Raw genomic sequence first — 72,089 nt, 5'->3', positions numbered from 1 at the left:
ATCAAGAGGCTTTTTAGCTCCTCTTCACTTTCTGCCATAGGGTGGTGTCATCTGCATATCTGAGGTTATTGATATTTCTCCCGGCAATCTTGATTCCAGCTTGTGTTTCTTAAAAGCCTAAAATCTAAATTGTGTACCTCATACCTAGGATTTTCTGTGGCCTCATACCTAGGATTTCCTGCATACATTCTCCTAGGATTCTGGCACCTACTTGCTCCAGGGGCAGAGGAGACTCAGAGAAAGAATTACACCGTGGGCCAAGTAAAAATACGCAAGTTTTGCTCAGGGATTCTGCAGAACCATCCAAAAAGAGGAGACAGGTCATTTGTGAGTACACACATATGATCACAGGAATGCTCAGATTGCCCTCACACTCAGTTTTTACAGCAAAGACTTAAAGTGAAAATGCTGTTTAAAACACCAACCAACAACCAAAATTAAAAGCAGCAGATTCTGTGAGTCACCAACAGCCTCCAACAGCAACATGTTGTAAGCTCTAAAGAGGATTGAACCCAGGCATGTGTGGGGTGGAGTTTCTTCACACCTGAGAGAGGAGCCTGCAGGATGATGCTGGCCCATGGAAAGGGGCGGGTGTTCAGTCCTGAGAAGCTGAGAGTAGACTGAGTCTCAAGCCGCCAGACTGAGAGTGAAAGTGAGAATGCTAGCAGTGACAGGGGAGCATGAGGCCAAATACAGAAGTGGGAGGAAAAAACAAGACAAGAGAGCACAGGGGACCCCCTGGAACTTTGTGAGCTCTAGGGAGGCGTCTGCGGGAAACTAAAACTTCCTTGACTCTGTGGTACAGAACCGGTGTATTAATACTGTTTGCTATTGTTAAACTCTATCATAAGCCCTGCCCCCAGCCCCATGTGGCTGAGGAAACCTGTGCATGCTCAGTTGCTCAGTCATGTCTGACTCTTTGTGACCCCATGGACTGTAGCCCACCAGGCTCCTCTGTGCATGTCTAGGGGATCTTCCCGACCCAGGGATCGAACCCACATCTACTGCATTGGAGGCAGATTCTTCACCACTGTGCCCCCTAGAGATCCAGGTTACAATTAAGAACCAAGCCCACTTAAGAAGTCTCACTTCATTTCTGAAATCTTTTTTTGAAATGTTTTATCTGGCCTGCATACGGTCAACATTTAAAACCAGATTCTGAGCAGGAAGACGAGATGGCAGTGACTGATAACTGAGTGATCTGAGTGAGGAAAAAAAAAAAGAAAGAAAAGGGATCCAAGATTCTGAGATGAAGGAACTATTCCATGACCTGGTGAAGGAGGTCTGCTCCTAGGGTTCCACCTCTGACTGTTAATCAGATCAGAGATTCTCAAGGGTGATGGTGAAGGGGAGGGAGGAAGTACCAGCATATAGGGAGAGGGGAAATCTGTTGTTGGGATGCAGCAAATTCTATACTAAATTGCAATTTTATCTCAGGGAGAGGTGTGAAAATCTTGTTTTTGATAATACAAATTTTTATATGTAATATAATGTGAGATGGTTTAGTTTATCAAAATTGGAGTGGTCTAAATTTTTTGACAACACTGAGGTCAATCTCATTTATTTTATTGCTCAGATCCTTTTATGTGGTGGGGGTAGATTTACAAACTAGGATGACATTATTTTTGTTAAAATATAATTAACAGCTAACATGTAATGAGCACCAGGATACCCTATGAGTAGAGTTCCCAGAAGGGAAGAAGTGCTCCCCTCGGTAGTGGGCCAATGTGTGCTCAGGTGCATCTGATGCTCTGCAGCCCCATGGACTGTAGCCTGCCAGGTTCCTCTGTCCGTGGAACTTCCCCCGGCAGGAATACTGGGGCATTGTTTTTGTTAAAATATAATTAATAGCTAACATGTAATGAGCAGTCTTGTCATACCAGGTAACTGTCTAAGTTGTACACATGAATGATCCATTTAATTCGCTTAACAGCTTCATGAGGTAGATACTCTTAAGATCCTCCTATTACTGGTGGCGAGTGAGGCATAGAGAGGTTAAGCAACTTAGGTCACACAGCTGTAAGAGGCCAGAGCAGGATTTGAACCCAGAGATCCTTCTCTGAAGCCCTTCTCTACACTTTCTGTAAAGAGTTGAAATTTGGTGGGGGGGAGGGTGGTGGTGGTGGTGGTGGTGTTAGTAAATAAAATCTACTTTTTCCTCCCTGCCTAAATTCGGAGCCATTGACAGATAAACACAGAAATCAGGCAAGGAGAAAGCAGATACTAAAGGATGGCTTGGATTTCTGGCCAAGCAGCCTTGCTACTGCTTCCCTCTCAATGAGGCCGACCTTCCCACCCAGCCTCAGCACTACTCTGCAACCGCAGGTTCCCCCCACCCCACCCCCACTCCCTACCATGGGGAGAAGCAAGGCAGAAAGGACTCCCAGTTTACTAGACAGATAATTCATTCCTTTACCCCAGGGAAGGAGTGAATGTTGGTAAAGCTAGGTTTGAAGGCCAAGGTCATTTCTCTAATGGAGGGGGCTATGAGTATAGTGGATCATGTATTCTTCCAACATGCACAAAAATGTATAGAAGGAGTTCTATAAAAACAAAAAGGTGGGTGTATGAGCGAAGACATTGGGGCAACAATCAAGTCAGAGAAATTATAATTATTTTCTGTTACAATCCAAGGTGAGTGATGCTTTTCAGGAAGATGACTGACTCATGATCAATTGTTAAAAGAGGAAAAAGAGCTTAAATCAGAGACAGATCAGAGCAGATGTTCTGATAGTTGCCATCAATGCACCAACCAGGTACCCTCTACGCCAGTGGAGTGGACATATGAGGGTTTCACTGTAGAGATCCTACTTATGACCCACTGTTCCTGGCTTTTTCCCTCTTCTCCTGTTGCAGACCATCAGGGAACAGCTGGTGAGATACATGCCCACAAGCAACACACCAAAGCGTTTGGAGGCAGCCAAGAGCAATGAAAATTGCCTCTCTCCAACTGCACTATGGAGTGGACTTTTTCTGACAGGTCACAAAGAAGTAAACACTGAATCATTTTATTCTTGAACAGTAAGGTTCAAGGACACACTTCATGTGTCCAGCTGAGATGGGGTATACAGAAGAACAGTTATAAACTGCTGTTTCTAATTTCTGCTCATTCCAGGCACACTCAAGATGGATCCAGTACTATCATTATGCCTATTTTCTTGGTGATACTTTTTATTGAAAAATATTGAGTTGGCCAAAAAATCTGTTTGAGTTTTTCCATACCATCTTATGGAAAACCTTGAATGAACCTTTTGGCCAACCCAATAGAAGGTATGCAGAAAAGAGCACATGCTCTAAGTAAGTACGCAACTCAGTGATGCTTTATAAGTTGAACATAGTCTTGTACCAGCCTCAGATGAAGACCGATAACATTACCAAGACCCCGAAAACGCCCACTTCTTCCCCTGGCCACAAAGATTTGGCAATCACTACGCTGACTTCTGGGCTTCCCTGACAGCTCAGTTGGTAAAGAATTCGCCTGCAATCTGAGAGACCTGGGTTCAATCCCTAGGTTGGGAAGATCCCTTGGAGAAGGGAAAGGCTACCCACTTCAGTATTCTGGACTGGAGAATTCCATGGGCTAGTCCATCGGGTCGCAAATAGTCGGACACGACTGAGAGACCTTCACTTCACTTCACCTCACTTCACCCTGACTTCTAGGGTGTCTCAGGTGTCTCCATGGTAAAGAATCTACCCGCCAATGTAGGAGACATGGGTCCAATCCCTGGGTGGGGAAGATCCCCTGGAGGATGAAATAGCCACCCACTCCAGCCTGGTAGGCTGCAATCCATGGGGTCGTTATGAGTTAGACACGACTGAGCAGCTTCACTTTCGCTTTTCACTTTCATGCATTGGAGAAGGAAGTGGCAACCCACCCCAGTGTTTTTGCCTGGAGAATCCCAGGGATGGCTGAGCCTGGTGGGCTGCCATCTGTGGGGTCACACAGAGTCGGACACGACTGAAGTGACTTAGCAGCAGCAGCTGCCAGTATTCTTGCCTGGAGAATCCCAGGGACGGCGGAGCCTGGTGGACTATAGTCCATGGGTTCACAAAGAGCACAGCACAGCACCTTGACTTCTGATAGCTTGGGTTAGTTTTCCCTGTTTTTGACCATTATATATGTGGATCAGATCATATGTGCTCTTCTTTTCATTCCACGTGATAGTGTCGAGATTCATTCTGACATGAGTAGAGCAGACATGCACCTGCTCGAGGCTTTTGAGAATTTAAGGGTACAGAATGAAATAAGATTTCACATGACTAGCAAAGACATTTCACTTCTCTTCAGCAATGCATAATTCATCCTGGTGTCAGATACCCAAAGACAAATGGCAAAGCTAGCCACAATTTATTTCAACAAGAAGGGGAGATGAATAAAGGAGAACTGATTTGGACAACCTTGAGCATCTGCTTCACACTGAGATTTCAAAAGTTTATTTGTAAAAACAAGGTCACTTGGGCTCATTTGGGAAACCTGGCTTCTGGCCTCAGCTCTGTCTATGGTTTAAGGGACATTACTTATCTCCCTGACCCAGAGAAGGTTTTACTAAATATTCCCAAATTCCTTCTAGTTCTTACAGCTTTGGGTTCTATGATTTCAGTTCCAATCCCCTGATGTCAAGACAGCCAGGTCACAGGGCTGTGGTGTGTGCCTGCTACTGCAGCCCAACCAGCTGGTACAGAGAAAAGAGCCAGTTTTAACTTGGAGATAGTAACACAGGGAAAGAACCAGTCTCATTTTACATGTTGTACTGAAGACAAATGTACCCACGTTTACACATAATGTATACTATTTTTAGTATTACAATTCCCACTTTAAGGCCTCTTAATAGCTCCTATACCTAATAAGCAGGGCCTATCTTAGAGGGGAGATGAGGATGGAGGATCAGGGCAGGGGGTCTACTTAGTACCCCCACGACCTTATCCCACTCATGACATCATTTCTAATTGTATCTACCCCCAGTGTTGAAAGGAACAACAAAAAAAAAATCTTTGTCAACTTCAAATCTTATTTCAACGTTTGCATCTTCTTTCCAGGTCATCATGGAGCCGTATCTTTTATCTTCCTAATATTAGCTTGTAAACAGGACATTTAGAATCCACTATAATTTAAATATTTTCAGTATTAAATTTTAAAAGTTAAAATATACTACACTTTTTAGAACCCTATTTTGACTTTTTTTTTTGTTTGTTTCTCTTATTCAGTTCAGTTCAGTTACTCAGTCATGTCTGACTTTTTGTGACCATATAGACTGCAGTATGCCTGGTTTTCCTGTCATCACCAACACCCGGAGCTTGCTCAAATACATGTCCATCAAGTTGGTGATGCCATCCAGCCATCTCATCCTGTGTTGTCCCCTTCTCCTACTGCCTTCAGTCTTTTGCAGCATAAGGATATCTTTTACAATGAGGCAGCTCTTCGCATCAGGTGGCCAAAGTATTGGAGTTTCAGCTTCAGCATCAGTCCTTCCAATGAATATTCGGGATTGATATCCTTTAGGATGGACTGGTTGGATCTCCTTGCAGTCCAAGGGACTCTCAAGAGTCTTCTCCAACACCACAGTTTGAAAGCATCAATTCCTTGGCGCTCAGCTTTCTTCACAGTCCAACTCTCACATCAATGCATGACTATGGGAAAAACTAAAGCTTTGACTGCTACTGCTAAGTCTCTTCAGTCGTGTCCGACTCTGCGACCCCATAGACGGCAGCCCACTAGACTCCTCTGTCCCTGGGCTTTTCCAGGCAAGAATACTGGTGTGGGTTGCCATTTCCTTCTCCAATGCATGAAAGTGAAAAGTGAAAGTGAAGTCGCTCAGTCGTGTCCGACTCTTAGCGACCCCATGGACTGCAGCCCACCAGGCTCCACCATCCATGGGATTTTCCAGGCAAGAGTACTGGAGTGGGGTGCCATTGCCTTCTCCGAAGCTTTGACTAGATGGACCTTTGTTGGCAAAGTAATGTCTCTGCTTTTTAATATGCTGTTTGGGTTGGTCATAACTTTTCTTTCAAGCAGCAAGCATCTTTTAATTTCATGGCTGCAGTCACCATCTGCAGTGATTTTGGAGCCAAAAAAAAATAAAGTCTGACATTGTTTCCACTGTTTCCCCATCTATTTCCCATGAAGTGATGGGACCAGATGCCATGATCTTAGTTTTCTGAATGTTGAGCTTTAAGCCAACTTTTTCACTCTCCTCTTTCTCTTTCATCAAGAGGCTCTTTAGTTCTTCTTCACTTTCTGCCATAAGGGTGGTGTCATCTGCATATCTGAGGTTATTGATATTTCTCCTGGCAATCTTGATTCCAGCTGTGCTTCTTCCACCCCAGCGTTTCTCATGATGTATTCTGCTTATAAGTTAAATAAACAGAGTGACAATATACAGGCTTGACGTACTCCTTTTCCTATTTGGAACCAGTCTGTTGTTCCATGTCCAGTTCTAACTGTTGCTTCTTGACCTGCATACAGATTTCTCAGGAGGCAGGTCAAGTGATCTGCTATTCTCATCTCTTTCATAATCTTCCACAGTTTATTGTGATCCACACAGTCAAAGGCTTTGGCATTAGTCAATAAAGCAGAAGTAGATGTTTTTCTGGAACTCTCTTGCTTTTTTGATGATCCAGCAGATTTTGGCAATTTGATCTCTGGTTCCTCTGCCTTTTCTAAAACCAGCTTGCGCATCTGGAAGTTCATGGTTCACATACTGTTGAAGATTGGCTTGGAGAATTTTGAGCATTACTTTACTAGCGTGTGAGATGAGTGCAATTGTGCAGTAGTTGGAGCATTCTTTGGCATTGCCTTTATTTGAGATTGGAGTGAAGACTGACCTTGTCCAGTCCTGTGGCCACTGTTGACTTTTTGAAATTTGCTGGCATATTGAGTGTAGCACTTTCACGGCATCATCTTTTAGGATTTGAAATAGTTCAACTGGAATTCCATCACCTCCACTAGCTTTGTTCATAGTGATGCTTCCTAAAGCCCACTTGATTTCACATTCCAGAATGTCTGGCTCTAGGTGAGTGATCATACCATCGTGATTATCTGGGTTGTGAAGATCTTTTTGTACAGTTCTTCTGTGTATTCTTGCCACCTCTTCTTATATCTTCTGCTTCTGTTAGCTCCCTACCATTACTGTCCTTTATTGAGCCCATCTTTGTATGAAATGTTCTCTTGGTATCTCTAATTTTCTTGAAGAGATCTCTAGTCTTTCCCATTCTGTTTTTTTCCTCTATTTCTTTGCATTGATCGCTGAGGAAGGCTTTCTTATCTCTCTTTGCTATTCTTTGGAACTCTGCATTCAGATGCTTATATCTTTCCTTTTCTCCTTTGCTTTTTGTTTCTTTTCTTTTCACAGCTATTTGTAAGGCCTCTTCAGACAACAATTTCCCTTTTTGCATTTCTTTTTCTTAGGGATGGTCTTGATCCCTGTCTCCTGTACAGTGTCATGAACCTCCACCCATAGGTCTTCAAGCACTCTATCAGATCTAGACCCTTAAATCTATTTCTCACTTCCACTATATAATCATAAATCATTTGATTTAGATCATACCTGAATGGTCTAGTGGTTTTCCCTACTTTCCTCGAATTTGGCAATAAGGAATTCATGGTCTGAGCCACAGTCAGCTCCCGGTCTTGTTTTTGCTGACTGTGTTGAGATTTTCTCTCTTTGGCTGCAAAGAATATAATCAATCTGATTTTAGTGTTGGCCATCTGGTGATGTCCATGTGTAGAGTCTTCTCTTTTGTTGTGGTAAGAGGATTTTTGCTATGACCAGTGCATTCTCTTGATAAAACTCTATAAGCCTTTGCCCTGCTTCATTCTGTACTCCAAGGTCAAATTTGCCTGTTACTCCAGGTATTTCCTGACTTCCTACTTTTTGCATTCTGGTCCCCTATAATGAAAAGGGCATCTTTGTTGGGTGTTAGTTCTAAAAGGTCTTGTAAGTCTTCATAGAACTGTTCAGCTTCAGCTTCTTCTGTATTATTGGTCAGGGCATAGACTTGGATTACTGTGATATTGAATCGTTTGCCTTGGAAATGAACAGAGATCTTTCTGTCATTTTTGAGATTGCATCCACGTACTGCATTTTGGACTCTTGTTGACTATGATGGCTACTCCATTTATTCTCATGGATTCTTGCCCACAGTAGTAGATATAGTGGTCATCTGAGTTAAATTCACCCATTCCAGTCCATTTTAGTTTGCTGATTCCTAAAATGTCAGTGTTCACTCGCCATTTCCTGTTTAACCACTTCCAATTTGCCTTGATTCATGGACCTAACATGCCAGGTTCCTATGCAATATTGCTCTTTACAGCATTGGACCTTGCTTCTATCACCAGTCACATCCACAGCTGGGTGTTGTTTTTGCTTTGGCTCCGTCTCTTCATCCTTTCTGGAGTTATTTCTCCACTGATCTCCAGTAGCATATTGGGCACTTATTGACCTGGGGAGTTCATCTTTCAGTGTCCTATCATTTTGCCTTTTCATACTGTTCATGGGGTTCTCAAGGCAAGAATGCTGAAGTGGTTTCCCATTCCCTTCTCCAGTGGACCATGTTTTGTCAAAACTCTCTGCCATGACCCGTCTGTCTTGGGTGGCCCTACATGGCTTGGCTCATAGTTTCATTGAATTAGACAAGGCTGTGGTCCATGTGATCAGACTTGTTAGTTTTCTGTGATTGTGGTTTTCAGTCTGTCTGCCTCAGAGAAGGCGATGGCACACCACTCCAGTACTCTTGCCTGGAAAATCCCATGGACAGAGAAGCCTGGTAGGCTGCAGTCAATGGGGTCACTAAGAGTTGGATACAACTGAGCGACTTCACTTTCACTTTTCACTTTCACGCAATGAAGAAGGAAATGGCAACCCACTCCAGTATTCTTGCCTGGAGAATCCCAGGGATGGGGGAGCCTGGTGGGCTTCCGTCTCTGGGGTCACATAGAGCTGGACACGACTGAAGTGACTTAGCAGCAGCAGCAGCAGCAGCAGCCCTCTGATAGAGAATGATAAGAGGCTTTTGGAAGCTTCCTAATGGGAGAGACTGACTGAGGGGGAAACTGGGTCTTGTTCTGATGGGCAGGGCCATGCTCAGTAAATCTTTAATCCAATTTTCTGTTGATGGGCAGGGCTGTTTTCCCTCTCTGTTATTTGACCTGAGGCCAATCTACGGTGGAGGTAATGAAGATAATGGTGTCCTCTTTTAAAAGGTCCCATGCACGCACTGTTGCGCGCTCAGACCTGGCAGCAGGCCACCGCCGACCCACGCCTCTGTGGGAGTCTCCTGGACACTCACAAGCAATTCTGGGTCAGTCTCTTGTGGAGTCACTGGTCCTTTTTCCTGGGTCCTGGTGCACACAAGGTTCAGTTTTTGCCCTCCAAGTGTCTGTTTCTCCAGTCGGGTATACATTCTGGCGGCTCTATGGTGGGTTAATGGCAACCTCCTCCAAGAGGGCTTATGCCATACCCAGGTCTGCTGCACCCAGAGCCCCTGCCCCTGCAGCAGTCACTGCTGACCCATACCTCCTCAGGAGACACTCAAACACAGTTCTGTCTCAGTCTCTGTGGGGTCCCTGGATCCTGGTTCACACAGGTTTGTTTGAGCCCTCTGAGCATCTCTGGAGGCTATGGGGTTTGATTCTAAACACAATTTTGCCCCTCCTACTGAAACTCCAGTACTTTGGCCACCTCATGAGAAGAGTTGACTCATTGGAAAAGACTGAACTGAACTGAACTGAACTGTTTTGCTGGGGCTTCTCCTTTGCTAATGGATGTGGGGTATCTCCTCCAGTGCCATGCAGCTGCCAATCCTGAACAATTTTGGGAAAAACCATAGCTTATCTTATTATAAGACTTTTAAAGATGAAAATAGTTCTCAGCCTCAGTCTGAGAGGTGTTGAGGTGTTGCCTGCAGATATCTGTTCTACTCTGTGATTGTCCTCACAAATGACACAAAAGCTGATAGGATGAAGGCTTTGCCTTTAAGAAGCAAACAGTGAGGAAACAACAGCTACTACTTCCACCTTAACTTTTTTCCAAGCCAAGCTTTGGAAGCAAAATAGAGGATGGGCTAATCCAGACCTCTTATTTCTCAACAAATCTAAGGAGATAAATTATCTTTAAATGATGACCTTGCAAATATCTTTCTTGAAACAACAGTAAAGGCAACAATTTAAAAACTAATCCAGTAATCCAATCAGAAGGACTAAAAAAAAAATCATGCTTCAAAAGTTACCACTGCTCTCTTTTCCAAGAAGTTTTACTTTAAAAATAAAAAGAGATTCTCGTGTTCAAGAATAAGCTTTGAAAAAAGTCATCATTAATTAAGATATTTCAATGTGAGCCTGTTTCCTAACACCCACCAGCATGCTCTTGACAGTGAGACTGATTCTTCTAATCAGAAATTCTGGAGGCTTTATCTCAGAGCATGCTAAGAAAGGGAAGACTTTACCTTTGCCCTCAGCACACATTCTTTGTTCTGAGAGCTCCTCCCTAGAGTAAACATCTTTCACATATTGGTATTTGCTGGAGTGGTATTAATGTCCTGAATGATGTTCTCTGGGCAGTGGCCTAGAAGAGTTACCACATGCCCGAGGTCAGGGGAGGTGGCCGAGAGGAGCAACCCCATGCCCAAGGTCAGGGTGGCGGCTGAGAGGAGCTTCCACAAGCCCAAGGTCAGAGTGGTGGCTGCCCGGGCACAGGAGGGCCGAGAGGAGCTACTCCACCTTCAAAGTCAGGAGGTCCGGCCATGAAGAGATACCCCTAATCCAAGGTAACGAGCAGCGGCTACGCTTTCTGGAGAAGCCATAAAGAGATACCCCATGTCCAAGGTAAGAGAAACCAAAGTAAGATGGTAGGTGTTGCAAGAGGCATCAGAGGGCAGACACACTGAAACCATAATCACAGAAAACTAGCCAATCTGATCACATGGACCACAGCCTTGTCTAACTCAATGAAACTAAGCCATGTCCTGTGGGGCCACCTAAGACAGGAGGGTCATGGTGGAGAGGTCTGACAGAATGTGGTCCACTGGAGAAGGGAATGGCAAACCACTTCAGTATTCTTGCATTGAAAACCCCATGAACAGTATGAAAAGGTAAAATGATAGGACACTGAAAGGGGAACTCCCTGGGTTGGTAGGTGCCCAATATGCTACTGGATATCAGTGGAGAAATAACTCCAGAAAGAATGAAGGGATGGAGCCAAAGCAAAAACAACACCCAGTTGTGGATGTGACTGGTGATAGAAGCAAGGTCTGATGCTGTAAAGAGCAATATTGCATAGGAACCTGGAATGTCACGTCCATAAGTCAAGGCAAATTGGAAGTGGTCAAACAGGAGATGGCAAGAGTGAACACTGACATTCCAGGAATCAGCGAACTAAAATAGACTGGAATGGGTGAATTTAACTCAGATGGCCATTATATCTACAACGGTGGGCAGGAATCCCTTAGGAAAAATGGAGTAGCCATCATGGTCAACAAAAGCATCCGAAATGCACTACTTGGATGCAATCTCAAAAACGACAGAATGATCTCTGTTCGTTTCCAAGGCAAACCACTCAATATCATGATAATCCAAGCCTATGCCCCAACCAGTAATGCTGAAGAAGCTGAAGCTGAATGGTTCTGTGAAGACCTACAAGACCTTTTAGAACTACCACCCAGAAAAGATGTCCTTTTCATTATAGGGGACTGGAATGCAAATGGAAGAAGTCAAGAAACACCTGGAGTAACAGGCAAATTTGGCCTTGGAGTACAGAATGAAGCAGGGCAAAGGCTAATAGAGTTTTGCCAAGAGAATGCACTGGTCATAGCATACACCCTCTTCTAACAACACAAGAGAAGACTCTACACATGGACATCACCAGATGGTCAACACCAAAATCAGATTGATTATATTCTTTGCAGCCAAAGATGGAGAAGTTCTATACAGTCAGCAACAACAAGACAGGGAGCTGACTGTGGCTCAGATCATGAACTCCTTATTGCCAAATTCAAACTTAAATGGAAGAAAGTAGGGAAAACCACTAGACCATTCAGGTATGACCTAAATCAAATCCCTTATGATTATACAGTGGAAGTGAGAAATAGATTTAAGGGTCTAGATCTGATAGACAGAGTGCCTGACGAACTATGGATGGAGGCTTGTGACATTGTACAGGAGACAGGGATCAAGACCATCCCCGTGGAAAAGAAATGCAAAAAAGCAAAATAGCTGTCTGGAGAGGCCTTACAAATAGCTGTGAAAAGAGAAGCGGAAAGCAAAGGAGAAAAGGAAAGATATAAGCATCTGAATGCAGAGTTCCAAAGAATAGCAAAGAGAGATAAGAAAGCCTTCCTCAGTGATCCATGCAAAGAAATAGAGGAAAACAATAGAATGGGAAAGACTAGAGATCTCTTCAAGAAAATTAGAGATACCAAGGAAATACTTCATGCAAAGATGGGCTTGATAAAGGACAGAAATGTTCTGGACCTAACAGAAGCAGAAGATATTAAGAAGAGGTGGCAGAATACACAGAAGAACTGTACAAAAAAGATCTTCAAGACCAAGATAATCACGATGGTATGATCACTCACCTAGAGCCAGACATCCTGGAATGTGAAGTCAAGTGGGCCTTAGAAAGCATCACTATGAACAAAGCTAGGGGAGGTGATGGAATTCCAGTTGAGCTATTTCAAATCCTGAAAGATGGTGCTGTGAAAGTGCTGCACTCAATATGCCAGCAAATGTGGAAAACTCAGCAGTGGCCACAGGACTGGAAAAGGTCAGTTTTCATTCCAATCCCAAAGAAACGCAATGCCAAGAATGCTCAAACTACCTCACAGTTGCACTCATCTCACACGCTAGTAAAGTAATGCTCAAAATTCTCCAAGCCAGGCTTCAGCATTACTTGAACCATGAACTTCCAGATGTTCAAGCTGGTTCTAGAAAAGGCAGAGGAAGCAGAGATCAAATTTCCTGCATCCACTGGATTATGGAAAAAGCAAGAGAGTTCCAGAAAAACATCTATTTCTGCTTTATTGACTACGCCAAAGCCTTTGACTGTGTGGATCACAAGGAACTGGAAAATTCTGAAAGAGATGGGAATACCAGACCACCTGACCTGCCTCTTGAGAAACCTGTATGCAGGTCAGGAAGCAACAGTTAGAACTGGACATGGAACAACAGACTGGTTCCAAATAGGACAAGGAGTACGTCAAGGCTGTATATTGTCACCCTGCTTATTTAACTTATATGCAGAGTACATCATGAGAAACACTGGGCTGGAAGCAACACATGCTGGAATCAAGATGGCTAGGAGAAATATCAATAACCTCAGATATGCAGATGACACCACCCTTATGGCAGAAAGTGAAGAGGAACTAAAAAGCTTCTTGATGAAAGTAAAAGAGGAGAGTGAAAAAGTTGGCTTAAAGCTCAACATTCGGAAAACAAAGATCATGGCATCCGGTCCCATCACTTCATGGCAAATAGATGGGGAAACCGTGGAAAGTGTCAGACTGTTTTTTGGGGGGCTCCAAAATCACTGCAGATGGGGATGCAGCCATGAAATTAAAAGACACTTACTCCTTGGAAGGAAAGTTATGACCAATCTAGATAGCATATTGAAAAGCAGAGACATTACTTTGCTGACTAAGGTCCGTCTAGTCAAGGCTATGGTTTTTCCAGTGGTCATGTATGGATGTGAGATTTGGACTGTGAAGAAGGCTGAGCGCCGAAGAATTGATGCTTTTGAACTCTGGTGTTGGAGAAGACTCCTGAGAGTCCCTTGGACTGCAAAGAGATCCAACCTGTCCATCCTAAAGGAGACCAGTCCTGGGTGTTCATTGGAAGGACTGACGCTAAAGCTGAAACTCCAATACTTTGGCCACCTCATGGGAAGAGTTGACTCACTGGAAAAGACCCAGATGCTGGGAGGGATTTTGGGCAGGAGGAGAAGGGGATAACAGAGGATGAGATGTCTGGATGGCATCACCGACTTGATGGACATGAGTTTGAGTGAACTCAGGGAGTTGGTGATGGACCAGGAGGCCTGGCGTGCTGTGATTCATGGGGTCGCGAAGAGTCGGACACAGCTGAGTGACTGAACTGAACTGAGTAGAAGCCTCACGTGTGTTCTGAAAATTCAGTGTGAGTGTGAAGTCACTCAGTCGTGTCTGACTCTTTGCGACCCCATGGACTATAGCCTATCAGGCTCCTCTGTCCATGGGATTTTCCAGGCAGAATACTGGAGTGGGTTGCCATTTCCTTCTCCAGGAGATCTTCCCAACCCAGGGTTTGAACCTGTGTCTACTGCATTGTAGGCAGATGCTTTACCATCTGAGGCACTAGGGAAGTCCAGTCTCTACGTTAAAAATCATTGTAGGTGTAGTTGTTCCTTGGAAGTTGGTATGGTGGTGTTGTAGCCACGTGTTCTGGGAAATAAACTCACTCAGAAGGACAATGTAGATAGTGAGGTGCAGTTTATTACACTGGCTGGCCCAAGGCAGAGTTTCCTCTTAGCCAAGGACCCCCACCAGCATTTGTGAAAATCTTTTATACCCCATGTGTACATATCCAAACCCACCCCTCCAAATTCCTTCAGACTTACATAAACAAAGTGAAGTTGCTCCGTCGTGGCCTACACTTTGCTATCCCGTGGACTGTAGCCCACCAGGCTCCTCTGTCCATGGGAATTTCCAGGCAAGAGTACTGGAGTGGGTGGCCATTTCCTTTTCCATGGGATCTTCCCAACCCAGAGATCAAACCCAGGTCTCCTGCATTGCAGGCAGACACTTTATCCTCTGAGCCACCAGGGAAGCAAAGGAAGGGTAAATACAATTCCCAATAATCCCATCACTCACATGTTATGTGCTCATAACAATTGGACAATAATCAATAAGCCCGAGGTTACACTCTGATAGGTACAGAAAAATTTATGGCCTGTCAGGAGGCAGGGGTGATTAGTGTATGTTTTCCTGGTGGCTCAGAGGTTAAAGCATCTGCCTGGAATGCAGGAGAACCAGTTCGATCCCTGGGTCGAGAAGATCCCCTGGAGAAGGAAATGGCAACCCACTCCAGTACTCTTGCCTGGAGAATCCCATGGAGGGAGGATCCTGGTAGGCTACAGTCCATGGGGTCGCAAAGAGTTGGACACGACTGAGCGACTTCACTTTCACTTTCTTTTCTTTCAACCTGGATACAGTCTTCAAGCTTCCCCTTTCTGGAGAGGGTCTTATCCTTCTGTTGTTGTTTCCATAGGCACTAAACACAGAGTTCAGCGTCCACTGGAGAGGTGGCCGAGCATGATCAGCATGAACAGGCCTAAGATGGAGTCCAGGCCCTCTGAATTCCTTTTTCATTCCCCCCTCTTGATATTCCTAATTTCCGTAATGAGCATCATTTACTGCGATATATTGTACCCAAGCCCTCCGGCCACTCACATGAGAGAACGCTATCAACCTCTGGGTTACCAAATTCACAAGACATTGTAAGAAGCAGGGTCCACAAAGCAGCATGATTCGAACGATTATGACCACAGTAACAGTAGTTTTTCACCAATCTCCCTTTATCCAGGACAGGACTGAAGTCCAAAAGGGAATATTTTCATCAGACATGGCTTTCACTTGATTTTACATATCCTCCAAGGCAGTAGATACATTTTCAGACAAATCAGGGATGTATACACAACATTTGACTTTAATTATGGCACAAGTCCCCCCCCGGGCTGCTGTGAGTATGTCTAATGCCATCCTATTTTGAGTTACTGTCTTTCTTATCTGAATTTGTTCTTCATTCAAGGCTTGAATGGCTTTTGTACTGTCTAAACGGGCCTGTTTAGTGAAATTAGTTAAGGCCTCTACCTTAACCATGATATCCGTTGTCCCTATAGAGGGTACAAACAAGGCAGCGAAACAGCCATATCACTGGAACACGGATCATGTCTATCTCACATGCAGAGAGGGCAGGTTTAGTGGAAGTTGGTGAAGGCTAGGCTTAATACTGTCATGGGCGAAAGCAAATTCTAGTGTGCAACGTCCTACCCAGCCAACATGGCCATAAGTTAAGCCCACAGAGCCACTGGGTCCCGTTGGGGGCTACCCAATGGATTTTGGGATTATATTTCCAATCGGAACCGGGCCACTGAACAGACCGATTGGGATGATAGGTAACTTCAAAGATTTGTTTACATTGTTCAGGGGACAAATAACCCATGTATTTTAATTTTGGGGGGTCTAGGGGGCGGTTTCCAAATCCAACTTTGTGTTCTTTTTGTTCTCAGCAAATAGTAGCAGGAGTAATCAACTGTCTTTTCTCAGGAGTTATCCAGAAATATTCATCCAAGACCTGGTAGTATTGTTCAAGGTACCGGGAGGCCTGTCCCTCTTTTGTAAGGGAGTCCCTCTCCTTTTTATTTTTCATATACGAGGTATAAGTCCTTGTAAGACTAGCATTCAATGTTAAATGTAACCCTATGTCCCCGGCCCATTGATGGCTTTTTCTTACGCCAGGAGAGCAAAGAAAGGTTATGATTGGTGAGAGAAAGGAAAGTTCCTTTCTGTTGTTTCAAGAAGGAGCACAGTGGTATTAAGTCCCCATAACGAAGTGGCAATACTCGCCACGGGAGTCCGTCCATTACTGACAGGGGCATAGCTCTACATCCCCAACAGTTGGAGGAGTTGTGGAAGTCATGTAAGAATGTTCCCATGAGATGAAGACGTTGTCCTGTGCAGGAACAGTGGTCAGGTTCAGAACTGTGTTGGTGAGGCCGAGTAGCAGGAGTCGTTTACCCAGCTCTATCTTAGAGAGGGCTCGTCCGAGACCTCGTTTTCTTCTTCCTCTTCAGAATGATCTTGGTTTCCCGTGGGTCAGTGAAGTCCTTCTGGGTGGTCCACTCGGCGTCTTCCGGGTCAGCGTGGTATGCCTTCTTTGCTCTGGTGTGATGGATCCAAGGGGCAATGTCTGCAACTAACTGCGGTAGGGGTGCTTAAAACAACAGTATACGGACCTTCCACTGGGGGCCTAGTGTGTCATGCTTCAGTCTTTCACCCATACCTGGTCCCCTGATATAAACTCATGCATTTGCTCCCCCAGGAGGAACGGTATTCTTTCTTGCACAAACCTAGTTACTTGATTAATTACCTTACCTAGTTGTTCCATCTGCTATGATATCCCGTCTCCTCTTATCTGAAGCATATCAGTTGCTACTTGTCTTATTATGGGAGGAGGCCTCCCATATACAGTTTCATAGGGAGAATAGCCGTGGGACCGTGTTAGTTTGTGGCATACGGAAAATGATTCAATTATACATATATATATCCTTTTTCATATTCTTTTCCATTATGGTTTGTAATAAGATATTGAATATAATTTTCCCTGTGCTATACAGTAGGACCATATTGTTTATCTATTTTATATACAGTAGTGTGTATCTCCTAATTCCAAACTCCTAATTTATCACTCCTCCTTTTCTCTTTGATAACTGTAAGTTTGTTTTCTATGTCTGTGCATCTATTTCTGTTAAAAGTTACCATTCTTAACATGAACTTTTAACAGCAGCCAATTATCGGAGAAGGCAATGGCAACCCACTCCAGTACTCTTGCCTGGAAAATCCCATGGATGGAGGAGCCTGGTAGGCTGCAGTCCATGGGGTCGTGAAGAGTCGGACACGACTGAGCAACTTCACTTTCACTTTTCACTTTCATGCATTGGAGAAGAAAACGGCAACCCACTCCAGTGTTCTTGCCTGGAGGATCCCAGGGACAGGGGAGCCTGGTGGGCTGCCGTCTATGGGGTGGCACAGAGTCGGACACGACTGAAGTGACACAGCAGCAGCAGCAGGTGAGTCATACGGTGAAATTGGCTCACCAGAGAGGGGGCCATCTCTTCGGGCACTAGTAGTTTACCACCTGGTAGCTCTCACCATCTTTTTTCTGTTTTGGTGGCTCTCTCCGCTTCAGCTAGTTGGTTTTGAGCCTCAGTGTATGTCGAGGAGTCTAGGGCCAGCTTGGGTAGCTCAGCGAGGACAAATGTCCTCATGGGGATTTCCTGGGATTCCTTTCTGTCCTTGGCTGCCCATCTGGTGGTCTCATCAGCCAGCCTATTTCCTCGAGCCTGTGGGATGTCCTCCTTCTGGTGCCTACGGCAGTGCATGACTGCTACCTCCGTGGGGCTCCAGACAGCATCTAGCAGAGTCAGGATCTCCTCCTTACTCTTAATGTCCTTTCCATTGGCCGTTAGAAGGCCTCTCTCCTGATATAGCGCCCCATGTACGTGGAGTGTAGGGAAACCACACCAGGAGTCGGTGTAGATGTTCACTCTCTTATCCTTTGACAATTGCAGCGTCCGGACTAAGGCCCATAACTCAGATCGTTGGGCTGACCAGTGATGTGGTAAGGAGCCGGCCTCAATAACAGTCCTCTCTGTGACTACAGCATAGCTTGATAGTCGCTGTCCTAGCTTTACCAGGCTGGTGTCATCAGTATACAGAGTCCAGTCAGGATTTGAAATTGGCCTGTTTCGGAGGTCTGGACGGGTAGCATCAGCTTCCTCTAAGACTTCCTTGCAATCATGGGTAGGTCCACCTTCTCCCGTTGGGAGAAGCATTGCCATGTGGGACCTTTATGATCAGATCCTGGCTGAAAGTCAGCTTTGCGGCTTCACGTACCAGTAAGGAAACCGCGGCCACTGCCCGCAGACAGCTAGGCCACCTGGTGGCAACGTTATCAAGTCGCTTTGAAAGGTAAGCTATTGGCTTGTCCCACGTTTCCAAGGTTTGAGTCAAAACCCCCATGGGTGTTTTATCTTTCTCAGTCACATATAAGGTGAATGGTTTGGTGCGGTCTGGCAGTCCCAAGGCCCCCGGGGTCAGAGGTGATTGCTAGTCTTAGCTCTTCAAAGGCTTTCTTCTGTTTCTCAGTTCAACTTACTGGATTTTCTTCAGGCCCTGTCAGGAGCCCAAATAGGAGCTGGGCTATTTGAGAATATATTGGAATCCAAATCCTGCAGAATCCCGTGGCCCCTAGGAACTCTCTGACTTGCTGCCGAGTCTTAGGCGTGGGGAGCCTCAGAATTACTTCTTTTTTAGATTGGTCTAGCAACCTTTTGCCTTCTCTTAAGACAAACCCAAATACCTTACCTCCTCCTTGCAGATTTGTGCTTTTTTCCTCGACACTCAGTATCTCGCCTCTGCCAGTAATTGGAGGAGTGCTTGGGTTCCTTCCCAGCATTCTTCCCAAGTCTCAGCAGCCGGCAATAGGTCATCTACATATTGCAGGAGTCAACATCCATACCTTTTAGGCTGCAAAGCTTTCAGGTCTGAGGCCAAGGCTTCTCCAAAGATGGTTGGGGCATTTTTGAACCCTTGCAGGAGACCAGTCCAAGTAAGCTGCTGCTTATTGTCTCCAACTGGGTCCTCCCATTCAAAGGCAAAGATGGGTTGTGACACAGGTGCTAGGCATATACAGAAAAAGGCATCTTTGAGGTCTAAGCAAGTATAGATCCTTGTCTTAGGTGGGAGGAGGCTAAGTAAGGTATAGGGGTTTGGCACAGTTGCGTGCAGAGTTACGGTGGCCTGATTGACCAATCTGAGATCCTGTGCAGGCCTATAGTCTCATCCTCCTTCTTTCTTTACTGGTAAGATTGGTGTGTTTCAGGCTGATTGACATTCCACCAGGATGCCTGCCTGCTTTAGCCTATTAATGTGAGGCAGAATCTCGATCTGGGTTTCTATGGGTATTGGATATTAACACTTTCTCACCGGGGTGCCTCCTGGTTTGAGTTCTATTATTATAGGGGCGTGGTGTCTGTCTAGCCCAGGGGGATTATCTTCAGCCCAGACCTCAGGGAACAGCTGAGTTAGCCTTTTCTCCAACTCTGTTGCCTTATCTTGTCTATCTCCAGGGGGCTCATGTAGCCTCCATTCGTCTTGAGGGGGCACAGAGAGGGAGAGTAAGTAAGTTGTTGTGCCCACCTGAAAAGTAGGCCTCTCTTCAGGAGAGAAAGTTATTTGTGCTCCCAGCTTGGAGAATAAGTTTCTCCCTGGCAGGGGTACTGGGCACTCAGGGATATAGAGGAACTCATGAGTCACTTGGTGACCCCCCATCTGACATTTTCTGAGCTGGCAAAATGACTTAACCATTTCTTCTCCTGAAACCCCAGTTATGGCGGCAGTCCTTTTAGACAGTAGCGCCACAGGCTTAGTTACCACGGACAATTTTGCTCCGGTGTCCAAGGTCAATGTCTTGGTCCCCAATTTTTAAAGTTACCATGGGCTCTCGGGGACCTGGTGTCTTTGAGCCCCGGCATCCCTATTCAGTCTCTGTGTTAGTGAGTTCTGCAACCGGGAGGGGTTTATTCTCCCTTCTTCTTTCTGGGCACTCATTTTTTCAATGATCAAACCCACGGCATCAGTCGCATTGATTTGGCTGTAATGGAGCCCAAGGCCTCCATTGGGACCAGTTGGAGGGCTGTCCTGACCTCGAAGCTAGGGGGGGTTTCTTTCCTTTGGCAGTGGAAAAGTCTTCAGAAGACTTTCCAAGCGCAGCAGCCAACATTGAAAATCTCTCTCTGTTCTCCTCTGCTCGTCTTTATTCCTTTTTTCACATTATTTTTTTTTCTATTTCCATGTCCCTAGTTTGGAACACCTTATCTGCTATTTCAATCAGTTGAGAACTAGACATGGATAGAACTCCCTCGGTCTTTTGAAGCTTTCGTTTTATGTCAGGGCATGCTTGCGAGGTAAATGTCTAATTGATAACAATCTGGGAGCCTGTAGCTTCTGAATCTATGGGTGTATATAATCTGCAGGCCTCACAAAGTTTCTCGTAAAATTCAGAAGGTGACTCGTTCCCCTTCTGAACTATTTCAGCTGGTTTTGACACGTCCATTGGCCTCCGGGTTCCCCTTTTAAGTCCTTGTATAATCGCTGTCCGGTATCTGTCTAATTGGATTTTTTCCTCCTCTGTATTACAGTCCTAATTAGGTCTGTCAGTGGGGAAGTCTTGCTCTATCCGCCTCTCTGGGTTAGCAGTGCCCTCAGGAACCATCTCCTGTAACCGTTTCCTTGCCTCAATGTTGATCCTATATCTCTCTTTGGTACTGAAGAGAGATGCTAGTAATTGCATTATATCATCCCAAGTTGGTTGCTGGGTGCGGAAAATAGTCTCTATTAGTCTAGTCATGCCCTGGGTTTCCACCAAGTAAGACGGGGTGTGTTTTTGCCAGTTCAGTATATCGGTTGATGAAAAGGGCTGATAGTAATAGGCTACAGGAGCTTGGTGATAATTACCGTCTTCCCCTATCATTGGAAATTGCTGGACTTCTCTGAGGGGCATCTGTAAGGGTATTCTTTCTTCTGGCTCTTTGGCAGAGTGGAGCCTTTGTTTAATTTCAGTGGTTCCTCCCCCTTGTCCGGGAGTACTTACCAGCAGTGGAGGGTAGAGTTTAGGGAATGTAATGGCAGCATCCAGGGTGGTAGAGTCCGGTGGGCTCATTGTCCCTCCAGCTGAGGCTGGAGCCTGCTGGGAGGGCAGCTCTACAACCTGTGGAGCTGTTGGCACCATTGAGGAGTCTGGGAGGCTTACTGGTCTCGGGCTGGTTCCTTCCATTGGGCCTCCGGTAGCCGCGGTGATACTAGCTGGCGGGATCATCATCCACTACAGCGGTGGGGGAAGTTCATCTCCTTCAGCGTCCTGTAAAGTTTCCTTCTCATCCTTGGTTACCTTTTGGGCCATCAAGATTTTCCTTCCCCGCCATGAGCGTAAAAAAGGGCCCATTTGGGTGGGTCTTGGGCTATTCCCAGCCAAGAGTCTATGTATGGGAACTGATCGGGGTGTCCAGGCTTTCCCGTAACTATAGCATAGACTGCCTTTATGAGATTTAAGTCCATAGTTCCCTCTGGTGGCCAGCCAACTCCCATTGAAGGCCATTCGACTTCACAAAGGGTGCAAAGCCGGCCAGGTGTCATTTTTTTCTCGTAGTTCCCATTGAATCTTTTCTTAAAATTTTTAATCATATTCTCCAATACAGTGGCCTTAGATCCGCTTCCTCCCATTTTCTTACCTCTGGATTCCCATGTCCCAGGGCATTCCCAAGAAGCCAATTTACCTGTTTCCCCTGGCAGGGGAGATGATGGGTCACACAGCAAATGGGTACCTCCTGGGGGAGGGCAGAATATGAGCACACGGAATTTGATATTCTCTTTCTAAAACCCTGTGGCAACCACTCCGCACATTTCCTAAAACGACATGGACACATCTCCTGACTGGCTTTCTTAAACCCTAAGTTCCCTTTCTTTATCCCTGGCACGGCCGTCGACTGGAGTGCCGAGCAGCCATTGTTGCCCACCTAAACCAGTTTTCTATGTGTCTCCCTTCTGGTCCCTCCCAGGGGGTTGATCAGGCCCCCTCTTCCTCCCTAACGGGTGGGCTCCTCCTCACCTGAGCGCTCAGTTCCCTTTACTACCTGCCAAAGCGAAGAAACCGGGCATTGAAAGGCTGAATTCTTCCAGAGGGGTGAGGCGCCTTTCCCCCTCTAGGAAGGAGATTCAAGCCACAAAGCCTTGGGGTGGCCTCAAATGAGGCCTGTCTCCTCAAAGTGAGGAGTTTCCCTGCCATCGCACCAAATGTTGTAGCCACATGTTCCAGGAAACAAACTCACTCAGAAGGACAATGCAGATAGTGAGGTGCAGTTTATTACACCTGCCGGCCCAAGGCAGAGTCTCCTCTTAGCCGAGGACCCCGACCAGCATTTGTGAAAATCTTTTATACCCCATGTGTACGTGTCGAACCCACCACTCCAAATTCCTTCCATAAACAAAGGAAGGGTAGATACAATCCCAATAACCCCATCATTCACGTGTTATGTGCTCAAACAGTTAAACAATTGGCCAATAATCAATAAGCCCGAGGTCACACTCTGATAGGTACAGAAAAATTTATGGCCTGTCCAGAGGCAGGGGTGATTAGTGTATGTTTTCTTTTAGGCGATGAGTAACCTGGATACAATCTTCAAGGTTCCCCTGTCCAGAGGGGGTCTTATCCTTCTGTTGTTGTTTCCATAGGCACTAAACACAGAGTTCAGTGTTCATTGGCGAGCTGGCCGAATGTGATCAGCATGAACAAGCCTAGGATGGAGTCCAGGCCCTATGAATTCCTTCTTCAGTGGTGTGCATTAATTTCCAGGAGTCACCCCTATTTAGGGGTTGACCTTGCCCTTTACACTTGTATGGCTGCAGAGGGCCCCAGTGTTCCTAACAGGAGACCCTGCTCCTTGTTGCAGTTGATGGGGCCAGTGGTAGACCCAAGTGAACCCACCAAGCAATTTCTTCCCGAGAGCTTTTGAAATTGGAATAGAGCCAAGGAGAGTGAGACAGAACGCAACATTTCTCTGTGTTGCTGGATGAAGCCTGTAAACTTGAAATCTGCCAGAGGAAGTTATTTTCTGCCTTGGGGGTCGGGAAAGAGAAAGCAGGTGTGGATACACACACAGAGAAGTGAATGAAGCAGACAGCCAGAGAAGAGAGGGAAGGATGGATGAGAAAACACTTCCTTATTAAAATTTCATACCCTGCTTCACCTAGCCAGCTCTGTCTTTGCCACTGGATTCTGTGAGATTTTTTTAGCCACCATTCAATAAATTGTCTTTTTGTATAAGTTAGCTCAAGTTACATTCCTGTTAAGTGCAGCTACATTTCCTATAATAATGTCTCTTCTTGCTGTCTAAACCTAAAATGGTGACTCTGTCCCTAGGGAAGATGACAGCTGGTACCACCAAAGGGAATATCACTGCTATTCTCATAGTGCCTGTCAAGGTGTAGGGGATCAGAATATCCCATTCCAACCCCTTGGCATACGGATTACTTTGACTTGAAGGCTGCTGAGAAAATTCAGACACAGAAAGAGTTCTCTGCCCTCCGCCTGTTGTCTAAAAGTGGGGCATAAATTTCTCATGTGACAATGTCCCCCCTCTTCCTGAAAGGTATCCTCCTCTTATAATAGGAAAAGGAGAACAACTGATATTACCCAAGATGGAGAGGATGCCCAAGATGCATCTGCATAAACACACCTTACTAAACAACTGGTATCTACCCTCATATATTTTTAAATCACTTTCTAACAATTTATCATCCCTGAGAACTCCAAACCCCTTTTGTTTGTCCATAATTCATTACCCTTTGTTAAAATGTTTTTTTAAAAAGTTTCCAAGCCAAATCACTTCTTTTCTGGGAATCACTGTGCACATAAAAATATCAACACCAAGAAAAATTGATGTGCGTTTTCTCCTGTTCATCTTCCATCAGTTTAAATTGCAGGATTCAAGTGCGTAACTTAAGAGGATAGAGGAAATTTTTTTCCTTCCCTATAAACATCTACATCAAAGTTATTGATGCCTAATGCTTACATTGTTAATATCTGACATTAAGGATATCTTCCTGTTTTGCTGCTGTGGCTGATGCTACTGTCTCTCATCATGGCAGAAGCTGTGATACCATTGCTCCAGCAAACTTGTGCTCCCAAAGTCCCATGGTGATCAGAGGGGAAATATGCTTTTTATTTTTGTTCACTCTTTTTAAACACTTTTTTTAGTGCTTTGTTTTTGGTTCCACTGGGTCTTTGATGATGCACATGGGCTTTCTCTAGTTGTGATGAGCGGGGGCTGCTCTTCATTGTGGTGCATGGGCTTCTCATTGCAGTGGCTTCTCTTGTTGCCGAGCAGGGGCTCTCTACGTGCTGTGGGCTTCAGTAGTTGCAGCATTGCAGGCTCACTCGTTGCCATGCATGTGCTTAGTTGCTCCACAGCATGCGGCATCATCCCAGACCAGGGATTGACCCGTGTTCCCTACATTGGCAGGTGGATTCTTAACCACTGGACCACCAAGACAGTCCTTTATTCACTCTCCTGTTGTAGTCCTTTCTACTGAGTATCCTGGCATGAGTTTGAGGCTAGATTTACAATGTCTTTGGATAAAATTACTTTTAACCTCCAACTAAAACTGACTTTGAAAATAAGAATTATCTTCAAAATAAGAACTTTAGGGACTTCCCTGGTGGTCCAGTGGTTAAGAATTAAGAATCCACCTGCCAGTGTAGGAGACATGGGGTCAGTCCCTGGTCTGAGTAGCACTAAGCTTGTGTGCCACAACTACTGAAGTCTGCACGCTCCAGAGCCTATGCTCTGTGACAAGAGAAGTGACCACAATGAGAAGCCTGCACACAACAACAAAGAGTACCCCAGCTTACCACAACTAGAGAAAGCCCTCGAGCAGCAACAAAGACCCAGAACAGTTGAAAACAGTCAATTAAAAAAATTTAATACTATTAAAAAATAAGAACTTTAAAATATAAAAACACACATTAGAAGGGTTTTTTTGGTTGGTTGTTTTTTAATTCTGCCCTTTTCCCTGGTAGCTCGGTTGGTAAAGAATCTGCCTGCAATGCAGGAGACCCCAGTTCGATTCCTGGGTAGGGAAAATCTGCTGGAGAAGGGATAGGCTACCCACTCCAGTATTCTTGGGCTTCCCCTGTGGCTCAGCTGGTAAAGAATCCTGTAATGTGGGAGACCTGGGTTCAGTCCCTGGGTTGGGAAGATCCCCTGGAAATGGGAAAGGCTACCCACTCTAGTATTCTGGCCTAAAGAATTCTACGGACTGTATAGTCCATGGTGTTGCAAAAAGTCAGACCCGACTGAGCAACTTTCACTTTCACATATCCCTATAGTAGCTTCATCTTCAGATTAGTAATAACTTGACTAATATGGTGCTGGGCATCATAACTAGGGTGCAAAGATCAAAGGGGAAACGTGGTCCATCTCTTCCTCATGCTTTTTTTGGAAAGTAAACTTTCCCTCAAATTAAAGTTTAGTGTAACTGCAACAATGGATTATTACCTAGGATCTCCCCAGGTCTTTCACATGTCAGTGGTTCCTAATCTCATCTGTACATTGGAACCCCTGGAGATATGTAGAGAATATAGATAAGTGAATTCTACTCTCAGAGATTCTGAGTTCAACGTTCTGGGGAATTTTAGAAGAACCTCAGATGATTCTAAAGCATAGCCAATGTTGAGAACCATTGATGCGAATAGAATCTTGGTCTAACCCCAAATCCCTGGTTCTCCAGACTTGCCTAAATACGCTTAGACTTGTCAAAATCATAGGGGCAGCACAGTTAAAGCTTTTGTTACCCTTCAATGTCTAGTCTGTGTTCACAGAGAGGATTACTAAAACTTTTTTTTTTTTTCATGTGAAACTTGAGAGCTGTGCTTACATATCCAGGCTTATCATACACTGTCTACACATACACGAGGTTTTTCTCCCCTACAAAATACAAACGTGGAAAACACTACCATTGGGTCAACCCCTGCTGACCCCTAATTGTCTAATCAAAACGGGCAAGAACATTCCTACAAATGAGAGCGGAGATTTTACCTGTAAATGTGTTCAGAATTCTTATTACCTTCAGAACATAAAAAATTTCCCATGCCAGATAATATTTAGTGAATGCATGACAAACACAAAGCATTATGCGTCTTACTTGAGAAGCACAAAGAAAGCACAATGTTTACGCTTATGGAACTTAGCACTGAAATAATGAAATTCAACATAAACCCACCAAGAGTACTTTTAAAGAGCAAAGGATGAATACATACAATTAAGACTCAAAGTGAAAGTGAAGTTGCTCAGTTATATCCGACTCTTTACGACCCCATAGACTGTAGCCTACCAGGCTCCTCTGTCCATGGGATTTTCCAGGCAATAGTACTGGAGTGGATTGCCATTTCCTTCTCCAGGGGATCGTCCCAACCCAGGGCTCGAACCCGGGTCTCCCACATTGTAGACAGGCGCTTTACCGTCTAAGCCATCAGGGAAGTCCAAGATTCAATACACTATGGTATTAATAACCACCATCTGTGAAAGACCTTTAATGTCCCATATCAATATATATATATGTTTATATATGTACATTTTATATATAGAAATTATAGAGTCCCTCACTGCACTTTAAAGAAGAAATGAAGTATGGAAGTTAACTTACCCCAAATCACATAGTTATTATTCCATCATCATGCTATGTAGTATTATTATTCAGCAATTTAAATTTTGATGAAGCTAAAAATTCATAACAACATTTTGTGAAAATATAATTTCACTTCCACAGTCAATGTATCATTTGCAGCTATTATGACTATATCAAGAATTTTAGAAAGTTTAAAGAAGACATTAAATGTTTGGTGAAGATGTAGTGCTTGGGAAGTCAAACCTGATAAATTGATTTTCCCCAGCAAATTACCCCCCTTTCCATCTCTTGGTTTCCTTATGTATAAAACATGGGTATTATTTTTACACCTGCCTCAAGGATATGCTGTGAGAACAGAGAATTTCCTCACTGAGGTATAGGAGTGGTTTTGTTTTGATTTTAATGTCTTGAGAGTAAGAAGTTTAAGAAGAGGTGGGTTTTCTCCCAAAGCAGTCAAGGTGGAGGGTCTGTCACTTTCCTGGGTTCTTCCCAGGCTGAATGTGTCTTCCACAGAGGATGCAAGGAGGAGGTGCATGGCCCCAGCCAGAGGTCACTCTCCATGTCCTGGGAGTGGTCCTGGCATTGCAGAAGGACGGGCAAACTACCAGCATCGCCTCCATCAATGTCTGGTCTTGGCAGTAAGCAGCCCGTGACGGATCGTTAAGCACCTGAACCTTCTGTCTGTCTCCAAGGACCAAAGCTGGGGAGGGGAGCACTGGAGTCAATGAGTACTTAGTTGAGTTGGACCAGCTTCAGCAACCTCAGCTTGTGTGGGGATGAGGATGGAGGTGGATGCGGAGGTGGGGTTGAGGGGAGGGGGAGGGCAGGGATGAAGAAGCTTAGGGAGGTCAAGGCTGAAGTTTTCCAAGAATTGCCCTGGGAAAGGAGTATCTTTTGACCTGGCAATTGTGGAAAACCTAATAAAAAAGATGATACCCAAATATTGTCAATAAGCTGGAAAATAATTCTTAGCTTATTCTGAAATTTTATTGATAATTATAATAAATTGTAAATGGCCCTGCTAGAGGAAAGACAATTTTCTCTCCAAACTTTCTACAGAAAATAATTATTAAAAATATCTTTGTTACATCAAGAGGTAATCAAAGAGTATGTAAGAAAAAAAGAGTTTAGGTATGTCAAGAGTTGGTAAAGATAATATTAATATTGAGATTTTTTTCTTTATTTTTAATGTTTGCAGTATTAGTTCTTGAAAATGTGTAACTTTTGGTGATTAATAGTTCTAAATAAACATTTAATCTTGTATTCATATTTTTGCATTCTTTGTCCTCAAGACGGTCCCCAATTTGTATAAACTTCAAGCTCACAAAACCTGGAATGTTCTGAGTACAATATATATATAAATTCAATATGGAGTATACACAATATTGTATATAAAATAGATAACTAATAAGGACATACTGTATAGCACAGGGAATGATATCCAATACTCTGTAATGACCTATGTGGGGAAAGAATCTAAAAGAGATATTTTTATGTGTGTCTGATTCACTTTGCTGTACACCTGAAACTAACACAGCATTGCAAATCAACTATACTCCAAAAAAAATTGAAAAAAATTCAATACGGAGCGAACAACTAATCTATAAAAATCCAAATCTAGAGTGTTAGTGTCACTCATAGAACACCTGAGATTCCAGGTAAGTAAGAGAGTTGAATGGCGAAGAGGAGAGGAAATGAGAGTTAAGTGGTAATGTTAACAGACACCCAGACCTAGATGGGACAAAGTGACAAAGTCAGCACCTGTTCATGGTCATGAGGACACTCACTCACAGGTCATGGTTAGGAGTTTAGATCATGGGAAATAGATGGGGAAACAGTGGAAACAATGTCAGACTTTATTTTTTTGGGCTCCAAAATCAATGCAGATGGTGACTGCAGCCATGAAATTAAAAGACGCTTACTCCTTGGAAGAAAAGTTATGACCAACCTAGATAGCATATTCAAAAGCAGAGACATCACTTTGCCAACTAAGGTCCGCCTAGTCAAGGCTATGGTTTTTCCCAGGGTCATGTATGGATGTGAGAGTTGGACTGTGAAGAAAGCTGAGTGCCAAAGAATTGATGCTTTTGAATTGTGGTGTTGGAGAAGACTCTTGAGAGTCCCTTGGACTGCAAGGAGATCCAACCAGTCCATTCTGAAGGAGATCGGCCCTGGGATTTCTTTGGAAGGAATGATGCTAAAGCTGAAACTCCAGTACTTAGGCCACCTCATGTGAAGAGTTGACTCATTGGAAAAGACTCTGATGCTGGAAGGGATTGGGGGCAGGAGGAGAAGGAGACGACAGAGGATGAGATGGCTGGATGGCATCACTGACTCGATGGACATGAGTCTGAGTGAACTCTGGGAGTTGGTGATGGACAGGGAGGCCTGACGTGCTGCAATTCATGGGGTCACAAAGAGTCGGACACGACTGAGCGACTGAACTGCACTGAACTGAAGAGCAATGGGAGATTGTCAGCAAGCTTTAAGCAAGGGAGGAAGTGTTCGAGATGAGGAACAGATGTGTGGGCAGGGAGACCACCTAGCAGGAGAGAAATGGTAATGCTTCTTCAAGATTTCCCTGTCCCCATGTCTGTGGTCACCGAGTAGAATCAGCCTGAGTGTGTGGTGAGCCAGAGGTTCACTGGCTCCCTAGAAATCCTTGCTTGGTCAGTTGACTCCAGGGTCTCCCACTGAGCTATACAAAAACTCCTGGGGGAGGTGGAAGGCTTGCAGGCTCTCACCTTTCCATGAATCATTTAGAAGGGAAACCAAAGCCTGCTTAGGTAAAAAGATCCGTGAACTCCAGGTCAAGATCATATTCCTGTCCCAAACGTAAGGTTTCTTTTTTCCCTTCAGCGTGTGTAGGTGTATTTAAAAAACAAACTATTTTCATTCAGTCACTGTTTCCTAGCAACCTCCCAAAAAAAAAAAAAAAGCATCTATTTTTCTGAATGTCTGTGAACACCAGCCCAGTGGATGCTCAAGCACGCCTCCAGAAGCACAGAGAGAACAAAAGCACTGGGACCACCCTGGCTGGTGAGAGATTATGAAAGGGGAATTTCTTAATAGAACTCAGTCTGAAAGACCTGTACCATAGGTGTGGGGTACAGAGTGGGGACCTGCTGTGAGTGTGCAGATATTCTTAAAGGATGTGATATTCCTATGGAAAATGGGGGCTGTGATTTCTGGGGGAGGGTGGTTTCTATGAAACAGCTAATGCATGAGATGGCTGACACCTTTTTAGCAGCTCTTTTTTGTCTATTTCCAGCCAGAATCTTGTTTCATTAAAACTCTATAGACAGAAAAGAGGGGTGATTGGCTGAATTCAAATTTAAGCTGAACAGAGTCTGTGCAAATGGTCCTCTTTCAACCAGGCACAATGAATGTAAGTCACTGAACTGGACAGCTGGCAGAAACCCCTCCAATCATTCAATGCTTGTTTTACAGAGGAGGAAACATGAAAACACAGAGAAGCAAATTTACTCATCCAAGGTGGTTTCACAGGGTCTGCCAACCTTTGGCCTTGTGGAATGGAAGTTCCTCATATTTTAAAAATCTTTTACAGGAATTTTCTGGAGGTCCAGTGGTTAAGACATCACACTTTCACTGCTAAGAGAATGGGTTCATTCCCTGGTTACCAAACCAAGATCTCACAAGCCAAGCAGCATGGCCAAAAAAAGGAAACAAAAAAAAAAATCTGCCTATTATGCCACACTGAATGATAAGGGGGAAGGAAAATGGGTCTAAGAGAAAGTTGTCCCAACAATCAACAGACTCACATTTTAGAATTGGTGCATCTGAAATTCAAAGGGCTAGCCGAGAATTACAAAATAAGAATAGATTAAAGCAAAGGCTTAATCTTTTGCTTCTTAAAAAGGCATCTAAGCCCCACTCCAGTCAAGGAATTGAGGTAGGGCAAATGTTTATCAACAACCGTTTTTCTAATTATTGAATTGGAAGCATGATAACACAATCTTCCATAAATGCTAGCCTTTATGGAGTTGTGGAATGTTAGGGTGAACGGTGCTCTGGATGATGTTAACCAGCCTCATCACATTTTAGACAACACCTGAGACTGGGGGCAGCAGAGCCAAGAGGCTTGGCCATGGCTACAGCAGTCAGTGGTGGAGCAGACTTCACATTCTGGCATCTGGTCTCTCCAGGCCCAGCGCTTTTCCTTGTCTAAGCCACCAGAAAACCTTTCTGGCTTGCAGTGTCCTCTCCCAGTTGACTCTCCTGTAGGGCACAACAGTCCTGTCTTTATCTTTACTTCAATTCCTATGGAATGCTCCAGCTTTATTCCCTTTTCTACATCTCATCTAAGGCTTTAGCAGATGAAGGCACAGCAAGTATGGTCCAAAATAATTTAATTGATTTGGTGAAGAATTTGGGCTTCCCAGGTGGCTCAGACGGTAAAGAATCCGCCTGCAATGCGGAAAATCTGCGTTTGATCCCTGGGATGGGAAGATCCCCTGGAGGAGGGCATGGCAACCCACTCCAGTATTCTTGCCTGGAGAATCCCCATGGACAGAGGAAGAAGCCTGGCAGGCTATAGTCTATGGAGTTGCAAAGAGTCGGACACAACTGAGTGACTAAGCACAGGTGAAGAATTTATTTAAATCAGTGGCATCCAATTATTGTTGGAGAGCTTAACTGAATAAAGCTTAATGTTTATATGCTACCGTTTTAGAAGTTTTTAAAGCTTTTTTTCCCCAGCCTTTTTGGAGTAGTGATTTAAAAACACGTGCAAAATTTCAAAAGTAGAGAAGGTAATATCGTGAATATCCATAGGCCTATAATTCCAGAGTCAACAAATGTTAACAATTTGCTTAGATGTGTATTAGCCAGGGTTCTCCAGAGAAACAATATAGGGAGAAAATTAGTTTATTGAATTGGCTCACGTGATCGTGGTGGCTTGACCAGTCCAAAAGTCAGAAGGGGTCAGCAGTCAGGATGGAGATGCAACGAAGAGCTGTAGTTCAAGTCTGAAAGTGGTCTTCAGGCAGAATTCCTTCTTGCTCAGAAAGATCAGCCTTTGTTCTTTTAAGGCCTTCGGCTGATTGGATGAAGCCCACTCACCTAGTGGAGAGTCATCTGCTTTACTCAAAGTCCACTAATTTAAACACTAATCTCCTTCAGAAACCACCTGTGCAAAAAAATAAATAAATAAAAATAATGTTTGGCCACAAATATGGGCAGAATGGCCCAGCCAAGCTGACACATAAAATTAACCATCACAATTTGCTTTAAATTTTTTTTATAGAAATAAAACACTGCAGAAAAAGTTGATATCCCATTTATATACCTATCTCTGGGCACCCCATTCAATGGTGATAATTTGTAAAAAACTAACTCCTTTTTGTGATGTCAGGCCCCATTTGACCCTATCACCTGGGCTTCAATTTCTGGTTCAAAGTGGGGTTGAGAATTGCAGGTATGGCCTCACCTTTGTCATCACCACGTGTTTCTACAAGGACCTGCTGGCCATAGGAAGTTGTACACAGGTTCTATAGAAAATGCCATCACAAGCCATGAACCAGGTGGATTCGCAGAAAGTCACTATGTTGAATGCACACAGAACTCAAACACATTCAGATCACAAACCATCTGTGTTTGGATGCTTCTGTCTATATAGTCTCATCCACGATTATATGAGCCATGTCTGTTTCACTTGTGTTTATTGCAATAATAAGTAAATGATGAATATTGACAAAAAATTTGGAAGGAATAAGAAGTGTCAGATAAACTCAAAGCTCAGTGCACTGGCTGGCAGGCAGCTTTCTGACCTGGAAACCTGCTGGATAAGAGGCCTGCTCTCAGATCCCTTCCAGAGCCTAGGACTCCATGACTGGTATTAGGAGTGATAGCATCCTTTACTCAAATTCTCTCTGATTTGCTGCTGTAGCTTCAAGGCTCAGAGACGCTGGGTCTTTCCAAAGGATAAAGGTGCAGTGTAGCTGCAGTTACCTGCTCAGCTGGATAAGCCTTTAATCATGGAAAGAAGGCTCCTAAAGAAGGAAATGAAAAAGCTCCTGTAAGTCTGATGGAAAATAGCTTACATTTATTGCACTGAGCATTTGGTGGGTTGTATGTCATAGATGGTCTGGATATTGGCAGAGGGGTTAAAAGCCTAAGGAAGAATTTGTTCGTGGTATAGGAGACAGCCAGATGATCTGGCCTATGTCTCCTCTCCCAAAGGCCTCACATGCGGTGCAAAGCAGGATGCTAAATCTCTAGAGAGGATGTTTCTGCCAGCAGCATGCACAACTGAGACATCCCTACGCCTCAGCCTAGGATCTGAGCTGAGAGGTCCAGTCTGCGCGGGGCAGGATGTGCCTTTGAAAGGGTTCGACTAGTAAAAGACATGAGTAAGATTCCTGAAAAAATGTACCCAAGGGTGCAGCATTTACATTGCAGCCTCTGCTTCTTCTATTGTGAATCTTATCAGTTAAATAATTTATCTCTATTTTTTGCCATCCAAACTTCATTTTAAACACATAAAGAAAACATTGTTTTCCCATGGAAATTTTTTTCTCCTGTGGTAGCTTTTTGTTGACTTGACACTTTGTTAAGAGGCTGGTGAAAATCAAAGACCATATAATAAGGGGAAAAAAAGGTTATTATGGTTCTATTTCATGATTATAGGCATAACAATAATACACTTATTAAAAACCTCATTATAGTCCCCATTAAATATCTTTTCTCTGCCTATTAAGATAATTATATTTTAACAAGTGATTAAGAAATGCTGCAATATGAATTCATACATTTTACATATATATGTTTGGAGGTCAATGTAATAAAGAAGAAACCATAATTAGGAACGCCAATTCATCTACATATCTCATCCAAAGAACTGGAATTTCAGAACTAATATAAATATAAACATAAATATACATATACATATATATGTGTGTGTGTCTGTATGCTACCAGAGATCAGTGGAGAAATTACTCAAGAAAGAACGAAGGGGTGGAGCCAAAGCAAAAACAACACCCAGTTCTGGATGGGACTGGTGATAGAAGCAAGGTCCGATGCTGTAAAGAGCAATATTGCATAGGAACCTGGAATGTTAGGTCCATGAATCGAGGCAAATTGGAAGTGGTCAAACAGGAGATGGCAAGAGTGAACACTGACTTTCTAGGAATCAGCGAACTAAAATGGACTGGAATGGGTGAATTTAACTCAGATGACCATTACATCTACTACTGTGGGCAGGAATCCCTTAGAAAAAATGGAGTAGCCATCATGGTCAACAAAAGCGTCCGAAATGCACTACTTGGATGCAATCTCAAAAATGACAGAATGATCTCTGTTCGTTTCCAAGGCAAACCATTCAATATCACGGTAATCCAAGCCTATGTCCCAACAAGTAACGCTGAAGAAGCTGAGGTTGAATGGTTCTATGAAGACCTACAAGAGCTTTTAGAACTAAAACCCCAAAAAGATATCTTTTTCATTATAGAGGACTGGAATGCAAAAGTAGGAAGTCAAGAAACACCTGGAGTAACAGGCAAATTTGGCCTTGGAGTACAGAATGAAGCAGGGCAAAGGCTAATAGAGTTTTGCCAAGAGAACGCACTGGTCATAGCAAACACTCTCTTCCAACAACACAAGAGAAGACTCTACACATGGACATCACCAGATGGTCAACACCAAAATCAGATTGATTATATTCTTTGCAGCCAAAGATGCTCTATACAGTCAGCAAAAACAAGACCAGGAGCTGACTGTGGCTCAGATCATGAACTCCTTATTGCCAAATTCCGACTTAAATTAAGAAAGTAGGGAAAACCACTAGACCATTCAGGTATGACCTAAATCAAATCCCTTGTGATTAAACACTGGAAGTGAGAAATAGATTTAAGGGACTAGATCTGATAGACAGAGTGCCTGATGAACTATGAACTGAGGTTCGTGACATTGTACAGGAGACAGGGATCAAGAACATCCCCATGGAGAAGAAATGCAAAAAAGGAAAATGGCTGTCTGGGGAGGCCTTACAAATGGCTGTGAAAAGAAGAGAGGTGAAAAGCAAAGGAGAAAAGGAAAGATACAAGCATCTGAATGCAGAGTTCCAAAGAATAGCAAAGAGAGATTTAAAAAAGCCTTCCTTAGCGATCAATGCAAAGAAATAGAGGAAAACAACAGAATGGGAAAGACTAGAGATCTCTTCAAATGACTGAGGGACTTCACTTTCTCTTTTCACTTTCATGCATTGGCGAAGTAAATGGCAACTCACTCCAATGTTCTTGCCTGGAGAATCCCAGGGACGGGGGAGCCTGGTGGCTTGCCATCTACGGCGTCACACAGAGTTGGACACGACTGAAGTGACGCAGCAGCAGCAGCAGCAGCAGCAGAATCTCATCAAGAAAATTAGAGATACCAAGGGAACACTTCATGCAAAGATGGGCTCAATAAAGGACAGAAATGTTATGGACCCAACAGAAGCAGAAGATATTAAGAAGAGGTGGCAAGAATACACAAAATGTATAAAAAAGATCTTCACGACCAAGATAATCACGATGGTGTGATCACTCACCTAGAGCCAGACATCCTGGAATGTGAAGTCAAGTGGGCGTTAGAAAGCATCACTACGAACAAAGCTAGTGGAGGTGATGGAATTCCAGTTGAGCTGTTTCAAATCCTGAAAGATGATGCTATGAAAGTGCTGCACCCAATATGCCAGCAAATTTGGAAAACTCAGCAGTGGCCACAGGACTGGAAAAGGTCAGTTTTCACTCCAATCCCAAAGAAAGGCAATGCCAAAGAATGCTCAAACTACCTCACAGTTGCACTCATCTCACACGCTAGTAAAGTAATGCTCAAAATTCTCCAAGCCAGGCTTCAGCAATACGTGAACCAGGAACTTCCAGGTGTTTAAGCTAGTTTTCGGAAAGGCAGAAGAACCAGAGATCAAGTTGCCAACATCCACTGGATTATGGAAAAAGCAATAGAGTTCCAGAAAAACATCTATTTCTGCTTTATTGACTACGCCAAAGCCTTTGACCATGTGGATCACAATAAACTGTGGAAAATTCTGAAAGAGATGGGAATACCAGACCACCTGACCTGCCTCTTGAGAAACCTGTATGCAGGTCAGGAAGCAATAGTTAGAACTGGACATGGAACAACAGACAGGTTCCAAATAGGAAAAGGAGTATGTCAAGGCTGTATATTGTCACCCTGCTTATTTAACTTATATGCAGAGTACATCATGAGAAATGCTGGGCTGGAAGAAGCACAAGCTGGAATTAAGATTGCCTGGAGAAATATCAATAAGATATTCAATACCCTGGAGAAGGAAATGGCAGCCCACTCCAGTACTCTTGCCTGGAGAATCCCATGGACGGAGGAGCCTGGTAGGCTACCATCCACGGGATCACAATGAGTCGGACACAACTGAGCAACTTCACTTCACTTCATATATATAGTAGTTATATATATAGTTTATATATAACTATATTATATAGTTATAACTATGTTCATAGTAATAGGGTATAGGAATATAGATAATTCTTGGATGTAAGACATAAAAATCCCCTCTTTTTTAATACTTACCTGGATAAACAACATAATGAAATTGATCCTCTCTGTCATAGGATACATGGACTTACTTGGGGAGAATGAGGAATTATTAGAATCATAGTATGTTAAGTATCTTTGTGATCATCTCATCTAGCCATTTTTCTAGAAAGCCTAGCATCTGTGTAGTTACATTTATCAGAATTTCTTATTCATCATTATGGCTTTGAGTTATTGTCTAGTGTCCTCTCATTTCGGCCTGAAAATTTATTTTAGCACTTCATGTAGAGCGGGTTTACTGTCAGTGATTCTCTTTCAACTTTTGTTTGCCTGGGAATGTTTTCATTTCTTCTTCATTCTAAAACTAAAAATAGTTTTACTGAATATAGTATTCTTGGATAACAGTTTTTTTTCTTTCTTATAAAAAAAAATCCTATTCTTTCTAGCCTCCATGTTTTCTGATAAGAAATCTGCTATTATTTCATTGAGGACATTTTGTAAAAGGGAACTACTTCTCTCTTACTGCTTTCAAGATTTATTTATTTATTTACTTTTGTCCTTGGCTTTCAACAAATTGACTATAACGTGTGTCCATGTGGATCTCTGATTTATACTTGAAACTTATTGAGCTACTTGAATATATTGATTTGTGCTTTTATCTAATTTGATGGGTTTGGGTCCATTATTTCTTCAGCCTTTCCATCTTCCTCTTTTTTTTTCTCCTATTTGATTCCCATTTTAAGTATGCTATATATTTTTTTAATAGTATCTTACAAGTCTCTTAGGCTTTGTTCATTTTTGTTCTTTGATTTATCTTTCTGCTCTTCAGACTAGATAATTTCAATTGAGCTACCTTCAGCTTTGCAGATTCTATATTTTGTCTGCTCAAATCTGCTATTTGAAATGCTCTAGTGAATTTTCATTTTGATTATTGTGCCTTTCAGAATTTCTTAGTTCCATGTTATAATTTTTAATTTCTTTATTGATATTCTTTATTTGTTCATATTTTACTCTGCTATTTTCTTTTGCTTTTGTTTTTTCACTCTTTGGCCATGGTTTTTCTTAGCTCATTTTGTGTGTGTTGGAGACGACTCTTGAGAGTCCCCTGGACAGCAAGGGGATCCAACCAGTCCATCCCAAAGGAGATCAATCCTGGGTGTTCATTGGAAGGACTGATGTTGAAGCTGAAACTCCAATACTTTGGCCACCTGATGCGAAGAGCTGACTCATTTGAAAAGACCCTGGGAAAGATTGAGGGCAGGAGGAGAAGGGGACGACAGAGGATGAGATGGCTGGATGGCATCACCAACTCAATGGACATGAGTTTGGGTGAACGCCGGGAGTTGGTGATGGACAGGGAGGCATGGCCTGCTGTGGTTCGTGGGGTTGCAAAGAGTCGGACACAACTGAACACCTGAACTGAACTGAGCATTATGAATATTAAGCCATGTGAATATTATTATGTAGTAAATGGAGATCACATTGTTAACATTATTATGTAATAAATGGAGATCACATTGTTATAATCTATAATAAAAAAAAGATATTCAATAAGATATTTCTCAGATATGCAGATGACACCACCCTTATGGCAGAAAGTGAAGACGAACTAAAAAGCCTCTCGATGAAAGTGAAAGTGGAGAATGAAAAAGTTGGCTTAAAGCTGAACATTCAGAAAATGAAGATCCTGGCATCTGGTCCCATCACTTCATGGGAAATAGATGGGGAAACAGTGGAAACAGGGTCAGGCTTTATTTTTTTGGGGCTCCAAAATCACTGCAGATGGTGACTGCAGCCATGAAATTAAAAGATGCTTACTCCTTGGAAGAAAAGTTATGACCAACCTAGATAGCATATTCAAAAGCAGAGACATTACTTTGCTGACTAAGGTCCATCTAGTCAAGACTATGGTTTTTCCAGTGGTCATGTATGGATGTGAGAGTTGGACTGTGAAGGAAGTTGAGCGCCGAAGAATTGATGCTTTTGAACTGTGGTGTTGGAGAAAACTCTTGAGAGTCCCTTGGACTGCAAGGAGATCCAACCAGTCCATTCTAAAGGAGATCAGTCCTGGGTGTTCTTTGGAAGGAATGATGCTAAAGCTGAAACTCCAGTACTTAGGCCACCTGATGTGAAGAGTTGATTCATTGGAAAAGACTCTGATGCTGTGAGGGACTGGGGGCAGTAGGAGAAGGGGATGACAGAGGATGAGATGGCTGGATGGCATCACCGACTTGATGGACGTGAGTCTGAGTGAACCCCTGGAGTTGGTGATGGACAGTGAGGCCTGGCGTGCTGCGATTCCTAGGGTCACAGAGAGTCAGACACGACTGAGCGACTGAACTGAACTGAACTGATATATATATATGTAGTTTAATTTTATCCAAAGAATCAGTTTCAGTTCAGTTCAGTTGCTCAGTCGTGTCCGACTCTCTGCAACCCCATGAGTTGCAGCACACCAGGACTCCCTGTCCATCACCAACTCCTGGAGTTCACTCAGACTCACGTCCATCGAGTCGGTGATGCCATCCAGCCATCTCCTCTTCTGTCGTCCCCTTGTCCTCCTGCCCCCAATCCCTCCCAGCATCAGAGTCTTTTCCAATGAGTCAACTCTTCACATCAGGTGGCCAAAGTACTGGAGTTTCAGCTTTAGCATCATTCCTTCCAAAGAAATCCCAGGACTGGTCTCCTTTAGAATGGACTGGTTGGATCTCCTTGCAGTCCAAGGGACTCTCAAGAGTCTTCTCCAACACTACAGTTCAAAAGCATCAATTCTTCGGCGCTCAGCCTTCTTCACAGTCCAACTCTCACATCCATACATGACCACTGGAAAAACCATAGCCTGGCTACTTTAAATAAAGTGTCTTGAAATCACAAAGCAAAACTTCAATAATTTTTATCAATCTAGAATAGCTTAACAACACAAAACACTTTAGAATCCAAAAGCAAATTTATCTCCAGCATAGGAACTTGCCCAAAATGTTTGGTAAAGACCTTGACCAACAGAACTCTACTTATGTAACATTGTGAGATTGACCTTGGAGACCCCAGAGTCTTTTTTCCTACATACAGTCTCTCCTCCCAACTTTCCTAGGGTATTACCCCTTTCTATTCACCTCCCAGAGCCCTTATTCTACTCTCCCCTTATTAAAAATCCATTAGGGAAGGACCTGATAAGTATACACAAAAGCGGAATCACTGATATGTTTTTATGTCTAACGCTCCTAATGGTATTTGCATTCTAACGGGAGAAAAAAAGCCTGCAAGCTAACTAACACATCTGTACGGCATATCATATATCTGGAAGTTATCAACTTTAGACATTCTGCCTGAATTTAGCAAGGACAGCAGGGGAATCTTCAAAGGAGGAGTCAAGAGCAGCAGGGGAATCTTCAAAGAGGGGGTCTCAATCCTTTCGGTTTTGTAACATCTGTTCTGCCTATTGGGGGTTTATCATACTCCCTGCTTTCCTAGAAATTCAGTTCTATGTGAGTTTTATTTATTCATTATGGTTGGACACTTTAAATCTGCAGGGTTGCAGAATGGCTGTTTAAATCAAAATGAATACTGATTCAGCTACCAGAGCCATCGGTGACTTCTCTTGTATTTGGTGGAGGAGGGAGGAATTGGGGAGGAATCTTCGGCAGACCACACTTCTGTGTCATTCCTGCTAGTTCAATCCTGCTCTCTTGTTTTTAAGGGGAGATTACATTGGCATCAGACTTCGGGAAAATGAATTTGACCCAAAAGGAAGAAGGCAACTCACCTTTCTAGATGATATGGTAAAGACAGGGATGCTGCTGCAAATCACATCTGTGTCTTATGTGTGTTACAGGGAGGAAGAGGATCTAACGTCTGTCATAAATGAGGCTAATCTTGATCCCCTTCTCCCAGAATTTCCTCTTTCTCATCTGTCATCCTAGGATTGTTCATGTGGTCTTTTCAACTCATTAAACTGAAAGCAAGAAGAACGAGAAAGTAAAAAGTCACAAGACTTTCGCTATTTATTTTTATGAGAGAAAAGATTAAAAAAAGCAAAATGAGTACACAATTAAAAGTATGACAGCCATGATGGTGAACACCTTTTGATGAGATTAAACTACTATTGTATAGTTTTCAAATGTAATAATTTTTTACCATTCATGGAGAAAACCAAGTAATTGAATAATCCTAAATTCCTGTGATTATACCTGTTGAAACTCAGATTCATGCTATGTAATCAAAGCTACTTCACATAAATTAAAGAAGCTGTGAAGAGATCTAATTCAAAAGAGATTAGTAAGCCCTCAGCCTTTTTATGCTACCAATTTACTGTTCTTGCACTGATGAGGAAGATAGGACCACGTGTCTCCCCCTAATCTCGCCCATCCCTGTCTGATTCCCCTGGTGCTGAATGAGCAGTTAAGGAAGGCTTCATGTTCTAAACTACTTCTCTATGCATGTATTAAATAGAGAAATTAAACCAATTAGATAAGTGCTGGTCAAACTTTAATGAGATCTTATTCCAAGACCGTTTTGATTCAGGAGGTCTGGGGTGAGGCTGGAGACGTGCCTTTCTAATGAGCAAACAGGTGATGGCAGCTCCACCTATCCAGGCATCAGTCTTCCGATTAGGTTTCAACAAGCGATTACTGCCTTTCTTTTTTTTCCCTCCCTTCCTTCCCTTCCTCCCTCCTTCCTTCCTTTTCTCTCTTTTTCTTCCTTTCCTCTCTTTTTCTTCCTTTCTCTTTTCAGTTTGGTTCAGTCCCTGAAAGAAATAATTACATTGTTACATTTTTAGAGAATGTTAAGATGATGTAGAATCTTGGAATTCATCTACAGACACAAAAACAAAACTGACCTTTCTTCTTCAAGCTGAGAAGGAATGATTTGACAGATAAATGGTGAATACACTTAGAGATGACCAGGAAAAGTGGTCAATACGGTAAGAATGAACACTGAATTGGTCCTTAGCTTTTTACCACATAGAAGATAAGTCACTTACCCAAGTCTACCTGCAGTTCCCTGCTTCCACTGGACCCTCTGCCTAGGAGGTCCCTCACCTATGGAAATTCTCCTCATCCTTCAAGCCCAGCTCTGCAGAGGCCTCTTTTCTGAGTCTCTAGGGATTCCCTCAACTCATCAGGTGGACACACCTCCTCTGTGACCATGGGAGCACATTTCTGATGTTACACCAAATTAGAAATTGTTCTCTATGTCCATCTTCCTCTACCTTCCCCTTTTTCTATTTTATAATTCAAGGAAGTTGAGGCCCAGAGAACAGCAATTGCTCACCCAAGGATATAGTACCATGAGTTGTTAGCAGTAACCTAGATTTGAACCCAGATTCCCTGATTCCCAGTATAGTATCTCATGAATCTATCTATCATTTCTGGCACCTCCACCCACCCACCCAACACACACACACATTGGTCTAGTGAGGAGTTAAATGTAATGCCAGAAGAACACTAGTTATTTCTATCTGAGCATCAGGTTACAGGACACCGCTGGTGATCCTCACTGTTGTGGACATGACAAAAGAGAACAGGCTTAGCCCTGCCATTGTCATTGCCAGGGTGAGCGTCAGTCAATGTCTCAGCCTGTTCCTTTGTTCTCTGTGCTCTCTGCTTCCAGGCACACTATGACTTGGCCATCAATGTTGCTTTGCAATGGCTGGATCACTCAGAAGACTTAACTTGGCTGGAGTGGGAGAAAGTGTAAGTTGAATAGTCCTTGTTCCTGTTTTGTTTTGTTAAACAATGAGTAATGATACAGGAAGTTTATCACAAGGCACTCTGATTTGAAAATACTATGGAGTATTTGTCTCCAGCTAGAAACCTGAAAAAATCTCACAGTCGTCAGTTTGAGGAAGTCTTATCCATGCTTACATATTTTGCATCCCTGTGAACTGGTTTCTGTCAGATACAGATCTTTCTTGCATAAGATGTTTTGTCTTAGAAATATAACTGTGCTTTATTGTGTACATGCCTTGATTTTTTAAAAAAATGATCAGTATTTTGGGTAAAGCTGCAATCTTTTCCCAAGGACCATCAAACGTAACCTCTTAAGCATTTAACCAGATGTGTACCTGAGCTAAGCAGTTTGAATCACCACTGTTTTAATGCTTGCCAGAATTATTGGCATTTTCTCCCAAATGTGGGGCATTCCAGGTGGCGATAGTGGTAAAGAACCAGCCTGCCAATACAGGAGGCATAAGAGACGTGGGTTTGATCCCTGGGTCAGGAAGATCCCCTGGAGGTGGAAATGACACCCACTTCATTATTCTTGCTTGAAAAAGCCTGGATAGAGGAGCCTGACAGGATACGGTCCATGGGGTCATAGAGAGTTGGACACGACTGAGCGACTAACCACACCTATATGTGCCAGGCAGACTCATTCAGCTAGAAAGAACATGAAACTGATGACGCCAGGATTGAATCCCTTGTTCAAGAGGCCAGTTTTTTTTTTCTGCTCTGTTGCTTTAGAACACACACCTGGTGCTAAATGGTTGGATCCGTTAGTATTTAGTTGCAATAAGCAGAAAATCCAATTTGAATGGACTCAAGCAGAAAAAAAAAGAAAAAGAGGAGAGATTTATTGTCTCTGTATCTGGAAAGTCCATGGGTAGAGTGGCGTCAGGCATGGCTTAATTCAAAACTCAAACCAGGTCCTCAGGATCTACCTCCTGGCTATTTCCTCTGAGTGGACACTATTTCTAGTTTTACCCTGCTTTATCACAACAGTCGGGCCAGGGGAGAATGGATTTTTAAAAAGCACAGAACTGTGTCTCAATGGCACTGTTTGCTCTGACTTATCTGGGGGTGGAGTGAGGGAGAGAACATGCTGGCTGAATTAGTCCACAGTGCGTTTTCCATCCTTGGAATCTAGGGGCATCATCATGCCCCTAGAAGCTTATACAGGGGGAAGCTTTATAGGCTTACACAGGGGGAAGGCAGTTACCCCCAAGCAATTGCCACAAGAACAGAAAAGGATATGGGTTGGTAAAACCACAATTGCCCACCATAGTGGCCACTCCTCTGGGGTTTGATACCTGTGGAATCATGGGTAGATGAGGGTAAATTCACTGTTGGAAGATTCAAAATTCAAAGTGTATACTTTGCTGATGACGGATTAATCATATCAGTTTTCTGAATAAATGCATAGCAAGCAGCCATTGGCTATTATTTATTACTTATGATTATTATCACAATCTTGTCAAAAATTCTTGTTAAAAAAAATGAGAATAAACCCTCCATTCTTATTCATATTCCCCCTTAGGAAAATGTCATTTCGGGGTAGACCCGTATATCCAAACCACAGAGAACGAGAAGCAATGATTTTATCATCTTATGCTGGAATCCTAATGGTAAGGAAAAGAACATTATGTGCATCTATGAAGATTTTGCATCTACAATGTGCATTTTATATTAAAGAATACTTATTTTATTTTTCAGCCAATGTTTCTAAATATGTAAAATTTATTGAAATAAAATTTTTAATTTTTAAAGGTTAATAAAAAGACTGCCTTCTATATTGTATTGTAAAAAAAATATGTATTTAAGGGAAAAAATAACACATAAATAATTGATGTTAGGATACTCTGACTTATCCATTTATTTTGAAGTTATTTATCTGGTGCCCATGCTCTCCAGGCATGGTACTGAATGTGCAGGAGCTATAATAGTTTTATTTTATAATAAAAGAAAAGTCATGATATGATAATATATTTTTGTTATTATTTTGTTATTTAATAGAACAGTATCCCGATTGAGGAAGTCTTTAAAATTTATGGGGCTGGCTCTTCTTCCAGTTCTGGTGTTGCCAAGGTAAGGATGACCTGAGACTATCAGCATAACAGAATTTTAGGGAGAATTTCTTTATTTTATAAATTGATAATATTGTATTTTCAGGCATGAAATAACAGCTTCATATCAAAATATATAAAACCAAATGTAATTATACCTTACTTGAGATGCTTCCACTACATAGAGGACTATACTCATAATAGCAAATGCATTCTATTAATTCATAAATAGAGGCGGCGACTTGAGCACCTTAAAGTCTAGATGCTGTCTCTGTTCTGCATTAACAAGAGTTCTCACTTACACTCTTCATAATATGGGTCTGGTAAATCCAAGTGCTCCTCTTGTATGATGTACCGTAACTTCTAGAACTAGGATGAGATCTGCAATGTTCATTCTCATGAGAAATTATCTAGTTTACTGCTGCCACATGTCTCCTTTCCACAAGACTGCTTGGAATTCAGTCCAGTGGAAGTACAAAAGATCAGGGAGTCCAGGTTGAGTTCCGACTGTGTCCCTTCCCCTCTTTGGGTTTCCATATACTAATCTTGAAAAATAGAAAACAAATAGCCCAGAGTAGTCTGAATTATCTTTACTATTAGTTCAGGTTTTGCTATTTATGAATATATAAATATTTACTAAACATTTGAAATATGGGCTTCTATTTAGAGGTGAACTGCTGATCCCTTTGCCTTTGGATAACCTCTAGAAAAGAGAAGAAGAAAGGGCAGATGGGGTGGGCAGGGCTGGGCAGAGGCATGGAGTGGGAGGAAGTCAGGGAGGGAAGCCAGGAGAGCCCACACAGGCCTTCTGCTCCCACTGTCACTTCCCGTGTCCCCACCAGGGTTTGGAAGGGAGGCCAGGGCAGGAGCAGGGCTGCAGCCACAGGAACACCGCCTGCCTTGCTGTCTTACCTGCAGACCATCCTGCAAACAGTGGGGTCATATAAAGTCAGGAGTCTACCAGGGCCGCCTTAGGACTCCAGCACTTACTCCGAAGTGTCGTAACTGAATCCAGTGGTCCTCTCACCTTAGTCCATATGTAAGCTGGCCTGGTCTTGAGACTCAGATTCCCTGGGTTATGGAGGAAATCAGCACCCCCTCTCTGATCTCTCTGGTTTCAACTATTCCATTCATTTATTCATTTGTTATAGTGGTAGAGGCAGGGATACAAGGGTGGGTGAGTCTGAAAAGATCACTTTCTCATAGATTTCCTATCTCATATTGGAGCTGACATGCTTCCTTGGTTGAGGTATAAGCCAAGGACTAACGCTCCTCAGACACCAAGCTCTTCTTGGCTTTTGAAGAAAGACTACTTTTTTTGTTTTCTTAGAGAGTCAAGCAAACCACACTGCTTTAATCATGTTTGATTTTTTTCCTGCAGATTTCTCCCTTCTAGGATTTCCCCCCTTTAGGCTTTCCCTTGAAAGCACCCCCTTCAACACATACATATAAATATCTGAGCCCAAGTCGCTCTGTTTCAGACATTGTATTTTCTTCCCTTCATCTTCTTTGCCTAGCAGAGGACAAAGGCAGGCAGTAGGCAGATCTAGTTGCTTGGTCTCAACTCAAGTGGCCAGAGGACAAGTATGGAAAATCACATCCTGGAAGGAATGGCACCATGAAGCCCTCCAGTCTTAGCAGGGTTATCTATCAAGCAGGTTTGCAAACATGGGTGTTCAAGTAGCTTGGATAAACCAGATTCATTAAAGGGGCCAAAATGGAGGGGAGTAGGGAAGGATAAATTAGGAGTTTGGGATTAAAATATACACATTAATATATATAAAATAGATAACTAACAAGGACCTACTATATAGCACAGGGAACTATATTCAATATCTTGTAGTAATCTGTAACAGAAAAGAACCTAAAAAGAATATAAATATATGTGTATGTGTATATTTATATGTATGTGTGTATATATATATATAGGGAGGCGGAAGTGGTACCCTCTGCATATCGGAGGTTGTTGATTTCTCCCAGCAATCTTGATTCCAGCTTGTGGTTCATCCAGCCTGGCATTTCGCATGATGTACTCTGCAAACATGTTGGGCTGGATGAATTACAAGCTGGAATCAAGATTGCTGGGAGAAATCAACAACCTCAGATATGTGGATTATACCACTCTAATGGCAGAAAGTGGAGAGGAACTATAGAACCTCTTGATGAGGTGAAGGAGAAGAGTGAAAAAGCCAGTTTAAAACTAAATATTAAAAAAACTAAGATCATGGCATCCAGCCCCATTACTGAATGGCAAATAGAAGGGGAAAAGGTGGAAGCAGTGACAGATTTCCTCTTCCTGGGCTCTAAAGTCACTGGGGATGGTGACTGCAGCCATGAAGTCAGAAGACAATTGCTTCTTGGCAGGAAAGCTATGACAAACCTAGACAGTGTGCTGAAAGGCAGAGACATCACTCTGTTGACAGAAGTCTGTAAAGTCAAAGCTATGGTCTTACCAGGGGTCACGTATGGTTGTGAGAGCTGGATGGTAAAGAAGGCAGAGCACCAAAGAACTGATTCCTTCAAATTGTGATGCTAGAGAAGACTCCCGGGAGTCCCTTGGACAGCAAGGAGATCAAACCAGTCAATTCTAAAGGAAATCAACCCTGAATTCTCACTGGAAGGACTGATGCTAAAGCTGAAGCTCCAGTATTTTAGTTATCTGATGCAAACAGCTGACTCATTGGAAAAGACCCGATGCTGGGAAAGATTGAGAGCAGAAGAGGGCATCAGAGGATGAAATGGCTGGATGGCATCACCAGTGCAATGGACATGAACTTGGGCAAACTCCAGGAGATGGTGAGGGACAGGGAAGCCTTGAGTGCTGCAGTCTATGGGGTTGCAAAGAGTCAGACATGACTGGGTGACTGAATAAAAACAATAACTTTGCATATATGTTAAATAAGCAGGGTGACAATATACAGCCTTGACGTACCCCTTTCCTAATTTTGAACCAGTCAATTGTTCCATGTCCAGTTCTGTTTGTCCACTAAAAAGATGTACAATGTAACAATTGTGAGTTAAGTTTTATTGGGGGCAAATGAGGATTGCAGCCCAGGAGACAGCACCTCAGATAGCTCTGAGAGACTGCTCCAAAGAGGGAGTGGGGGAAGGTCAATATATAAGATTTTGGTGAAGGGGGAGTTCAATGTAATCAAATGTTTACTTTACAAAAGGTTTCTGCTAATCAAGAGGAGCTGATGTCTCCATGAAAATATTTAGTGCTTTTCTAGATATAAAGAGATGTCAGGATTGGGATCATGAAATCAGTTCCTGAAAATATCTGTCTAAAGACCTGTACCACCAGTTTCTCTGAAGCACAGAGTGCTTCACTCTCCACCATTGAACTCCCTTCACGGTATGTCAAAGTTCAACAGCTGCAGCAACACAAGGTTCAGTCTCTGCAGAGGCAGATGGCAGATGCCCTTGGCAAGTGCCAATTTGTAGTTGACAACATAGACTACATAATGACCAGCTCTGAATGAAAATAACTCATATCCTCAGAAAGGGGGTTTTGTCAAACTCAAGTTCAAGTGCCCGATACCAAATGAGGTCAAACAACCAAAACATCAGAGTTTGGAGCAGAGATAGGTTTATTACAGGGCCGAGCAAGGAGAACAGGGTAGTTTATGCTTAAAGACCCAAACTCCCCATGGGTTTCCGGGAAGAAGTTTTATAGGCAAAGTTGGAGGGTTAGGCTCCAGGGTGTGTAACCCTCCTCTGATTGGTTGGTGGTGAGGTAACTGATGCTATTCTGGTAATTTCAGTCATCAGCTTTCTGGCTCCAGTCAGTCTGGGGTCCCTGTGCTTGTGTTCAGCCTACAATTACTATCTTCCACCTGAGTGGTCATCTTAATTTCTGCAGAAGAACTCAGAGATTTGTATCAGATCGTTATGCAGGTCCCCTGAGGAGGAACCAGGCCCAGTCCTCATTGCAGCCCTACTGTTTCTTTCTGCCTAAGTCACTCCCCTAATTAGTAACTGTTTGAATCTGCTCTTTGGAACTTGAGGAATGTCTAGGAGGCTGCTTTTTTTTTTTTTTTTTTTCTACAAACAAGAAATGAGGAATATGGAAAGGGTTTGGTGCTGGGTCTCAGGCTCTACAGGATCCTGCTTGGTGTCAGTCACCCCACCTCCCTGCCCTCTCCCTCTTTTTTTTTTATACTCCTCAACCTTGAGTGGAACAGGCATTCGACAAGCTGCGGAATAATGTTTTGGATAGATTGGTTAATCATAAACTCAGCAGAGGAACTTAGTTTTAGGGGTACTGAATTTCAAAGGCTTTCCTTCAATGATCTGAGTTTGTTTGTTGTTACAGGATATGAGTGTCCTGTACATGAAAGGCTGTTTTTTGTAAGAGTTAAGTGTGAGGATTCTAAAGTCAGGTAGCCTGGGATCAAATCCCAGCTCTACTAGTTCAAACAGAATAATCCTGGGCAAGTTCTCTAAACTCTATCAGCCTCGATTTCATTTGTAGACGCAGGAGCCAGAAGCTGGGATTGCTATGGGAAATGAGGTGAGTTACATCAGTAAAGCCCTTAGTGGTTGGCACCTGGTAACCTCAAAACAATAGCTATGGTTAAGGTTCTGGTACTCACGGGGTTGGGGATGTATCTGATTCCCTCTATATTCCTCTAAATCAGGGTTTCTCAACATTTTTAACCAGATAATTTGTGTGTAGAGGGTGGAGTTGGGGCTGTTTAGTGCATTGTGAGCTGTTTAGTAGAATTCCTGGCTTCCACCTGAAACTGTTTACCTCAGATTGGGACTTGAACTGCTGGGACTCGAGTCCCAGTCCCTGCTTGGGACTCTAACCCACATGGCTGGGACTAGAATCTTGCCAAAACCCAGTTTTGGACTCTAACCCATATGGCTGGAACTTGAACCCAGTCAAAACCCACAGTACCTGGTTTCAGGACCTAATGAAGCTCAGGTTTTTGATGTCTCATCTCAGAAAGAATCCAGTGAGAGACAAAGTGATAGGTAAGAGGCAGATTCATTTAGAGAGAAACACACTCCAGAGACAGAATGTGGGCCATCGCAGAGAGTAAGTACAGCCGCCTTGAAATGTGGTGTGGTTAGTTTTTATGGGTTGGTAATTTCATAAGCTAATGAGTGGTAGGATTACTCCAACTATTTTGGGGAAGGGGTGGAGAATTCCAGGAAATGGGCCACCCCCCACCTTTTAGTCCTTTGATGGTTCCTTGGAACTGCATATAATCACGATGGTGTGATCACACACCTAGAGCCAGACATCCTGAAATGCGAAGTCAAGTGGGCCTTAGAAAGCATCACTAAAAACAAAGCTAGTGGAGGTGATGGAATTCCAGTTGAACTATTTCAAATCCTCAAAGATGATGTTGTTAAAGTACTGCACTCACTATCCCAGCAAATTTGGAAAGCTCAACAGTGACCACAACACTGAAAAAGTCAGTTTTCATTCCAATCCCAAAGAAAGGCAATGCCAAAGAATGTTCAAACTACCGCACAATTGCACTCATTTCACACGCTAGCAAAGTAATGCTCAAAATTCTCCAAGACAGGCTTCAACAGTACGTGAACCATGAAATTCCAGATGTTCAAGTTGGATTTAGAAAAGGCAGAGGAACCAGAAGTCAAATTGCCAACATCTGTTGGATTACCAAAAAAGCAAGAGAGTTCTAGAAAAACATCTACTTCTGCATTATTGACTATGCCAAAGCCTCTGACTGTGTGGACTGGAAAATTCTCCAAGAGATGGAAATACCAGACCACCTGACCTGCCTCCTGAGAAATCTGTGCTCAGGTCAAGAAGCAACAGTTAGAACGGGACATGGAACAACAGACTGGTTCCAAATCAGGACAGGAGGATGTCAAGGCTGTATATTGTCACCCTGCTTATTTAATTTATATGCAGAGTATATAATGAGAAATGCTGGACTGGATGAAGCACAAGCTGGAATCAAGATTGCCAGAAATATCAATAACCTCAGATATGCAGATGACACCACTCTTATGCAGGAAAGCGAAGAATGAGCCTCTTGATGAAAGTGAAAGAGAAGAGTGAAAAAGCTGGCTTAAAGCTCAAGATTCAGAAAACTAAGATCATGGTATCTGGTCCCATCACTTCATGGCAGATAGATGGGGAAACAATGCAAACAGTGAGAGACTTCATTTTTTGGGCTCCAAAATCACTGCAGATGGTGACTGCAGCCATGAAATTAAAAGGCGCTTGCTCCTTGAAAGAAAAGTCATGACCAACCTAGACAGCACATTAAAAAGCAGAGACATTACTTTGCCAACAAAGGTTTGTCTAGTCAAAGCTTTGGTTTTTCCGGTGGTCATGTGAGACTTGAACAATAAAGAAAGCTGAACTCCGAAGAATTGATGTTTTTGAACTGTGATGTTGGAGAATACTCTTGAGAGGCCCTTGGACTGCAAGATCAGACCAGTGAATCATCAAGGAAATCAGTCCTAAATATTCATTGGAAGGACTGATGCTGAAGCTGAAACTCCAATACTTTGGCCACCTGATGCAAAGAACTGACTCATTTGAAAAAACCCTGATGCTGGGAATGATTGAAGGCAGGAGGAGAAGGGGACAACAGAGGATGAGATGGTTGGAGGGCATCACCGACTCGATGGACATGAGTTTGAGGAAGCTCTGGGAGTTGGTGATGGACAGGGAGGCCTGGTGGGCTGCAATCCATGAGGTTGCAGAGTCAGACATGACTGAGCGACTGAATTGAACTGAACTGGAACTGCATGGCACCCCTGGGTGTGTTATTTAGCTTGCTGATTGAGGATCAAGGTCTAGTGGAAGTTGACTTGTCTGCTATCTTGGACACATTTGATTGTAATCAGTTTATGTTGTGTCCTCAGGCTCTGTCATTCTTTCACAAGTTGTGCCCTGCCCCCTTCTCTCCTGTTTCATACCCATTAGATGCCAATAGCTGCCCATGCCTGCCCCTTGATGTGACATCTAAAAACATCTTTCAGTGTTGCCATGTGTCCCCTAAGAGGCAAAAATCACAGCTAGTTAAGGACCACTTCTCTAAACATTCAAAAATCAAAGAGCTCATCAAGCATCCACTGTATTATTAAGACATGTTGTTGTTGTTTAGTCATGTGTCTGACTGCGACTGCACGGACTGTAGCCCTCCAGGCTCCTCTGTCCATGGGATTTCCCAGGCAAGATGATTGGAGTGGGTTGCCATTTCCTTTTCTAGGGGATCTTCCTGACCCAGTGATCAAATCTTCATTTTCTACACTGGCAGGTGAATTCTTTACCACTGAGCCACCAGGGAAGCCCCTTATTAAAACATAAACTTTGCCTACTTTAGTTAAATTATCACAAAGGGTATGATATGATTTCAGCTACAGATACAAGCATCTGAGGTTCCTCTACCCCTGTGGACCTCACAAGGTCCTCCCTTGCCTCAAGGACACCAGCTCAGGCCTTTCCCTTGCACCTACACATCAACTCTATGCAGGTACTTTCCTCTACATCTTAAACAAGGAGTTAGCAGGCCCTCTTAATGAAAACATAGTATTTCAAAGATTAAATTGTGAGAGAGACTTTAAAACAGTCCTTAAGAGTTTAACATAATTTTTTAAAATTGGATTTGTATAGAACAGTCTTTTGGGCTCTGTGGGAGAGAGCGAGGGCGGGATGATATGGGAGAATGGCATTGAAACATGTATATTATCATATGTGAAATGAATCACTAGTTCAGGTTCGATGCATGATACAGGGTGCTCGGGGCTGGTGCACTGGGATGACCCAGAGGGATGGTATGGAGAGGAAAGTGGGAGGGGGGTTCAGGATGGGGAACACATGTACACCCATGGCGGATTGATGTCAATGTATGGCAAAACCAATACAATATTGTAAAGTAATTAGCCTCCAATTAAAATAAATACATTTCTATTAAAAAAAAAAACAAACAAACAAAAACTGGATTTAACTACAAGGTACAGTAGGTAAAAAAAATAGTTGATAAAGGTTCTTCTTTAATGGATGAAAATATGTATGATTAAACTTTGATTCCTCAGTGTCTGCTAAGCAACAGCTAAAATCCTTCCCAAGCAAAAGCTTAAAGCCCTGTTGAATACTAATCAGATTATGTAGAGTTTTTGGCCGCTAGAATTGGCTACTTGGGGCTTCCCAGATGGTGCTAGTGGTAACGAACCCTCCTGCCAACGCAGGAGATGTAAGAAACACGGGTTCAAATCCTGGGCTGGGAAGATCCTCTAGAGAAGGGCATGGCAACTCACTCCAGTATTCTTGCCTGGAGAATCCCACGGAGAGAGGAGCTTGGCTGGCTGCAGTCCATGGGGTCACATAGAGTGGGACAAGGCTGAAGTGACTTAGCATGCACCACATGGGTACTGTGTGGGCTTGATAGCTTTTTTTCAGGACTATCTGCTGCCACCTGGTGACAGAAAGCCATCAAGGACCCAGAACTGTTCAATTCTGTTAATGCAATACAAACTTCTAGTTCTACTCCTGAGAGGGATTTTTTTTGCTAACAGGGAGCCGTTTTTCTGCTGAGAAACCTGGACCCATAGGAAAAAGAAAAAAATTAAGAACTTCACATGTAATGATTCTTTGCAGTTGAAAGTGAAGGTGGTGAAGGTGTTAGTCACTCAGTTGTGTCTGCTCTTTGCGACCCCATGGACTGTAGCCCACCAGGCTCCTCCATCCATGGTATTCTCCATGGATGAAGAATAGTGGAGTGATTTGCAGTTAGCTTCAGATAAATGTAAGAGATTCTACGCATTTTCAAACTGAAGGAAAAGGAGCATAAACCTTCCTTTGACAAATAAAGCAAGCAATAAAAATATTCTGCAGTTCCATTTGACAGAAAAAGAGGGGAAAAGGAAAAGGAGATAAAGAGAGTGAAACATTGGACAGAAAGAGGAAAAAGACAGACAGGTAACTAGAGAACATCAGAATCTCTTCTTTCCTCCTGTCTTCATGAAGCCACAGCCCAGTGTCTGAGCACCCATCACTCCTCTCCACTCAAACTTGCATCCAAAATTCAAAGCAAGCTCTTCAGAGACCAACAGACTGGTGTCCAGTCCCAACTCTGTTACTCCCTAGCTGAGTAGTACAATGAAGGTATCAATCAGTAACTTTGAAGGGAAAAAAAAAAAAGCATATGGCTAAAGGTTTAGGACTTCAGTGTCATCCTACTTGTAAAATAATTTTTCTTATAAACCACAGAGGGAGCTACATTAACTGCTTGCATAAGTCATCAGTTATCAGGAGTCATAGCATATGTGAACTGGAAGTGACCTTTAAAATACTCGGGCTCTTTCTTCCCCAGTGGACAGGGAAACTAAAGCATGAAAGGTCTGTCTTTTTATTTTTTGGCTGCATCACTGGGCTTGTGGGAGTTTAGTTCTCTGGAATGTAGGCCACAGCATGAAAGTGCCAAGTCTAACCACTGGACAACAAGGAATTCGAAATGCATCAAGACGATGTGCAAGCCAGTTTTCTTTCTTACACGAGGCATGTATCATCCTGCAGGGCTGTTATCACACCTACCTTTGCTCCACACAGATACAAAGCCTCCTTTTAATTACTTTCTTTGTTCTTGGTCGTCTTTCAGAACAGATTACATGCTTCTTGAGGTTCCACGTGTGTCACACATGGTTTGGTTGATCAGTCGTGTCTGACTCTTCATGACCCCATGGACTGCAGCCTGCCAGACTCCTCTGTCCCTGGGACTATCCAGGCAAGAATACTGGAGTGGGTTGCTTTTTCCTTCTCCAGGGGATCTTCTTGAACCAGGGATAGAACCCAGGTGTCCCACATTGCAGGCAGCTTCTTTACCATCTGAGCCAACTCAGCTGGTAAAGAATCTGTCTGTAATACGGGAGACCCCAGTTTGATTTGATCTTCCCCAGTGGGGAAGAGCCCCTGGAGAAGAGATAGGCTACCCACTCCCGTATTCATAGACTTCCCTGGTGGCTAAGAATCTGCCTGCAGTGAGGGAGACCTGGGCTCAATCCCTGGGTGGGGAAGATCCCCTGGAGGACAACAGGGCAACCCACTCCAGTATTCTTGCTTCTTGAGGTTAGAAGACATCATTCATGCTTCTTTTTAATTCTTTACAAGGCTGGATATGACACAAACTCTCAATAAATAGATTTACCATTTCAATAAAAGCCTGAGGTCAGGAACTTTCCTAGTAGTCTTCTCCTTCCAGTGCAGGGGGTTCGGGTTCTAGCCTTGCTTGGGGGGCTAAGCTCTCACAAGCCTCGTGTCCAAGAAACCAAAACATAAAACAGAAACAATATTGTAAAAAATTCAATAAGGACTTCAAAAATGGTCCACATAAAAAAAAAAAAAAAAGACTGAGATCAAATCTAGAAGTGCCCAGCTGAGGAGACTATAAAACTTTCCATCTATAAAGAGAACATTTATTGTATAATCCATGTTTTCTATCCTTTCTGTCTGAAGTGATGGTTGCCCAATGACTTGTTAGCACAACCTCTTGTTTAGTTGATTCAATTTGTCATACTGTATGATGAACCTGGTTATCTAATAGTTTATTGTTCTTTTCTCCTCACTCAGCCCTGGAAAGGCAGGAACCTTGTTTGTCTTACCAACCACGGCTTCCTAAAACAGGGCCTGCCTACCGTAGTGCTCACCAGAAACTTACTGTGTGAATGAAAGACTGAAGAGACGGTCCTAAACTTGAGTTTCCAATGTGGTGCAACAGACAGTGGGTTATTAACTATCACCACTGGGGGTGTTCTATGTGTTAATGTGCTTAGCATTCACAGACAAATGAGTCCATAATTTGGCCTTAGGATGGGTTGGGAGGGTGTCAGCAAGGAAGCAGGAAGCTGGGGAGACAACTGGACCAGTTTCTCAGAAAAGGTGATATTTGAGCCACATCTTAAAGGAAAAGTAAGTGCCTTGAGGCAGAAGAGAAAGAAAAGGCTATTCCAGGTAAAGGGGGCCACCTGAAGAGCACAGTTTTGTGAAAGGCCATTCTAGGCAAAGAATGGCCACCAAAGGCAGCACGGGAAGGCGCATGACCCACAAAAGGTGGTCCTCAACTGCTGGTCATGTGTCAGGAAGATGGGTTAGGGAGACAGGCCAAGTCTTGAGACAAGTGCTATAACCAGCAGCTGCTTACAGCACGAAGTGGGTGCAGCTTTTAAAAGTAGGTCTGGTTTCCTTTCAGGTTCCCCAAGCTCCACCCTTCCACCTCTCCTTGCACCCTTTTGCCATGTTAACAGCACCCAAAGCCGCAGAATATGCCCGCAAACAGAGTAAGCCTGTTTACTTCTGTCTCTTAGAGAAATTTAAGTAAAACTCAGAGATGCGCGTACAAAGTGAGGTCAAAGTTGTTCTGGTAATAACATCTTTCTGTCTGGGGGAATTTAAAAGAATCAGGAATGTTTATGACTTGATTTCCCTCCTGAAATCAGACAAGTCATTTCTCAGACCTTTTATTGGTGGAAGCAGAGGACTCTAGCAGGGAAGAATCTAAAACTGAGGGTGGACTTATTTTTAAAAATAGTTTAATATAGATATGACTCCTACATGCATCCCTAGGTGTCAAGCTAAGAAGGGCAGCAATGAACAAAAATGCCACCAGCAGTTCTACAAGGAAAGCAAATGCCATGGAATGGAAATCATCAAAAAATTTATCTTTGGACACACAGCCCAAGGACAAAGTAGGTCTAAACATGCAAATTGAACCAAACTGATACCAGGTGTCTGGGGAGTACTTACAGTTAAAAGTCTAGCCTTTGGGTGTTAGATGTTCTGGCTTTGAAACTAAAGCCCATTATTTATCAGCTGTGTGACTTCAGGTAAGTTGCTTAACTTGTCTGGGCCTTAAGTTTCCTTCTCTGTAAAATGGGAAGAACAATGGTACTTACCTCTCAAGGTTGCTGAATAATTAACTGATATTATGGGTCTTAAGGAATTAAAACCGAGTTAACTCCTAAATATTGACCATTATTATTTTTTCATCATTTAAGAAACACTAACCACAGTTAACCAACTAGTATTCTGTTGATTCAAGTAAAAGTGTTGAGGAGAGAATCTGTGTTCATATCTGTGTCAAATGTTCCTATTCTTGGTCCCTTTCTTACTAATAAGAATTTTATCTTTGCCTGCTTTGTATCTCTGCTGTTTCTGCCCTGCCTATCTGATTCCTTGGACATTTATGTTGCAGACTTCAGATAATGGTCAGAGATGGACAAGGCTGGAAGGGAAGGAGAAAGCAAGGAGTGTTCTTTGACATTCCAACACTGTGTTCTCAATTATACTGTACAAAGTGAAAAGGAAACTTTTAAAGTCAGAGAGACCAAGGTGGTCAATATATTAAAAGCAGGGAAAGAATCAGAAAAGTAGTTTAGGCTTGGGGGAGGGGGTGGCTGGGATATTTTAGGATTTTGTTGAATGAGAGACTCTGGGTCAGCTGGAGGTTGTAAGATAGGAAAGGGAAAGAGGAATTTTTAAAACAGAATCACTAGGTTCTGAATTGAGCTTGCTTCAGGAAATTCAGGGGCTCAGCAGGTTCTGAACTGAGCTTGCTTCAGGAAATTCAGGGGCTCAGCAGGTAAAGAATTTGCCTGCAACGCAAGAGACACTGGAAATGTGGGTTCAATCCCTGAGCTGGGAATGATCCCCTGAAGGAAGAAGTGACAACTCACTCCAGTGTTCTTGCCTGAAAAATCTCATGGATAGAGGAGCCTGGTGGGCTGTAGTTCAAAGGGTTGCCAAGAGTCAGACATGACTGAGTGACTAAGCATTCAAGAAACACAAGTGAAAATTGAAATTCCTTTTTAGGTAGCTTGGTTGCTTTACTCTGCATTTTTAAATGTGAATCTCTCAGTAGGCTGAGTCACACAGGGCTCAGGATTTGTTCAGGTTTTCTGAGGCCAACTATTGACTGATTAGAAATATAATCTTATCATAGCAAATCATAGCTTTAAGAACTGCCTGAAATCTTTGGTCATAGTGAAAGTGAAAGTGAAAGTGAAGTCGTGTCCGATTCTTTGTGACCCCATAGACCGTAGCCTACCAGGCTCTGCCCATGGGATTTTCCAGGCAATAGTATTGGAGTGGATTGCCATTTCCCTCTCCAGAGGATCTTCCCAACCCAGGGCTCGAACCAGGGTCTCCCGCATTGTAGACAGACGCTTTACAGTCTGAGCCACCAGGGAATATTAGGCCTTTAATATGGGTTATTCCTGTAGCAGAACAACCATGTTATCAGGAAATATTTACAAAATATTGAGTTTTCCTTCAAAGACATTTGCTACAATGAGATTTGGGCTTCCCCAGTGGCTCGATGATAAAGAATCTGCCTGTAATGCAGGTTCAATCCCTGGGTCAGAAAGATCCCCTGGAGGAGGAAATGGTTTTATTCTTGCCTGGAAAATCCCATGGACAGAGGAACTTGGCAGAGTACAGTCTACCGGTTTGTGAAAGAGTTGGACATGACTTAGCGACTAAACAACAAATAACAATAATGAGACTTGAAGGTATAGCTTTTCTAGAACCATATCTTTGTTACTGAAGATCTTTTTGAAGTAGGTAATAATTTTAAAAATATAAGTTTGGGAATAGCAAACTTTGCGTGCTTAGTTGCTCAGTTGTGTCCAACTCTTTGCAACCCCATGGACTGTAGACTGCCAGGCTCCTCTGTCCATGGGAATTCTCCAAGCAAGAATACTGGAGTGGGTTGCCATGCCCTCCTCCAGGGGATCTTCCCGACCCAGGGATTGAATCTGGATCTCTGGCATTTCAGGCGAATTCTTTACTGTTTGAGCCACAAGGGAAGCCCTAGCAAACTTTAGGAAGTAAAACAGAACACAGAAAATAAGAAAACAGTAACACCTCCAGAAATAACACACACACACACACACACACACACACACACACTAGTAATCACCACTTTAAGCTTAATCATGAAAAAACAGATCTCTGAAACAGTGATTCATTGCCCTCTGAGGCTCATCTATGCACCCTATGTCCGGAAAATCTAGCTCTCAAGATTATTCATTGGTATGTTATTTTGAAAATATAATTTCATTCCCTGTATGTTTTCTTTCATAACCATTGAAGATTGTTGGCTTCTTGATGGAAGCAGATCTTTTATTCCCTTATTATTTCCCACATGGATGTAAAGTGCTTTCCAGGCAGTAGATATTTAGTAGTTATTGTTGATTGGTGAATTAGCAGTAAGTGAATGGTCCTTAGGTGAGTGTGCTCAAATCACTGTGCCCTGTCCATACTGATTGAGAGGCCCGTTTCTGGGGACCAGCTATTCCCATAGGTTAACTGATGCTTGTAAACCCAGGCATGTCAACAGAATAAGTGTCCATCTTCCAGTAAGGCCAGATCCTGAGATGAATCCCTCCTACACGGCCCCTTCTTGATAACTAAGCAGCAAAAACCACATTTGTGAGGGCTTTTCATGCTTTATTGTTGATATTTGTGTACTTCAGGCATCTTTTCCAACTCTTGGGTAATGTACTTTCCAAATTAATTTTCAATTAAAATAGTAGTACTTACAGTAAAAGTTCCAAATTACATAGTGAAAAGTAAAAGAATCCTCTCTTTCCCACGCCCCTGTCCTACTCCTCAGAAGTAGCAACTGTGAATAATTTTCAATTCTAATATTTGCCATACATGCACACATCAATATACATATTAACACATGTACACCTAACTGATTAGAAACAAGTAAATAAAATAAATAGTTTATTAAGTGTAGGCAAGGACTTCCCTGGGGGTGCAGTGGTTAAGAATCCACCTGCCAGTGCAGGGTACATGGGTTCCATCCCTAGTCCAGGAAGATGCCACACGCTTCTGAGCAGCTAAGCCCATGGACCACAAATACTGAGCCGGTGCTCTAGAGCCCAAGAGCTACAACTACTGAGCCCATGTGCCTAGAGTCCGTGCTCAAAAATAAGAGAAGCCACTGAAATGAGAAGTCTGTTCACCATGACTACAGGGTAGATGCCTCTCACTGGCACCAGAGAAAACCCTCACACAGTAATGAAGACCCAGCACAGCCATAATAAATAGATAAATAAAATTTTTAAATGTTTTCAAATGTATTAAAAATGCTTTTTAGTTTATTGTTTGAAGAAATCTTTCATTTATATGTTTAAGCTTCTTAGTCTTTTCTTTTATGCCTTATGGATACTATATCATGTCTTTTAGCTGATGAACATTTTTAAACTGCAAGATATTAATGCCTTGTTCAGAATTTTCTATTTATTTCCAGTCACTGAATTTCTTTAGTAAATAAGGGAAAATAAGAATTATTTTTTTTAAAATCCAGGTATTCTGGAAAACAATTTCCAGAATTTCTTTTGTACTGCTTGGTACTAATAGCTCATTTATTAGTTAAAATGGGTATGAGCAACACCACATCCTAGGAAAGGTAGAAAAAGAGTGAAAGACAAATAAGAACAAAGAACAAGGGCAAAAAAAAAAAAAAAAAAACATTCACAAATAACCATCCTGTGGTTATTTAAGAGAATAATTTTATTCTTAGGAAATACACTATAAAGTGTATTATTAACCCAATAATTTCCCTGTGTGGGATCATGTATTATATTTAATTGAGAAATATAAGTCAATTTCCAAATGTCTGAGAATTCCAGGGAAATTCTTTTGCACCCACTTTTATTTTAGCTCATCTTTGTCAGTAACTTGGTATCTGATATTTGACCTTAACTCCCTATAACTTGAAAGCTAACGTTTGTGTCCATTTTAAACTGATGTGTTTGATACCATAATCATCTTTTTATTCTGCAGGTCACTTAGAAACCTGGAATTGCACCAGGGGAGTTCATAGTAAAGTCTCTGGAAGAAGGGAATCATCATCTTAAAACTGCAACTCTTGCCAGCATATTTTTCTTTGCAATGAGCTTTTGATGCAAAGTGCATTGAAGTGTTATTTTGGATGTTGAGCTTTCTTATCTTAGAATCATGTTGTTTGGCCATATTGTGGTTAATAGCAAGTATGTATCTTATGCTACTTCATTGTGACTGGAAGATGGTTGGCTGGAGAATTTTGAAACTGTATACCATTTCTGTGTTAGAGTAAACTGACTTGGCAGCACATTTTACAAATGTTTAGCCCTGAACATTGCAGAATAGTGGAGTAGGGGGCAGTTTTCCAAAGTTTCAATCCAAAATAAAATTAACCTTCATCAATTGCCTTTACTATGCTCTCACATGGAAACTTAAACTCATTTCAATAAAGCCTTAAAAGAAAAATGAGTATAGGCTTTCTTTCAATAGAACACAAGGACTACTAGAAAAAGAAAACATTCTAGTCTTTCAACACCTTTTCAAAATGCTGATTATAAATTGAGTTTATAAATGCATGTAGTAGCAATTTGACCAAATGAACGTGAGTATAAGTTATGCCATCTTAAGGTTTTGTTAACACAGGACAGTTTTCTTTAACATGTGCCAAAACTGGCATGTGGTTTGTTGACTTTTATTCAAAGTGGTGGTGTATTTCAATGTGGCATTGTGGCCGGAAAGACCAAGGCAGCCTTTTCCACACTGGTTCAATTACGGCTGTAACTAAGGTTGACCAGAAGACCTGCTGCATTAGGTCTGTCCTCTGGCCCTTGTGTACACTGTTGAACTTCACAGGACTCTGCCCAGCTTTTTTTTGGTGGGGGTCTAGCTCTGCCACATGCAAGGGAACATTTTTCTTTGTAGCTATTGATGCCTTTCCTCTTAACATCTGCACCTTTGCTTTGCATGCTGCCTGAAGACTTTTACAAATGGCATTCTGGACATATTGCCAGCTGTAGTTGGATGTCCTTTTAGATTCCCTTCCACAGGTTGAGAACCAGGACCCATGTTTGATTTCATCTTTCTGCATATGTATGGGACAACAAAGCATGGGGGATTGAGTCATATTCTGCCCCTGCATATCTGAAGAGTATTTCTAAAGCAGTAGGTTGGCAGCAAGGGAAAAAGGTTCTCAAACAGTTGCCTGGGGTCTTCCTATGAAACAGTGGTGCTTCAGGGAGGGGAAACTCAGGCAAATCATGATACTAGTTTTGAAAATAAAAAGCATCCCTAGAAGATGGGTTGAGGGGAGAGGGGAATGAGAGGATCCTGGATATGTTCCTGCTCTTGGAGTGTCTCAGAGAGTCTCAGGAGACCTCTGTCATTTAAGCCCAAAGGGAGATGTTAAAACTCAAGACAAAATGTGGTTATTCACAAAATTTGCTGTCTTTCACTAGCACCTCAAAGTTAAACATTTACAGGTTTATTTTATTTTTTCACCTCATTAAAAATATATGTACATAATAGAAAGTTACAGAAACGGAAAACAACAAAAAGGAGAAATAAAAACATAAAATTAAGACCTATAACCTTGCCATTCATTGATAGCTATGATTAACACTCAGCCTTCTACATGCACTAATTGTTTCTTCCCTGCATAAACATATGTGAAATATTTTTATCAAAACCACATAATACTGACAAGGTGATTTAGGAAATGCGGGCTTCCCAGGTTGTGTTAGCAGTAGAGACGGGGGTTCAATCTCTAGGTCTGGAAGATACACTGGAAGAGAGCATGGCAGCCCACTCCAGTGTTCTTGCCTGGAGAACCCCACGGACAGAGGAACCTGGCAGGCTACAGTCCACAGGGTCACTGAGAGTTGGACGCGACTGAAGCAACTTAGCACGAAAGTTAGGAAGTATAATTGCTTTTCAGTTAGAGGAATTTTTTTGGTTGCCCTTAGCACGTCAAGCCCTTCTGGAACTCATAGGACTGTCACGCGTCACCCCAGGGGGAACCACCAACCTCCTCTCAGCAGTTTCCATAGGCAAACTGTACAAAATCCTGGGCACGTAATGTATTTCTAGAGCCCTGCATAGGCTGAGAAGTGCATTCTTTGTCTCCAAGGCCACAATGGCTCTGCTGACTTCAATTCCTTTCACTGGCACGAGTGAGGACAACCTGAAAAGGCCAGAGAAAATGAGAGCCCCCTGCCCCATGATCAAAATGAAAAAAAAAGGGAGAGAGAGGACACGGAAATCCCCTCACATGCTACCCCCAGGCCCCTTTTGTGTTGTTCTTGCCAACGCAGCAGCCGTCCTGCTATATATACCAGCTGCCACGTTTGTCCCCATCAGACTGGACGCTGATCACCCGCTATCAACACCCATGGGGAAGGTGAGCCAGCTGAGGTGCCATACCATGCCTGCTAAGTGTCGATGTGTGTGTTTGTGGAGGGGGGATGTATCTCCCAGCTGACTTCCTGCTGTCCCGTTATGTTCCACCTGCATGCAGATCACCTTCTACGAGGACCGGGGCTTCCAGGGCCGCCGCTATGAGTGCAGCAGCGACCACTCCAACCTGCAGCCCTACATCAGCCGCTGCAACTCCATCCGCGTGGACAGCGGCTGCTGGATGCTGTATGAGCGCCCCAACTTCCAGGGCCACCAGTACTTCCTGCGGCGGGGCGACTACCCCGACTACCAGCAGTGGATGGGCCTCAGCGACTCCATCCGCTCCTGCCGCGCTATTCCTTACGTGAGTCTTGCTTCAACCCGACTGGTGTGACAGCATCACTGATCCAGGGCCATAAATTCCTGTTTATAAGAGTCAGTTTGTTTCAACTCAGGACTAGTGTTCACAGTAAAATAACAAAGCCCAACTCTCAAGCACTGGAAAAAAAAAAATAGATGCCTTTTTACTATGCTCTCATACGGAAATATTTAAACTCATTTAGCGTTAAAATGGAGAAGGCAATGGCACCCCACTCTAGTACTCTTGCCTGGAAAATCCCATGGACAGACAAGTCTGGTAGGCTGAAGCCCATGGGGTCACTGAGAGTCGGACACGACTGAGCAGCTTCACTTTGACTTTTCACTTTCACACATTGGCGAAGGAAATGGCAACCCACTCCAGTGTTCTTGCCTGGAGAATCCCAGGGATGGGAGAGCCTGGTGGGGTGCCTTCTATGGGGTCTCACAGAGTTGGACACAACTGAAGTGACTTAGCAGCAGCAGCAGCAGCGTTAAAATGGAGAAGGCAATGGCAACCCACTGCAGTACTCTTGCCTGGAAAATCCCATGGACATAGGAGTCCCATAGGCTGCAGTCGCTGGGATCGCTGTGAGTCAGAAACGACTGAGTGGTTTCGCTTTCACTTTCAGGCATTGGAGAAGGAAATGGCAACCCACTCCAGTGTTCTTGCTTGTAGAATCCCAGGGACCAAGGAGCCTGGTGGGCTGCCGTCTATGGGTCGCACAGAGTGGGACAGGACTGAAGCGACTTAGCAGCAGCAGCAGCAGCAGCAGCAGCTGATCCCTAATCTCTAAATAAAAATCACATGTTCAGTTTAAAAAAAAATCTATCAGTGTATCATTATTTCTTAATGATAAAAATACTGACAGACTATGGGAGAACAACATAGGTATAACATATTCTGACTGTATTGGCGATTATTTTCAGTACCTTCTCTATGACATGCAGATCTAGAAACTGGAACAATATGTCTGCTTATAAGTGTCTCCCTGTATTTAGCAGATATTATCAACTAGTTTCTTACAAGGGTCAGAAAAATCATTCATTAAGATTTCATGGGATGTAGTCCTCACCAAAGTCCTGCTTAATGTCTATTAATCATGTGTAGCTTGTATTTGGACTTTCTGAATCACCAAATTATGTGTCGTGGCAAGCAGATTCAGGAAGTGAAACCAAAATTTGGCTAGAGAAATTTGCAGATGCAAAAAGAGGTACAAGATAGGAACTTCTCTGAGGCCAGAAACTCAAATGGTACAAGTGACTTGGCAAAATGTCAGACACGTGGATTAAGAGTAAATGTGAATTGTTGTCAATGGTGAGTGCAAAAGTGACTTAAAAACATGCTTGATAAGATTCAGGGATACACAGTCATAATGGAAAAGGGAGTTAAATCTTCTCTGCAAACTCAACTAAATATAGTTACAATAGTTGTTTTTTGTTTTGCTTTCAAGGAATTCCTTTTGTTGACTTTATTTCAATGTTTATTTCTTCCATAAGAGAGATTACTGGTCAGGTAAGTTTTATTTTAATACCCTCCCTGAAGAAGGAAATGGTAACCCACTCCAGTATTCTGGCCTGGAAAATCCCATGGATAGAGGAGCCTGGCAGGCTACAGTCCATGGGGCTGCAAAGAGTCAGACATGACTTAGTGACTAAACAACAGTTTGTTAAACCAACAATGTAAGGAGAGGATACATATGTGACAGGATGGTTTGAAAACCATGCTTCATGAAGCTGCAGGATGGCTGAGTCACTTTTATTGACATCCAGGATGCCTACACTTATTTTTCATCTTTGGTTTATTGTCACAACAGACCAGCTCTCACAGGATAAGGCTGTACGAGAGAGATGACTATGGAGGCCTGGTGTCCGAGCTCACGGAAGACTGCGCCTGCATCCTCGACCGCTTCCGGCTCAGTGAGCTCCACTCCCTCCACGTGCTGGAGGGCTGCTGGGTCCTCTACGAGATGCCCAACTACCGGGGGCGGCAGTACCTGCTGCGGCCGGGGGATTACAGGCGCTACCACGACTGGGGGGCCATGGATGCCCGAGTGGGCTCTCTGAGACGGGCCATCGATTTGTACTAGGCTGTGCTTTTCTTATGATCCACATAGAAATGCACTATATATACAAATCGTGTTGCTGGCACATAAGTAATTCTTGTTCATCTTAAAGAATAACTGAATTTTAATAAATGGTGACCCTTGGCATCTTACCTGGCCCTGAAATTGAGTGTTTTGAACATCTGCTTACTTCCTGATGGCAGCAGCATTTATGAAGTTCCCATTCACATCATGGGAAGGAGGCAGAAACACTGTCTCTGCCTCTAAAACCCACAGTATGAGGGAGAGAGAAAAGAAACATAATGAAAACTATTAAATCCATACACAGGAGAAGATATGGAACCAGTTGTGGCTGGGACACAAAAGGACTGCCGGAGAGGACTGCATTATCCTGGACTACAATATGAACTTTTATCAAAATTCAGTTATGGAATACTCAGCTATGCAGAGAGAAGTAAGACAATGTGTTATCCTACACACCTCTGGGATTTCTTTCCACTAGAGTAGAGTTGCTCACCCAGAATGCTAATTCTTTTTACAAATTTACATGAGCAAAAATAGTGCTCTGTCCCAGTTAAATTCTTCATAGAAATTGAAAAGCTCATTTTAAAATTCATATGGAATTTGCAAGGGACCCAGAACAGCCAAAACAATCTTGAAAAAAGAAGAGCAAACTAGGAGGGCTCATACTTCACAGTTCCAAAGCTTACCACAAAGCAGCAGTAAACAACATGGCGGGGTACTGGCATAAGGTAGGCATGGTGATGACAGGAATAGGCTTGAGAGTCCAGAAATAATCCCATATGTTTACGTTCAACTGATTTTTGACAAGGGTGCTAAGACCACTCAGTGGGGAAAGAATAGCTTTTCAACAAATAGTGCTAGGACTACTGGATATCCAAATGCAAAATAATAAAGTTAGACCCCCATTTCATACCACAGATAAGAATTAATTCAAAATAAATCAAAGAACTCAAACTATAAAACCCTTGGAAGAAAATAGAAACATACATATTCATGATCTTTTATTAGTCAATGACCTCTTAAAAATGACACCAAAAGCACAGGCTAACAACAATAAAAATAGTAAATGGGACGTCATCAAAATTAAAACATTTTACGCTTCCCAGGTGGTGCTAGTGATAATGAACTACCTGCCAATGCAGGAGACACAAGAGACACAGGTTCAGTCCCTGGGTCAGGAAGATCCCCTGGAGGAGGGCATGGAAACCCACTCCAGTATTCTTGCCTAGAGAATCCCATGGACAGAGGAGAGGGTTACAGTCCATGGGGTTACCAAGAGTCAGACACAACTGAAGTGACTTAGCATGCACGTGTGAATCAAAGAACGCCATCAAAAAAGTGAAAAATACATGTTTACCTATGGCTGATTCATGTTGATGTATGGCAGAAATCAACACAACATTGTAAAGCAATTATCCTCCAATTAAAATTTTTTAAAAGAGAAAGTGAAAAGACAGACTCTTGAATGAGGGAAAATATTTACCAAATATTTACAAACTTTTTATCTGGTAAGAGTCTAGTATTCAGAGTATTAAAAAAAAAAAAAACCTCTTAACAACCAAAGATAAAAGACAAGACAATTAAAATGGGCAAAGTACTTATATTTTTACGAAGAAGATACATAAATGGTCAAGAAGCTACTGAAAAGATGCTCAGCATTATTAGTCATTGTTGGTTGTTGTTTACTCTCTAAGTCGTGTCCAACTCTTTTGTGACCCCATGGACTATAGCCCTCTGGGCTCCTCTATCCAGGGGATTTCCCAGGCAAGAATACTGGAGTGGGTTACCATTTCCTTCTCCAGGGGATCTTCCCGACCCAAGGGTCAAACTTGCATCTCTTGCGTTGGCAGGGTGTTCTGTGCCACTGAGCCACCACAGAAGCCCATTATTAGTCATTAGGGAAATTCAGATAAAAACCACAGTGAGATAGCACTTAATACCCACTAGGATGGCTGGACAGCATCACCAATGCAATGAACATGAACTTGGGCAAACTCTGGGAAATGGTGATGGACAGGGAGGCCTGGGGAGCTGCAGTCCCTAGGGTCACAAAGAGTTGGACTCGACTGGGTGACTGAACAACAACAACAACAACAATCCACTAGGGTGGTTATATTAATTTTAGAGAAAAATAAAACAGAAAATAACAAGTGCTAGTAAGGATGTGGAGAGATTAGAACTTTCATAAATCTCTGTAATGTAAATTAATGTAAATACTTGTAAGTAATGTAAAGTTCTAATGTAAAGTAATGTAAAAAGATGCAGCCACTATGGGAAAACAGTTTGGTAGTTCCTCAAATAGTTAAACTGAGTTATCATATGACTCAGCAATTCCACTCTGACATATATACTCAAAAGAATTGAAAAGAAATGTTCCAACAAAAACATATTCATGAATGTTCACAGCAGCACTATTCACAATAGCCAGAGGTGAAAACAACCCAAATGTTTATCAGTGGATGACTGCATAAATGAAATGTGATAATACAAACAATGGGATATTCTTTGGCTGTAAAAAGGAATGAAGTCCTGATACATATTACATCATGGATGAACCTTGAAAACATGTCGAGTGAAAGAAGCTGGTCACGTCTATTACAGGATTCATTTGTATGAAACACCCAGAATAGGCAAATCTAGAGACAGTAAGAATATTCATGGTTGTTTAGGACTGGGGGATAGGTCGATAAAGGAACGATAAGTAAAGGGTTCAGGACTTTTCCCTGTGGAATGAGCATTTTCTAAAATTGACTGTGGTGACAGTTGCATGTAACTGTGAATATACTAAAACCACTGAATACACACTTTAAATGGGCAAATATTTATGTGAATTATATCTCAATGAAGCTGTTTAAAAATAATAAAGCCCTGAACAGACCCTTAAGTAATAAAGAATCTTTTAAAATAAGATTCCGTCTTGCTGAAGGAACATATGCTATGAATTATAAGTATGAAAATACACATATTATTAAACGGCTGTGGCTCTTGCCAATACCAAACATGCAGGAGACTTGTGGTTTTGCTGCTGGCTTAGTTAAACCACGCTTAGTGTGTTGTCCTCTGTTGAGTGACCAGTGAATTATGAGCTCTGTTTTTGTTTTTTTTTTTTAACGAAAACCCAGGTGATATGTCTCACTGAAGATAATTTTAACTTGGAGGTTTTGTTTTGTTTCAACCTAGTGAATTTAAGGATTTAGAAACTAGCATTTTATCTAACACACCCTGGAATGCCACAAGCTTCTTTCTCTATAAAATTAGAGGTATTGGTCAAGAGGAGTTCCCTGCTTCCTTCAGTTCTGATTCTTTAAGACACTATTAGGTTTCTAGGTGGAATATCTTAATGGTTACCAATGTAGGCCTGGAGGTCCGTGGACTTGGTTTCTGGCTTGACCACTTATTGGCTGTGTGAACTTGAGCAAGTTATTTATCCTCATAAGCCTTAGTTTTCCCACTTGTATGTTCTTGTGAGGAATAAACGGGATGCTTCTTATAAAGAAGCTCAATAAACAGTAGCCATCACTCCATCAGTTTACCTCACTGTGCTATATATGGATACATATATATGGACTTCATAGAAAGGGGGGAGGGTGAAGTAAATTAGCTATTTTCTAAAAAAAATTAGAGAAAATGTAAACATCCTCAATGTCTGTTTCATAGTCGTTCATTACTGCCGTCTTGCTACCCGGATGGCTCAGTGGTAAAGATAACCCTTGCAAATGCAGGAAACGCAGGTTTGATCCCTGGGTCGGAAAGATCCCCGAATGAGGAAATGGTAACCCTCTCCAGATCCTTGCCTGCAAAATCCCATGGACAGAGGAGCCTGGAGGGCTATAGTCCATGGGCTATAGCCCATGGGGTCGAAAAGAGTCAGACATGACTGAACGACTGAACACATATACATACATAGGTGGTTATAGGCTGGCTCCAATCAACTTTGACACAACTTCCAGCCTGTGTCATGTGATACTGTGAAGTTCATCCAGACCTCTTGCAAAACTGGTGGTAGGCATCACTAACAGAAGCCTGAGGCAAACAACTATATTAAGACATTTTAGAGTTTGATTTTAGAGATCAAACAAAACACCTAGAAATAAAGTGTAGCCATTGTTCGGTATCCAAGGGGGATTGGTTACAGAATCCCCATGGATATCGAAATCTATGGATGCTCAAGTCCCTTATATAAAGTGGTGCAGTATTTGCATATAACTATGCAATCCTCGCATATACTTTAAATCATCTCTAGGTTACTAATAATCTCTACTACAATGTAAATGCTGTGTTCTGCGCTTAGTTGTCAATTGTGTCTGACTCTGCAACCCTTTGGTCTGTAGCCCACAAGGCTCCTCTGTCCATGGGATTTCCCAGACAACAATACTGGAATGGGTTGCCATTTTCTTCACCAGGGAATCTTCCCAACCCAGGTATTGAACCCACATCTGTGTCTCCTGCATTGCAGGCAGATTGTTTACCCAAGAGGCTATCAGGGAAGTTTGAAACTTTACATATTATTTACATTGTATTTACACAGTATTAGTATGTAAATGATATGTAAATAGTTGCCAGTGTGGCAAATCCGAGTTTTGATTTTTGAAACTTTCTGAATATTTTTGTTTCCGGTTACTTTCTGTGGTTGCTTAAATTCATGGATGTAGACTTCGTGGATACAGGGACCCCACAGCTACATTAGTTCAGGAGATTGCTGAGAGACCTGGCCTTACCTGCTGACTCCAATGTCACAGGAAAGATTGAGTCAGAGCCTGCACACAAGCCCTTTTACTTGCATAGTCAGCTTCTGATTTTAGAGCATCAGGGACCTGGACTGAGTCAGGTAGGGGTCAGTGGCTCTTTCAGGGCCTGCATCATTGGCTGGTGGAGGAGCAAGCCCTTGCAAACAAAACTACCAGTGACCACCTCCCTGCCTCGCCCATGCCTTGCTTTGACATTGCGTCTTCTAAAGCAGTTTTTTCTTTCACAGTACTCACAGACACATGAAATTCTTGAATAGGCACTATTTCTGCAGAACACATTCAGGAAGCAGTGACTTCATCCATCCATTCATACTCCTGCACTTATTGCTTGTGTAATCTTTGGAACAGCAAGGAGACCAAATGAATCAATCCTAAAGGAAATCAACCCTGAATGATCATTGGAAGGACTAATGCTGAAACTGAAGCTCCAATACTTAATACTGAAGCAAGACTGCAGGTATGAGTGAGGGGTCGTAGCTGCACTCACAGGAGGGAATCTGCAGTGAAACAGGCCAACAGTCAGTGAAATCCTCCCAAGAACACGTTACTATGAGTTCCTTGACTGGCCCCTGTTCTAAACCCACCTCAGTGAGGTTGGTAGACTGCAGAAGCCAAGGGCACCATCACCTGTGACAAGACTTACGGGTGTATGTGCTAGTGTGTGTGTGCACTTCAGATCTAGCAGGTGATTTAGGCCTGATTTGGCTAACAGTAGAATTTTTCTCCTTTTCTCATTTCTGTATCACCAATGAAGTTTTCTATTTAACTTTTTAGTCTTCACTACATTATAACTGTATCCTTTCTCTTAAAGAGCTCTGGAGGTCTTTGAAGTGGTATGGAAAAGGAAAGTTGATATGCAAAGAACAAATCAAAAGAAGTATCCTCACTCTCATTATTTTATTGAACTCTTTTTGGGCTAAGTAGAGAAATAGTAGGAATAGACACAATTCACACTGAAATTTGTTTTAAAACTTGGAAGTGCAGAAGGGAGTTTTTTCCCCCCCCTATCTTTTCATCTAAATTCAAGATGTCTGATGATCTGGGCCAATAGAAGGAATCTGTTCCCAATACTGGAATGCCTTCCCTTCTTGGAAGCTTATCAAATCCCACCTAATCAAGGCAGACTAAGTCCCTCTTTCCAGGATAGCTCCTCATACAACCGGCTTTTACTTGTCTCTTCCTTCTCTGAACATCTATATCCACTTCATGACGACCCAACTTAGCACTTAAGCACTGCCTTTCTCACATAATATCTTTTTGTCTTGGTTTAGTGTCTTCGACAAGGCATAAGGATAAGGGCCATGTCATGCTTTTCTAATCCTCATGATTAATTACTAATTACTTATATGAATAAATAGTAGTCATGTATGGATATGAGAATTAGACTATTAAGAAAGCTGAGAGCTGAAGAATTGATGCTTTTGAACTGTGCTGTTGGAGAAGACTCTTGAGAGTCCCTTGGACTGCAAGGAGTTCCAACCAGTTAATCCTAAAGGAAATCAGTCCTGAATATTCATTGGAAGGACTGATGTTGAAGCTGAAGCTTCAGTACTTTGGCCACCTGATGCAAAGAGCTGACTCATGAAAAGACTGTGATGTTGGGAAAGATTGAAGGCAGGAGGAGAAGGGCTCGACAGAGGATGAGATGGTTGGATGGCATCACCGACTCGATGGACATGAGTTTGAGGAAGCTCCGGGAGTTGGTGATGGACAGGGAGGCCTGGCGTGCTGCAGTCCATGAGGACGCAAAGAGTCAGACATGACTGAGCTACTGAACTGAACTGATGTGGATAAATAGAGCCCTGGAAGCATGAAAAACAGTAAGGGATTTTGACTTTATTGCAAACAATTCCAGTTTATTTTGGAAAGCAATGACTCTCCCACACAAGGTCACCAATGCAGATGTTCAGAGCCATAGACGGCAGTCTCTCACACTCAGTCCTCTACCTGGTTCTGATAACCTCCAGTCCTGTCTGGTTCTTGGTGACCAGGGAAAACTTAAAGGGAGGTAAAAAATGGCCCAGAGATCAGCAGGCTGGTGTAGGATGGCAGCAGGGAGACCTTTGTGAGGGGAGGGGCGGAGTTAGAGCACCACACTATGAAGGTCTCAGAGCTTACCTCTAACAGCTAAAGGAAACAGACAGGGGAGATAGCCTGAGAAAGAGAACAAAAATGAAAGAAAAGGTGAAAAGCAACATTTTTGTGTGAAGAAAAATAATAAGATTCCCCACCACTTCCTTGCATTTTAGAAGATGGATAGGTCAATGGAATGAGACATTTGGTCCTGGGTGTGGCAAGACATGCTTTGTTACATCTCTTTGTAGGATCAGCCAACACCCCAGTCTAAAATATATGGGAGATTAAGGGAGGAACTGAGCCAATGAGCCTTTTAGCACAAATATTTGAATACCAAGTTCACAGTT

At 42.8% G+C, this 72,089-nt stretch overlaps 2 protein-coding genes across 2 annotated transcripts; both read left to right on the top strand.

Annotated features, from left to right (window-relative positions):
- Window positions 1–32,984: 32,984 nt before the first annotated feature.
- C2H2orf80 (chromosome 2 C2orf80 homolog) lies at window positions 32,985–56,005 on the top strand. The gene is made up of 7 exons (XM_052653333.1): window positions 32,985–33,025; window positions 40,214–40,295; window positions 42,127–42,209; window positions 43,771–43,858; window positions 44,247–44,318; window positions 55,477–55,564; window positions 55,851–56,005. The coding sequence occupies exons 1-7, from the start codon at window positions 32,985–32,987 to the stop codon at window positions 56,003–56,005; spliced, it is 609 nt and encodes a 202-aa protein (XP_052509293.1).
- A 6,461-nt stretch (window positions 56,006–62,466) lies between these two features.
- LOC128043282 (gamma-crystallin A) lies at window positions 62,467–64,918 on the top strand. Its single transcript, XM_052635608.1, has 3 exons — window positions 62,467–62,475; window positions 62,593–62,835; window positions 64,646–64,918. Exons 1-3 carry the CDS (start codon window positions 62,467–62,469, stop codon window positions 64,916–64,918), a joined length of 525 nt encoding a protein of 174 aa, XP_052491568.1.
- Window positions 64,919–72,089: the final 7,171 nt, after the last annotated feature.

Source organism: Budorcas taxicolor, chromosome 2 (genome assembly GCF_023091745.1).
Source record: "Budorcas taxicolor isolate Tak-1 chromosome 2, Takin1.1, whole genome shotgun sequence".
Classification (NCBI taxonomy): domain Eukaryota; kingdom Metazoa; phylum Chordata; class Mammalia; order Artiodactyla; family Bovidae; genus Budorcas; species Budorcas taxicolor.
The sequence above is the reverse complement of the archived record's forward strand: the minus strand, read 5'-3'. Positions and strand labels throughout refer to the sequence as shown.

What these genes read in the sequence shown, in the direction of transcription:
- C2H2orf80 (XM_052653333.1), top strand. Translation starts at nt 32,985, where the DNA reads ATGGAAAGAAGGCTCCTAAAGAAGGAAATGAAAAAGCTCCT. An exon ending in TCACCTTTCTAGATGATATG is followed by an intron (nt 40,296 to 42,126) that starts GTAAAGACAGGG and finishes CTCTGCTTCCAG; the next exon opens with GCACACTATGACTTGGCCAT. An exon ending in CTTATGCTGGAATCCTAATG is followed by an intron (nt 43,859 to 44,246) that starts GTAAGGAAAAGA and finishes GTTATTTAATAG; the next exon opens with AACAGTATCCCGATTGAGGA.
- LOC128043282 (XM_052635608.1), top strand. An exon ending in CCTGCCGCGCTATTCCTTAC is followed by an intron (nt 62,836 to 64,645) that starts GTGAGTCTTGCT and finishes TTGTCACAACAG; the next exon opens with ACCAGCTCTCACAGGATAAG.